At 46.3% G+C, this 60,948-nt stretch overlaps 3 protein-coding genes and 2 long non-coding RNA genes across 14 annotated transcripts; 2 read left to right on the forward strand and 3 right to left on the reverse strand.

Moving 5' to 3' along the window:
* Positions 1-5,499: 5,499 nt before the first annotated feature.
* Positions 5,500-7,217, forward strand: LOC127695166 (uncharacterized). Its single transcript, XR_007979910.1, has 2 exons — positions 5,500-5,857; positions 6,792-7,217. It is a non-coding gene; the product is annotated as an uncharacterized LOC127695166 (long non-coding RNA).
* An 896-nt stretch (positions 7,218-8,113) lies between these two features.
* On the reverse strand, positions 8,114-10,337 carry LOC127695165 (uncharacterized). The gene is made up of 3 exons (XR_007979909.1): positions 9,924-10,337; positions 9,307-9,468; positions 8,114-9,207 (listed from the first exon to the last, which is right to left on the reverse strand). It is a non-coding gene; the product is annotated as an uncharacterized LOC127695165 (long non-coding RNA).
* A 2,743-nt stretch (positions 10,338-13,080) lies between these two features.
* Pgbd2 (piggyBac transposable element derived 2) lies at positions 13,081-15,222 on the forward strand. Its single transcript, XM_052196569.1, is given in 8 exon segments — positions 13,081-13,322; positions 13,325-13,459; positions 13,601-13,671; positions 13,674-13,835; positions 13,837-14,005; positions 14,008-14,157; positions 14,160-14,743; positions 14,745-15,222. Coding segments are annotated over 8 exon segments (1,866 nt in total). The 5' UTR covers positions 13,081-13,090; the 3' UTR covers positions 15,108-15,222.
* Positions 15,223-29,034: 13,812 nt separating this feature from the next.
* LOC127695462 (immunity-related GTPase family M protein 1-like) lies at positions 29,035-54,478 on the reverse strand. Of its 8 annotated transcripts, none has more exons than XM_052197642.1 (4): positions 54,439-54,478; positions 37,809-37,887; positions 36,896-36,961; positions 29,035-32,266 (listed from the first exon to the last, which is right to left on the reverse strand). In XM_052197642.1, the coding sequence occupies exons 3-4, from the start codon at positions 36,938-36,940 to the stop codon at positions 31,046-31,048; spliced, it is 1,266 nt and encodes a 421-aa protein (XP_052053602.1). In that variant the 5' UTR covers positions 36,941-36,961; positions 37,809-37,887; positions 54,439-54,478; the 3' UTR covers positions 29,035-31,045. The 8 variants fall into 8 exon arrangements, with proteins under 8 accessions (XP_052053602.1, XP_052053604.1, XP_052053601.1 ...); XM_052197644.1 differs by lacking the exon at positions 54,439-54,478 and adding an exon at positions 38,379-38,591 and having other exon boundaries at positions 36,920-36,961; XM_052197641.1 differs by lacking the exon at positions 54,439-54,478 and adding an exon at positions 38,379-38,591.
* LOC127695461 (immunity-related GTPase family M protein-like) lies at positions 47,580-54,537 on the reverse strand. Of its 3 annotated transcripts, none has more exons than XM_052197639.1 (4): positions 54,439-54,537; positions 52,793-52,893; positions 52,464-52,694; positions 47,580-49,257 (listed from the first exon to the last, which is right to left on the reverse strand). In XM_052197639.1, the coding sequence occupies exons 3-4, from the start codon at positions 52,500-52,502 to the stop codon at positions 47,962-47,964; spliced, it is 1,335 nt and encodes a 444-aa protein (XP_052053599.1). In that variant the 5' UTR covers positions 52,503-52,694; positions 52,793-52,893; positions 54,439-54,537; the 3' UTR covers positions 47,580-47,961. The 3 variants fall into 3 exon arrangements, with proteins under 3 accessions (XP_052053599.1, XP_052053600.1, XP_052053598.1); XM_052197640.1 differs by lacking the exon at positions 52,793-52,893 and adding an exon at positions 54,175-54,317; XM_052197638.1 differs by lacking the exon at positions 52,793-52,893.
* Positions 54,538-60,948: the final 6,411 nt, after the last annotated feature.

Genomic DNA, 60,948 nt, shown 5'->3' on the forward strand with positions numbered 1-60,948 from the left:
AGGCTGAGTAAGCCATGAGGAGTAGGACATAAGCAACGTTCCTTCGTGGCCTCTGCTTCGGTTCCAACCTCCTGGTTCCTAACCTGAGTTCCTGCCCTGATTTCCTTGGATGACAGACTACAAGCTCTAAGATGAAATCAACTATTTCCTCCCCAAGTTACTTTTGATCATGATGTTTTATAACATCAATAGAAACTCTAAGACATGAATGAAGTGCCCACAGAGACCAGAAGATGGCAAGAATTACAAGCAATAGTAAGCATCTAGACATAGGTTCTGGGACCTAAACCCAAGACCTCTAGAAGAGTTAGTGCATGCTCTTACCCACTGAGCAATTTCTCATCCCTTCAAAATGTTTTAGACTTATAGAAAGAAACTCTTATAGAAAGTAACACACACACACATACGTATAGTAAAAACATTTAAAATCATAGCTCTTTGGAGGTGGAGGCAGAGAGATTGCTAGTTCCAGGCTAGCTTGGGATGCATGTGAAAACCTATTTTTTAAAAAAAAAAAAAAATCAGAAGTACTAAAGAAATAGTCGAGAGCACTTGTTTCTTTTCCAGAGGACTGGAGCTCAGTTCTCAGCACCCATGTCAGGTAGCTCACTCACAACTAACTGCCTGTAACTCTAGCTCCAGAGAATCAGACACTCTCTTCTAGCCTCCGCATGTACTGTCCACACCCATGAGCAGACACATGCACATAAATAAAAAATAAAACCTGTTAGGATTTTGTCTAACCTACCCTGGCAATAGCCAGGTAAACCTAACCTACTATAAAGGGGATGCTCAGCCCCTCCTCTCTCTCTTCCTTCTTTTATTCTCTCACTCTCAGCTTCCCTCTTGCCCCTCTTGGGCTCTCCTCCCCTCCCTACTCTCTCCATGTGGTCATGGCCGGCCTCTGCTTCTCTACTCTCTCCCTCTCTCTGCCTTTCTCTGTCTCTACTACCCCCTTAACTCCCCTCCCCATGCCCTGAATAAACTCTACTCTATACTATACTGGCGTTTGTCTGGTCCCTCAGGGGGAAGGGATGCCTCAGCATGGGCCTGCTGAAGTACCCTCTTCCCCCACACTGCTGTATACCATATTCTCATACCTCTTTCTCTTTTTATGATCACAACAAAAACAAATCTCTTAACAATCAGTAAACAAATCTCTAAACAACCAGTAAATTAAAAAAGAAAAGGAAGGCAGAGAAGGCGGGGTGAAGGAAGAGAATTAATTTCTCGGGATTGAGGTTCCTAAGTGGGAGTGTCTAATGCGTTCAGACCTCCTGGACTGGTGCAACACATTCTGCCCACCACGCCCCAGGCTGTAAGCATATGCCAGGCCAGGAAAGGACTGCTCCCTTCTCCCCTCTCTCACCTTGCTGCCTCCCTGAGCATTTTCATCCCTGGAGACACTCTGAGATGCATCTTTACCATGTTTGTCCCCCATTCTTCTAATTCTTCCCACATCCATTTCCTCTCTCTGCCCTCAACGCCTTGTCTTCTTCCTTTTCCTTCCTTCCCTCTTGAATAACCGTGGAGTCTCATTTGTGCTGCCCATAACTCTTGGGTGTGAAGCCATCCACGAGAGAGTGGTCCACCTACCGAGAGCCACACCCTTAAGGAAAATTGACTCTCCCTTCCCCAGAAACCATCAACTGTCACAGCTCCTATGTGTTAGGGAACACATTTGACTTGGAATTTCTATTAGCTTTTTTAAAGTTCTGGTGACAAAATTTCACATACTAACTGCGTCTGTCAGATATGTGGATACGTTGTGAATTAAATGAGGGGTGTCCGAACTTTTAACATTGCAGTGTGGTCATCTATCTACAAGAATTTTGCACAAGTACCATGCAAGTGAGTTCTTTTCAAATTCATTTTTTAAAAGAGCTTACCTCCCGATGCTTTAAGGGTTTGTGTCAGGCCGTGTTCACAGGCTGGGTCAGCCTGACTTGATGCTATCACCACCACTTGGTGTTAAATCAATCACCATACACACATGTCCATGAATCAGGCTTTTGTGTTAAGAACATTTAAGTTCTGTCCTCCGCTTGGGTTTGAATGAGTCACCCCAGAACTCGTACCATCATTACTGGATATTAAAGGAGACAAAGTGAGCTTTTAAGAGATGATTAGGGTTTGGCCCTAAGTAATATCCATCCATTCGTGCAATTAGCTGATTAATAAGTAAATGGATCCTCACGAAAGTGTCTGACATCAAAGCCAGCCCGGTGCGTCTCTTGTGGGTTTCCTGTCTCTCAGCACGGAAAGCCTAGTTGCGCCATCACCAGCTGAGGCATCCTTAGCCCGGAGCTAGAACTGTGGGCCCAAGCAGACCCAATTTCTTCACCATTTACCCAATATGTGGCAATGTGGACAGAAACAAAACAGACTAAGATGCTCTCCTAGCAAATTTTAAATGCACCATACACATAATTTACTGAAGCCACCGTACTGTACAATAGGTCAGAACATGTTTATCCTGTCTGAAGCCTTCTACCCCTTGGCCAGTCCTCAGCCCCTCAACCCTCCACACACCTCCATCCGTGGCAACCGACATTTGACTCCATATTTATGAGTTCAGCCTTTTTGAAGCTTCTTCATGCCAGTGGCACTCTGTGCCCGGCTCGCTTCTCTTGGTATACTGTCCTCTGGGTCCATCCATCTTGACACAACTGACAAGTTCAGTCTTTAAAACACTGAATGGCACGCTATTGTGTGTGTGTGTGTGTGTACCACATATTCTCTTGTTTTTAAAGAGTGGGTGTGGGTGTGCATATGCATGCTTCTGTGCAGGTGTGTGCATGCATGTGCATGCTTCTGTGCAGGTGTGTGCATGCATGTGCATGCTTCTGTGCAGGTGTGTGCGTGCATGTGCATGCTTCTGTGCAGGTGTGTGCATGCATGTGCATGCTTCTGTGCAGGTGTGTGCATGCATGTGCATGCTTCTGTGTGCGTGAAGGCCGGAAGAGCACATCAGAGCCCTCTTCCATCACTGTCTGAGTGTTCCTATAAGGCAGGGCCTGAACTGGGCTCACATCTCCGCTAGGCTGAACCTCCAGTCTCCCACTCCCCTGGGAGCTGAAGTTACAGATGACCAGGAATGACTCTACTCTGCATAACTGCAGAACAAGTGCTTTTAAGGCTGAGCCATCTCCTAGCCCCTGGGTACCACATTTTCCTTAACTGTTTATTGGTGGATGGATGCTGACCGTTTCCATTTCTTGGCTTTGAGAACAACACTGTACTGAGCACAGTAGTGCAGATGCTCTCCTATACACTGAGTTCGTTTCCTTAGATATGTGCCCAGTTGCCGGAGCATATGCTAGTCACATTTTTAATCTTTGAAGGCACCTCCGTATCATTTCCACAACGAGTTCTAGTTCACATTCTCACCAACCACTAAAGGCTCTCTTTTCTTCACATCTTCACCAATACTTCCTTATCTTTTGAATTTTTAGGTTTTAGATTTTCATACAAGCACGTGGTGCACGCTGAGCATATTCCTTCCCAGAACCCCTACTTTGCTGCTTCTCACCCCTCCCCTTTGGTCCCCATTGTCACCCTGTCACTTGTGCTTTCGTGTCATATATACATCCATATGTGCATATATATATATATATATATATATATATATATATATATATATTCCCTACCCTAACCCCCACCCCAACCCTGGTCTCACTGGTATTCACAGAGCGAGGCAACTTCCGGGCTTTCTCCTCAGCAATCCTACTTTAGCTTGTTCCTGTGCATTGTTGTCAAATCCAAACAACCCTGGACTATAACAGGAAACACTCAGGCAGGAAAAGCAGTTGAAGAAGCTGTCAGAGAAGGAGGACTATGGGGAGGAGTGGAGAGAGAGACTATCCTTTTCAGGAGAGGGAGTCAACTTACAGGGAAATGCAGTCCCTTGGGGAGGAGCCCAGGTTCCCTGGCTCCTGTTAGAAGGGCTGAGGCCCTGCACAATTAAAAATGAGCCATTTACGAGCAATTGGGCAGTAATCACTGTGTTGTGAGCAAATCGGTATTTTAGGAGGGGTTTAACCAGGCACCAGTGTGGTTCATATACATACATACATACATACATTCTACATACATACATACATACATACATACATGTAATCAGAACAGTGATATACATAAAATAAAGCTTTAAAAACTTAAAAACAAGAATCTAGGTGCTGGAGAGATGGCTCAGCGGGCAAGAGCACTGACTGCTCTTCCAGAGATCCTGAGTTCAAATCTCTGTACCCACATGGTGGCTCACAACTATCCATAAAGAGATCTGATACCCTCTTCTGGTATCTGAAGACAGATACAGTGTACTTAGGTATAATAAATAAATAAATCTTTTTTAAAAAAAAAAGAATCTAAAATGAACTTGGGGTCCTTGGACCCTGCATCTGTTCCTCTGCCAAACGTAGCTCTATTGGGGAAATCGCCTCCCTCCGCCTCTGGCGTTATAGCATTTAGTTGTCTTTAGTTGGTTTATGGGGGTCCGTGACTAGGCTTAACCTGTAGGGACCATTGAACTCAGGTTTTTGTCCCTTAAACTCTAGTTATACAAACACTAAGACATTGCCACGGGCCCTCTTAATCATGTTAAAGTAGATTTGATCCTCTTTTTGTATTTTAGTTTGGAGTCTAAACCAAAACTTTAGACAAAGTCATGAAGTTCTCTTCTATATACCTAATTCGGTGGGATAAAGAAAGTCCTTACCAGAGCGGTACTCTAATGTAGCGGGGCTGAGGTTGAACTTTTGATTTTCAAGGACTATCTTTTTTTTTTTTAAGATTTATTATAGGTAATTACACTGTAGCTATTTTTTTCAGACATACCAGAAGAGGGAATCCTATCTCATTGTTGTGAGCCACACCATGTGGTTGCTAGGATTTGAACTCTGGACCTTCAGGAAAGCAGTCAGTGCTCTTAACCACTGAGCCAGTTCTCCAGCCCCTTCAAGGACTATCTTAATTACCATAACTATAGTCCTTAGAATCCAGGAGTACTCTGCATCCTAAGTTAGCACAGTATTTTAAACAAGCCAACAGGGTTACCATAGGAAAACTCACTCTCACTGCATCTTATAGCTCCACAGGGAACAATTATTCAAGCATGAAAGCGTTGAGGGGGGGAGGGGACACTCAGAGGCCCGCCAATAATGAACTACCTTAGTTTACCTCATAATCACTTCCAAGTCTTGCAAGGCTCAGACTGCTAACACTACCAGGTCCTAGGTGATGCTGCAGGCGTTATGAGTCTAAGTGTGTGAGCATTATTGCCAGAGCTAAAGAAAAAATATTTGGACTCTGAAGTGGGGAGGAGAGGAAGCGGGGAGGCGGGGAGCTTCTGGGCAAGCTTCACACGTAGCCCGGGTCTTAAAGGTACTTTAGATCCTCTCTAGGCGCCTAGGAGGCCTGTGTTCTCAATGATGAGTGAGCTCTCGGATAGGGGGCGTGGCTGTCCTGGAGGCGTGGCATAGTCGGGCGTGGCGTAGAGGCGGGCCCAGAGGTTGAAGCGGCCAACGCGGCTACCATTGAGCTGTCCAGGTGAGCATCGCCCGGTTGGAGCTCCAGGCAAGCCTCTGGTTTTGCTGCGGCAGCTGCGGGCCCTGAAGTGTTCCTTAGCAGCGCCCATATCGTTTGTCGTCATTGCTTGTGCGTGGACGGTGGGCTGACAGGACCCGGACCAGGACAAGGACAAGGACGGGCAAACGATGAGCCCCGAGTGACGCCAAGGGACGCTGCGACGACAGGCCTGAGGGCGGGGCCGACTGGGCAACGGAGGAGCTAGGTTGAGAAAAAGACCTGTGGACGGGGTCTACGGTGGGACCAACTGAGTCCGAGCGACAAAGCGGAGGTGGGCGTGGCATGGGTGGGGCGGAGATGCCTGGCTGGGGCGGAGTCTGGTGTAGGTGGGGTCAGGAGTACTTTGACTTGGTCATGGGTGTGGCAGGTGGGCGGGATCAGGCTGAGGTACTGTCTGAAGTAGGTGGGGTCGGATGGGTGGGTCAGAAAGGACGATGGAGCTTTGGCCAGGGTGATGGAGAACAGGTCTTAAGTTTCGGTCCCTAAGGGCGCATCAGGCTTAGTTTGAGTCGCTTTTTTCTGTAGCTGAGGGTCTTTGTTTTCCCCGTTCCTCTTTTCTTGTTCAATAACAAGATATCTTCATTTTGAGATAGAGCATCACTTACGTACGAGCCCAGACTGTCCTCAAACTTTCAATTATCCTTCCTGGACCTCCTAAGGACTGGCGTTACAGATTGGTGCTCCGGTACCAATTGTTTTCTTTGATACAGAACTTTTAAAGAAAGGGAAAGTTCTTATGTCCACCGAAGCTCTCTTGAACCCTCTTGAACATAGCTTAGGGTTGAGACATTTGTATCTATAAACTACTTTCTTATAAATAAAATCCCTTTATTGTAATAACCCCCCACACACACACACACAATCACACAGTTAGATTAAGGTAGCCACTCAACAAACACTAGTCCAGTTCTAAAGTCTATACTTCTCAGTGAAGTTCTGAACAGTTATAATAGCCATATTTGAAGCCCTGGTACTTCTGCTAGGGTTTTACACTTTTGTTTTTCTAGTTTCAATTCTGCCATAGTCATTTCTATGCATAAAATGTAATTGATGGTGAAAAATATAATTGATGGTATAGAATGCTTTAAAATTATTTTTGTTATTTTTGTGTGTTAGATCCCAGGCTAGCCTCAGACTCAGCTCAGGGTGACCTTGAACCTCTTTCTTATTTTTTTTAAGAGTTAATACAGATGCTTTATTTACAGGTCATCCCGTGGGCTAAGTGGTGGATATCCAGGACCCAGCAGCAAGATCAGAGCAACCTCTGAGCTGCTCGTTCTGACTCCAGTAGGTGAGCACACCACCGTCTCCATCGGGGCCTTTGATGTTTCAGATGATACCGTGGCTGGTGTCAGCCACATACACCTGTGAGCCCCGTCCCTGCCCAACACCTTGAGGGGCTGCACGTAATTCGTGTCTATGATGGCACCCATCTGGCAGAGAATGACCTTGGACTTTGATCCTTCTACTCCCACCTTCTAAATTCTGGGATTACAGACATTTGCCTCCGAGCCTGGCTTATTCAGTATGGGGGATGGAACACAAGGCTTTGTGCAGGACAGACAGACATTCTACACTTGGCCTCCAGCCCCAGCCTAACCTAAAGTAATATCTTAAATTATATTCACATTTTTGTTTTGTTTTGTTTTGTTTGTTTTTTGTGTTTGTTTGTTTTTAGAGACAGAGTTTCTCCATGTAGTCCTGGCTATCCTAGAACTCCCTCTGTAGCCCAGGCTGGCCTCAAATTCAGATCCACCTGCTTCTGGGTCCTGAAGCTGGGATTAACGCTGAGAGCCACCACCGCCCAGTTTATTTCCATCTTTTTTAATTGAAAAACTAGTTTGTTTTTTTTATCTATCTTTAACTCACCCAGATTACTTCAAGGCCTCCAGTAAATTATCATCTTATTTAGCAGAGTAACAGACAAGTAGGGGCCTTGTTTAGATTCCTACTCGTCTTAAGGATTCTTTGTCGTCGATCTCATTACATTGAGATGCCCAATCTCCTTAGAGATGTTTATGTATTAAATAGCACAGTTGCTGCTTCCCCCTTCCCCAGGACCCTTCAGAGTGGTTCTTAAGGCTCCAAGTTTCAAGCCTCACCCACCAAGCATGGCTACTGGGTCTTAAAACCGTTCTGTCCTCCACCCTGCTTGCCCATCTTCTCCTGCCTGTCAGGCTGTGACCTGTGCTTTGTGGGGTTTCACCCCTTCTTTCCATCCCTTCCACCGGCCTTCGAAAGCTCTTTCCTCAGCACTCTTCCCATTCATTCTGGGCTTCTATCCGGGGCATCCTGTGTGGCTCCAATGTCCTGAGATCAAACACATTTATAAGGCTAGGCCAGCTGTGCTGCCAGACCTCTACTCTCTCTCTCTCTCTCTCTCTCTCTCTCTCTCTCTCTCTCTCAACTGTGCCTGGGCAGGATGTGGCAGAGTGGCTTGTCAGGGCTTGTCGGGCAGCGCGTTAGTAAGTGAATGAGGCCTGCCCTGGACACAGCAAAAGAGAAGATAGGAGTAGGAGCCAGTAAATAGAAGGTACACAGGCCGGGCGGTGGTGGCACACGCCTTTAATCCCAGCACTTGAATTTCTGAGTTCAAGGCCAGCCTGGTCTACAGTTCCAGGACAGCCAGGACTACACAGAGAAACCTATCTCAAAAAAACAAACAAACAAAAAAAAAAAACCCAAACAAACAAAAAAAAAAGAAGGTACACACACTCTTTGTCCCAAATGTGACCAGAAGTGGGGAAAGGGCAAGATGTCTAACATCTACCAAATGTATCCCAAAGTACCTCTTCATCAAACAGTGTCTCAAAGCAAACGTGTGAATATCTGAGATTATAAAGAACCTTCGGTCTGCCTTGGAGTGTGATGCCAAAGAGTCCGGGGCAAACTCAGCATTTAGAGCACATCTGACCCCTCCCATCCAAGGCAGGCGCTGGAAACTGAAGCAGTCACCTGCTTGGGAAGCCAGGCCCATCGTCCTGCATTAGACATAGACTCCCTGTTTCCAAAGCCCAGTGAGGAGAGTGGGTACCAAAGGATCCCATCTGCCCAGATAAAGTAAAGGACTTGTCAAGGTTGCACAGCTTCTCACTGGTGGCTCCATATTCCACATTGTCACCAGGCTGATGGGAGGGGGAGGGGGGAGGAGCAGGGGTAGAGTTGAAAGACCAAGGTCTTTCTTACAGACCCCACACTTGCTTAGGAAAGTGAATACAGGAGAGGCCTGAGCCACATCAACATATTCAGATTAGCCAAGGCCAGTAGGGACCGGTGGGAGTGCTTTGGTCACGTGAGGGCTTTCCCACAAGCCCTGAGGAAGTTTAAGGGTGACATCTGGTGAAGCAGAGGCAGCAGCAGAGGCAGGAGTATGTCTGAATGCTAGCTAGTAGGACGCAGGCATATACTTTCCAGAGCACTTTAAGGAGATTCCCTCTTCCGAGGCTATAGACTGTCGAGCAGGGAGATGACTTTTTAAATGTTTGTCATCTTCTACCTCTGAGAAATCTCTCAGCGGGTTGATGAGCCTTTCCCTTACTGTGTAAGGCAGCAGGTTTCCCACTGGTCCAAGTGACTCAGTGTGGTCACACATAATCTTCGTAGGTGTCCCTGCGCTGAGCCCTGTGTAAAAAAAAAATGTATAGTTGAAGCAGGAACAGTTGAAAGGGTCCCAGAACATAAATAGAACTTCTGTGCCATGGAAGTGGCTCAGTGACTTACAGTAGTTGCCACCAAGCCTGATGCCCGGGATCCACATGGGCGGTGGTGGCGCACACCTATAATCCCAGCACTTGGGAGGCCGAGGCAGGCGGATTTCTGAGTTCAAGGCCAGCCTGGTCTACAGAGTGAGTTCCAGGACAGCCAGGGCTATACAGAGAAACCCTGTCTCGAAAAACAAAACAAAACAAGAAGGACAGAAGTGAGTCCCCAAAGTTGCCCTCCACATGTGTCCAGTGCGTGTGTGTCCCCTCCCTGCCCCGTAAGTCAATGTCATTTCAAAAGAACCTGATCCTGACCCAGGCCAGTGCCCCTGGGAGCTGCCGTAATTGCCCCTCTCTCTTAGAGGCTCTGTTCTGAAGTCCTGCCCAATCATCTTCATGATAGCTTCACTGTGGATCTGTATGTATTTCCAGGAAATATGATTCTGATTTTGTTTAACGTTTGGTCCTTGTTAAAGGAAACAGGTTGTTTGTTGCTTGTGTTTTGAACTTACTCTGTACCCCCTTACCTTCTTCCCCCCTCCCCCAGCTAGCCTTGAACTCGGGATGATCATCCTACTAAGGATTAATTACATCACATCCCTCCATGGTGTATTTTCGGAATCATTAATGACTTACGTGGATGTTGCATCCATTGCATCCATTCTGTCAGCCATTTGGGCTCCTGGCTCCCTGTTACTGCCACCAGCGTCCCTGAGCATAGATTGATTCCCTTCTAGGTCCGGTGTCTCCAAAGAAGGCTGGTTGGCTGATGAGGGAGAGACCGCTGGGTCGGCACGGCTGTCGTTAGGGTGCTACTGCCCTCTAGTGGTTAGTGTAGCATATGCTGGCACCCTGAACTCGACAATACAGTTCCTGGCTCCCACAGCACAGAGGCCGGACCCCAACACATTCATAGTATTGTTTGTCTCCTATGCCAGATTGGAAATCCTTGCCTTAAACGCGTGGAGTAGGTTTCAGCTCAGTCCGGGGTGCGATGTTCAGCTCGCAGGTCCGGCCTGCGCACTCTTCCGTGGCCTTGCGGCTATTACCTCACGCCTCTTACTGTCTGCTTCCGGTCCTGTGCACAGCTGCCTTTACCATTTCTATTTATTTTTCCAGATTTTGTACCCGTGAAATAATATCTTCTGGTTTTCATTTTCGTTTTCTGAGTAGTGGAGAGATTAAACGTTTTCACATTTATGTTTCTTTTGTCCCCACAAATCTTTTTGTCCATTTTCCTATTGTGTTGGTGGTGCTGTTGATGTTTGTGTTGTTTCTTGATAGTTGCTGAGATTTTCCCCCATGAATGTTCTAGATTCTTTATAAGACCAAAATACAAATCATTTGCTGCAAATAACTTCTACTTGTGAATTTTGTCTGCTAAATAGGAAAGTTGTTGATTTATTTTTAAATTTAGCATTATTACTATTTATTTTGCAGCACAAAGGATAAACATGGACCTTCATACATTCTACGTGATCATTCCGCCACTGAGGGCGATATTGTAATGTAAATATAGATCTGCTGGTTACTTTCTTCATATTCCCTCAGGAGCTGGATTCCTGTTCAGTGTTAGAATGGGGGCCTTGGTTATCTAGTGCTATGATCTAAGGACAGGACTCGGATTCTTGTCCCATAGGCCTTTCTTTAGGGCAGCTTAGCCGTGGCAGCTGGCTTCCCTCAAAGCAAGCAAAGGAGACAGGGACAGAGGCAGTATAGAAGAGAGGCGATACCTCACTGTAATGACCCTGTTCTGATTGTCAGAAGTAGATCACGAGGTTTCCCATCACCACCACCACCACACCAACCCCCAGCTCACAGGAAGAGGATAACACCAGGTGTGGACCCAAGGAGAGTGGGGATCATTGGGGATCTCTTAGAGGCTTAGGAGGCAGCCTACTGCTGATTTGTAGGAAAACCAAGAACTTTGAGTGGGGGGATTGTTTGTTTGTTTGTTTGTTTGTTTTTGTTTTTCAAGACAGAGTTTCCCAGTGCAGCCCTGGCTGTCCTAGAACTCACTCTATAGATCAGGCTGGCCTTGACTTCATAGAGTTCTACCTGCTTCTGCCTCCCAAATGCTGAGATTAGAGGCACCACCACCACCACCATCCAGCTTACATTTCATTTTTCTTAATTTTACAAGAAAAACTTCCTATACTGACTTTCATTCATTCTTTAAAAGTTTAAATTTTTTCCCAGGTGTGGTAGCCTTTAACCCCAGCACTCAGGAAGCAGAGACAAGCAGATCTCTGTGAGTTCCAGACCACTCTGGTCTACATTGTGAGTTCCAAGACAGCCAGGCTTATGTGGACGGACCCTGCCTCAAAAACACAAAACAAAACAAAAAACAAAAAAAACCAGAAACGTTTATTTTTTTTTTAAACAACATGGTGGCACTTGCTTATAATCCAAGCACTGGGAGGTAGAGGCAGGGGGATGAGAAGTTCACCTCTCAGCTACAAAGTAAGCTCAAATTCAACCTTAGGTTACATGAGGCCCTGCCTCAAAAAATAAAATATTTAAAAGTAAAAAGTTTAAAACGTTGGCTTTTTCATTATTTGTTTTTTAAAGTTTTGAGTGTGTGTGTGTGTGTGTGTGTGTGTGTGTGTGTGTGTGTGTACCATGTGTGTGCAGGTACTACAGAAGTCAGAAAGGGGCATCAGATTCCCTGAAGCTAGAGTTGCAGGCATTGCGAGCTGGCTGACATGGGTACTGGAATAAAACTCTGATTCTCAGGAGGAGCAACGATTGCTCTTAACCACTGAGCCCCCACAATTAGGTCTTAATATATTTAGAATCTCATTGGCTCGTACATTAACCATATGTGGCTGTCTACATACAGCTTCTCCAGCCATTTTTCAAGTGCCCAGTAGCCACTGTGGCCTATAGTTGCTGAATCGGGTAGTTCTGAGGCAGAACAGTCTTCACAGAAACCCAGAGGGGATTTGGCGCCCGCCCTCATCCCAGGGAACACATTGGAATGTCGGCAGGTTTTTGTTCTGTTGCTGTAGTGCTGGGAGCATGTGTGAGTGCCTTCTCAAGTAGGTAGCACTCAGAGCAACTTCGTGAAGCCAGTTCTCTCCTTCCACATTCTTGTGCATCGCAGGGACAAGGCTCAAGCTGGCAGGCTTGTGTGAGCCTTTACCTCGTGAGCTGTGGTTTTGGCTCCTGGAATTTTTTTTTTTATTTCAGCAGTTGCAGTTAAGGAGAAGAAGATATTCTACAGCCACCAAGTGGGCAGAAGCCGGGGATGACGCGCAGGGCTGACTCTGTCCCCATCCCCCACCAGCAAAGACTTCATATGGACCCCAAATGTCCATAGGTGGGCCAATGAGCCACACTGGTTCGGATGGATGTTGGTTCAATGGTTCATGCGCTGAGATGAGTCTGTTGATCCTGTGCATGTCCTATGCATTTCCTTCTCGTTAGCGAGTCTTAAAAAAAAAAAAGTCTTACAGGCTCTTAGACCAGATGAGGACATCCTCATCTTCCTCGTTTGTCACGGCTGCAGACTCACAGTGAGAGACTGATAGGAAGCTTCATGGGATGCTTGAAAGCTCTAGTAGGAGACTTTCTAATCCCTTCATCCCGTTGGGCCTCACTAAGCAGTTTATTCACAAAGCATAAAGGAGGACGGAGAAGAGACGAGGCACCCTGGGAGGGTAGTGGTAGGAAGTGGGCACTGCCCCGGGGTGACTACTTGATGTTAAGCACGGCTTAATTTCCCTCATCTTTCACAACAAAGAGGCCCAGTGATTTACCCTCCCCCGCCCCAGCCACCTCCATTCACACCAGCTCTGTGTATGTGGAAGACTCACACTAGTGGTGCTACACCTGATGGCCCCCACTCCCTGTGGCTCCCGGAGCAGAGTTACCTTTGTATGGAGTGGCCTCTCTCTGACTGTTCTGTCAGAGCTGTCCCTGCCAGGAGAGGAGCGCACTCAAAGGTGAGGTCACCTAAGCTGTTCCAGGTCCTGAGAGCTCTGGAGCAGGGTGAGTTTGGCAGCAACAGGGAGGAAATTTTTGTTGCATCCCCTGCGATGCCTCCAGGGACTTCGCTGATGAGGATTCTGGGGAAGAAGACAGTGACCAGAGTGGTGCCCAGTTGCCTGGATGGGTGCTGCATGCATTAGTCATATCTGAGGACTCAGACCCTGAGGAGGAGGAGGAGGAGGAAGAAGAGGAGGAAGAGGAGGAGGAAGAGGAGGAGAAAGAGGAGGAGGAAGAGGAGGAGAAAGAGGAGGAGGAAGAGGAGGAGAAAGAGGAGGAAGAAGAGAAGGAGGAAGAGGAGGAGGAGGAGGAGGAGGAGGAGAACCCAGAGCTGCAGTCAGCCAAGAAAAAGCAGAAAGCAGAAGAAGGTGAGCCTCAGCATGTTTGGACCAAGAGAGAAGAGACACCCATCCAGGTTTTGGTAGCTGGAAAGCTTCGGATCCTCATATAGAGGACCTCAAAACCAAGGATCTGAGTCCCGTGGGCCTCTTTGAACTGTTTTTTGATGACGGGACAATCAGTTTCATTGTTCATTAAACCAATCGTTATGCTCGGCAGAAAACATATCACCCTAGATTTCACGGCCCAGGAACTGAAGTGTGTTTTGCGCATCTTGATTTTAAGTGGGTACATCTCCTATCCAAGGAGGTGGATATTTTGGGAGACAGCTCCTGACTCTCATCATGGACTCATGGCTGATGCTTTCAGAAGGGACAGATTTGAGTTGATCTCCTCTACCTTCATTTTGCAGATAACGGTGAAATCGGTGGAAGAGATAGGTTTGCCAAGGTCAGGCCCTCATCATGCTTATGAACTGTGGCGGGGGAGCAGAAGCATGCTCCCCTGAAAGAGCTCTACAGTTTTGGTGAATCCATCTATGAGTACACTGGGGATGCAAGCATCTGCACTCCAGGAAGCCAGTCTGGCTGTGCTACAAGATCTGGTGCGGAACAACCAGCAGAGGCTACCTGGTGTGGTTTGAACCTTCACAGGGCACTCTGTTCACCAAGCCGGACAGAGGCAGGGATGTAGGGGCCAGTACAGTGGTCAGATTTGTGGATGCACTGCAGGAGCGTGGCCGCCTCCTGAACCACATATTCTTTGACAAGGTCTTTACACGTGTCAAATTGATGTCTGTTTTGAGGGAAAGGGGGGTGAATGCCACAGGAACTGTTGGTGAGTACAGGACCGAGCGCTGACCCCTCAAGGATCCCAAAGAACTGAGGAAAATGGAAAGAGGCTCTTTTAACTTCAGGGTGGATGAAAGCCAGGAGATCACTGTGTGCTGCTGGTGCAACAGCCGCGTGGTAAGCATCTGCTCTGACGCAGTAGGCATAGAGCCAGTCGGGCTGCCCAGCCACCATGTGGGAGCAGCCAAAACTCAGGTACAGGTCCACCAGCCATCTCTGGTGAAGCTCTATCAGAAAAAGGCCAGAGGGGTTGACTGAACGGATCAGAGCATTGCCAAAGTACAAGGTGAAGATGCAGGGCATGACGCTTCCTCTGAACCTCACCAGCTACGTCAACCACACAGCCCTCAACAATGCATGGCAGTTGCACAGGATGTATGGCCAGGACAGGCAGCTGGACCCGCTCGCCTTCCACACGTATGTGGCCTGCGTGTATATGGAGAGCAATGCGGACACATCCTCAAAGGGGAGGCAGAGCTGGCGGGTGGAAACTGAGAGCTGCTTCGATATCATTGGACACTGGATTGTCCATCAGGACAGGATCCAGTGTGCCCTCTGCCACTCACAGACTAACACCCGCTGTGAGAAGTGCCAGAAAGATGTCTATGCCAAGTGTTTCTGGGAGTACCACATCCCATGAGGCCTGAGACCTGCTTCTTCCAGCTATAGTGACATCACCGGGAGCACTTGCGTGTTTTCGTGGCACTTTTGACACCCATCACTGATGCCTACATGCCATGTGAATGAGTATTTATGTTAGTAATCATCCATGTTTGTAGACTTGTATTTTATACTCTTATTTATTTAAATTGATTCAAATAAAAGTTTTCCTGTAGTATGTATTTGAGTCTGGGTAAAGACAGCCAACGCCTTTCGCAAATATTGGAAAGGGAAATGTTTTTTGCCATCGTACGCATGGTCTGTGCTATAAGTTAGTGTCCTAGCATCTCATGAGAGCTTCGGAGCCTTAGCTATCTCGTGCTTGCCCAAAACTGCAGTGTTCTCCAAGGAAATGGAGATGATAAATGACAGCAGGGGTGTGGCCGTCTTCTGACAACGAACTGACAAGAGCAACAGTCACTGACCCCTTCTTCACTGACCGCACTTGCTATGTGAAGACAGCATCCTGGGGAAGTGGAAATCTGTTCACCCTTTCTGGACAACCTAGTAAAGTCTGCTGAAAATCCATCAGGATATATTCAGAGGATAAAACAGATATGCAGTCTGTGGTGATGAAGTCAATAAAGTGGGGCAAGAAAATCGAGCCTCCTCCCAACAGTGTCCTACAGTCACTGCAGAAGTAAAGATGGCATCAAAGTCCACTGGTCAAACACTCCCTATAAATGTGTAAGCACAGATGGAAATAAGGAAAAGTGTTTCCTCACAAGATACTTTACTTGAGACATTGTCATCACGATCCATCTCTTCCCCACTGTTCCTGGCCCCAACATGACCAATGTGTGCAATATTCCATGAATGCACAGCCCGAATTTCAAACCTCGAGGGGACAGGCAGATTCAACTTGAGTGACATTCTGCAAAAATACATGAATATACCCTTGGGGAGTGTAAGGGCTGTGGAAGACAAGAGAAGGTCCAGGGTTACACAAGACCAAGGAGGTATGACAACGGAAGGTGTGGAGATAGCTCAGCACACAGGCTTGCAGCAGAGGATGTTGGGATAGCTGATGGAGACTGGATAAGGTTTACAGATTAGCTTCCCTGGCTTTGGTAGCTGTACACTGGTCGTCTATGGAAGATATAAAACAGAGCTAGTCAAATATTGGAAGCTTTTTGTAATCTTCAAATAATTTCAGACTGCACATTAGGAAAATATTCATATATTTTGAGGCCTTGTATCTGCCTTTGGGAATCTAGACTGGGGCAGGAGAGACAGCAGCGCCTGAAGAAAGCACGTTTTGTTACATTTATCCTTTACTTGATGGACACTTGGTTGTGGCATGTGAATGAAGGTCAGAGGACAACTTGCAAGGGGCTGGTTCTCTCCTTCTACCACTCAGGTCCAAGGAAATGATCTCTGGTCAAACTTACTAGTTGCTAGTAACACGAAGGCACACTGTTTGACATGTATATTGTATGTATACATATACATGTATACGTGTGTGTGTGTGTGTGTGTGTTTAAACTTAAAAAAAAAACAAATTCTGGCCTAGACACTTTGAATATTTCTTATCAATAAGTTTTTTGTTGCTCTGTTTTTTATCGTCCAGCTTTCTCTATCATGGTGGGAATATCATTCCGTACTTGCAAGTATTTTATTTTACCAGTGATCCAAGTACATGAATTAAGATGGTCCTGGAAAGAGTCTTCTAAAAGCTTTTTAATGGCCCCTTGTCATTCCTTCCTTATAAGTTCAAAGAAATACTCCCACTCTGGTGCAAACAGTCTATGGTCATAATTGATTTCTTTCCCAGTCTACTACCTGAAGTTAAAGCTAAAATTCTATATTTGAAATAGGATTGTCATATGTTCCAGTAATCTCACTAGTGGGTATGTAGCATAAAGAATTAAAGGTCTAGAAAGATACTTGTTTACAGACGTTTATTACAGTATCATTTCAGTAACTAAAAGGAGGGAATAGTAGTGTCCTCCTTTTTTTTCTGTTGCTGAGATAAAATATCCTGGAAAAAAAAGCAATTTAAGGGCGGAAGGGTTTATTTTCGTTCACAACTCCAGGTTACAGTCCTTCATTATGGGAAGTCACAGCAGTGGGAGCTTAAAGTAGCCACTGCATACCCACGCTCAAGAGCAGAGACAATGGATGCAAGCTTAGTACTCAACCCACTCTCTCCTCTTCTATACAGTCCAGGACCCAAACCCAGCCACAGACCGACCTGATGAGACAATACGTCACTGAGACTCTTTTTTATTTATTTATTTATTTTTATGTATATAGGTACACTGTAGCTGTACAGATGGTTTCGAGTCATCATGTGGTTGCTGGGAATTGAACTCAGGACCTCTGCTCGCTCTGGCCCTGCTGGCTCCAGCCCCAAGATTTACTTATTGTTATATGTAAGCACCCTGTAGTTGTCTTCACACACACCAGAAGAGGGCGTCAGATCTCATTATGGATGGTTGTGAGGCACCATGTGGTTGCTGGGATTTGAACTCAGAACTTTCAGAAGAGCAGTCAGTGCTCTTAACCACTGAGTCATCTCTCCAGCTCTGGCTGAGACTCTTCCTGGGTGAGTCTAGTCTGTGTCAAGCTGACAAACAAACGTATGGATGACAGCAGGCATCATAATTCACCATCAGTGCCTGTGACGTTACCTTCTTCCTCCTCTTCCTCCTCCTCCTCTTCCTCCTCCTCTTCTTTTTCCTCTTCCTCCTCCTCTTCCTCCTCTTCCTCCTCCTCCTCCTCTTATAGTCAGGGGCTCACTATGTGTCCCTGACTGGCCTGGAACTTGCTATATTGACCAGGTTGGCCAGGAACTCGCAGAGATCCTCCCTCAGCAGCCTCCAGGTGTTGGGATTGAAGAAGGGCATGTACCACCATGCCCGGCTATCTTTCCTAGTCTTAAAAGCAGATTTAAGGAAGAAAGTGGATTCCGGGGTCACCAACCATACAAAAGGAGAAGCACTGGCCATGTCACTCTTGCTCATTGTAAGTCTGTAAATACAGCCCTTGCTTCACCCACTCTCATAGCAAAATAAATGTAAAATAAAGATTTCATGTCAGAGGCATATCAAACTGGTTATACAAATAACTTTTTATTAACTTGGGTTTTTAGGGGGGGGGTGGTTTGGGAAGTGTGTCTGTGGATACATGCCAGCCATGGCCACTGTGTAGAGGGCAGACAGCAACTTTGCAGAATCAATTCTTTTTTGTCCACCTTCATGTGAGTTCCGGGGATTGAACCCAGGTTGGGAAATTTGTGGGCCAAGCACCTTTAACCTCTAAGCCATATTGCTGGGCCAAACTGTTTTTTCTTTTTTAAGTTCTCTCTCTCTCTCTCTCTCTCTCTCTCTCTTTCTCTCTCTCTTTCTCTCTGTGTGTGTGTGTGTGTATGTGTCTGTGTGTGTGTGTATACACCTATGGAGGCCAAAAGAGAGTGTTAGATTCTGGTGCTGGTTACGAACTACTTAATGTGGGTCCTCAGCAAGATCAGTTTGTGCTCTTAACCACTGAGCCATCTCTCCAGCCTTGATATATACTTATGTATAAATATCTAAAACTAAGCCATTTGCAAAGCATACTTGTAAGACATGATCATTTACACATGCATGCGTTTGATTGATAAAGAAACAATAGGGGCTGTGGTGGCACATGCCTGTAATCCCAGCACTCTGGGAGGCAGAGGCGGGCGGATCTCTGAGTTCGAGGCCAGCCTGGTCTACAGAGTGAGTTCCAGGACAGCCAGGGCTATACATAGAAACCCTGTCTCAAGAAAGAAAGGAAAGAAAGAAAGAAAGAAAGAAAGAAAGAAAGAAAGAAAGAAAGAAAGAAAGAAAGAAAGAAAGAAAGAAAGAAAGAAAGAAAGAAAGAAAGAAAGAAAGAAAGAAAGAAAGAAAGAAAGAAAGAAAGAAAGAAAGAAAGAAAAAGAAAGGAAGGAAGGAAGGGAAGGAAAGAAAGAAAGAGAAACAGTAATTATAAAATCTCTTCCCAAAGTTGCCAGGTCCTTGGCACCGACCTTTGTATTCAGGGCTCATTCTTACTAAACTTCGCCTTTTGTTGTTCAAAAGTAGCCAAATGGTTTTTGTTTTGTTTTTTAAACAAACTCCATTCAGCCATTGTCCCCTCTATACTCAGTGGGTCACCTGCCAAGAGGGGCCAGAGAAAGGATTGATTAATCACCCATGCTTGGGAGGGGGTGTTGTTGAGAGACAAGAGTAGAATGATACCCAGCTGAAAATGAAATTGTTTATATCAGCTTTCCCAAATGAAAATCAGCAAAGCCCAGAAAGGTCACGGAGAGTTCCTTCTGCAGGTTGCCGATCCTTCCACTAGGGGGAGCAATTAACCGCCTCCCTGCTTCCTCCCCATTTCAGTCCTAGGTTTTCTGTGGGCTGTTTTCAGACACAGGCTGGGGATGCTTTTTTGTAGTTGTTTGCCCATACAGGTGTCCTTCATGGAATCTACACACCAATTCAGCATTGGAATTCCAGTGCCCCAGATTCCTAAATGCTGGGGACAGCATACCATGATATAGATGGTGTCTGGGACCCTGAGAAGCAGGAGACACGTCCCTCCACAGGACCTACCATCAGAAATATGGAACTACCTGCAGCAGGCCTGGATGGTGACCTCTCAGAAGCCTGCGGGCAGCTCATTTGTAAAACAGTTGTTCCCATTTCTCCTGACCTTATCCCTAGACAACAGCTGTATAGATTTCATTTGTGCGTGACTATTTTTCAATTGGCTTTGCTGTGCATAATTATTCTATTATATGTGACTTTCCTATTTTTTTTCTCCTTCTGCTCCTGGTGAATTCTGTGAAACCGGATGTTCCTTGATATAATGATTCTTAGGAGGCACGGGGGAAGCACAGCCCGCTGCTAGTGGCCCAGGTGCATGCTGTGTGCTCTTGGTTTTTTGGAACTGCCATAGACCACCCCAATTGGGTGAGGGGGGTCCCTGGGATGTGGGTCCTCAAAAGCTAGGTGGGTAAGGATTTGGCGGTGACAAACAGAAACAAACACAGAGGCAGTTTGAATCTGAGTGTATTTTGCAGCTCTCAAGCAAGGGTTTTTATACATTAAAAAAACAAATATTATAATTCTTAGAAGCAATTTGGCACAGTGAAGCACAAAAATCATCCAGGCATTACAACTCTGAAAAGATGTATTCAGTGAATCACAAACAGAACAGGTAACAGCACTGTTATTTGGCACAATAGAAATCACCCAAGTGTTACAACTCTGAAAGGATGTATTCAGTGAGGTAGTCATCCAAGGCTAGTGGGGTATTTCCAAGAGCAGGTTAGTGGTCAATTATTGTTTAACATCTAATGCCTGATTTTTTATAAATCTTCAACGCATAAATTTAAACTATTCTAATCCTTTTTATTTGAGGCTTTCTTTACCATATACCAAAGCCCACCACCGATGACACATGTGCAGCCATATGAAATTTTATTGTTGGGAAAGTTTTTATCTATCATAATACTATTATAAATGTTTGTAAATGATTTATAAAGTAAAGCGTTGGTTTCCCCAGGGATGAGGTCATGTTTGTGACCCCATCTCAAGGGAAGGTTTCTTACCCATTGTTCTTGCTTAAGACCTTGGCCTAGGCTACCAGGAACATGTTGTAAATAAGAAAAGGGATAAAAGAAAACAAAACAGATAAATTGCCATGAGAACTACAGCTCAAAATGTTGTTCTGGGCAAGGGTTCCACAGTCGATCCCAGGTGGCCTCCTTCTTTTGAAGTTTTCGCCTCAGGAACTTGTCACAGATTCTACTGGGATTGGTGTGGCAGGAACAATGTAATAATTGTGCAATGGTAGTTTTGGAATGTTTGACTTGCAAAGAAGTTTGAAGAAATTATATCCAGAAATAAATTAAGAAAATGAAGCAGAGCCAATATTGGGACCTTGAGAAAGGAAAAAGCTATTGAAGTAATGAAATGAGTTTTGTACAACATTTGAGAGTGGTTCGTGGTCTTCTTTGGATACGTATGGATAGCAAGTAAAAATTAGACTCCTGAAAGAAGATACAGAATGCATAGACTCTTATACTAGTAAAACTAAGTTAAAACACTGGGACTCTTAGGAGAGTCACTGTGTGCAACATGCAGAAGCGGGAGCCTGCGAATTGCTGGGTAAGGATTAACCTGATTCTTTCTAACCACTGCCCATGTCATTTATCATTAGAGCTTCACAGGAAACCACATGTAGCTGACCTCAGAGCTCTGAGCTCTGAAGTATAATAAGTCAAAAGTTAAAGTTTAAATAATGATAAGTTTGCAATTATTATTTTGGCCACGGGCCTGGGAAAAGGAGAAGCTTGAAACTTTGGGGAATGATCATAATTCTCAATTCTTTGTGAGATGTGGTCATTCTTTTGAACTTGACACATCTGGTAATGATTATACAATCTCTCTCTCTCTCTCTCTCTCTCTCTCTCTCTCTCTCTCTCTCTCTCTCTCCCTGCTTTTTGGAGTAATGATAAAAGATGGGCAAGTTAGAGGCGAGAGGTGTGTGTGAGTGTGGGAGTGCGAGAAAGGGAGAGAGCACGGGAGAGTGGAGAGAGAGAGAGAGAGAGAGAGAGAGAGAGAGAGAGAGCAACTTCAAGCCTTGCCTGTCAGTTTGTACCGGAAAACTGTTACCTGCGTGGTTTTTTACACACCTTCCAGATATCCCTGCTTCCAGTTGAAAACCCGGATCCTGTGTTGAGGCTGGACCCCAGCACCTGATGACTTAGGAACAGGTGAGGGAAAGGAGAAAGGTGAAATAGCAGCTTTCAGAATTCAGGAAATAGATTGCCAGGAGAGGAACCACCAGAGAGCCAGGATGGGAGAGAAAGGCACATCGTCCTGCAGAAGGGCCGTCTGCAGGTGCACCTGTCCTGGCCCTTCCTTTATCTTTTCATCTTAAAAGTTTTTATCTTTTAGGTTATTGTATAAAATTTTTTTTCTTAATAGATTTTCAAGCTGTCCTTCTTTATCACACTTATCTATTTATGTGTACATGTATGTATATGAATGTGCATGTGGGGAAGAGTGTCTGTGTGTGTGGTGCGCACATGTGTTTGCATGTGTATTTGTGTGCCGGCATGCATATGAGTGTGCCATGTGCAGATGTGTGCGTGCATGTGTGTATGTGTACATGTGTGTCTATGAGAGAGTGTTTACATGTGTGTGTATGTGTGTCTGAGAGTGTGAATGTATGCATGTGTGCATCTGTGTAATCTGGTGAACCATGACTAAGACAATAACCTTCTGTCACATGTACACCTGGTAAAGATTTTCCCCCTTCTCTCCTTGTCTCTTTACTCTCCCGATTGTTTCCACCTGCCAGGCACCCTTCCAATCCACACCCTCCCGCCTGAGTCCAGCTCCAGTTGGGGTTCTGAGCTGCAAGACGGATGTGTGGTGTTGACAAAAATGAGGAGTCGCCGGACGGTGGTGGCACACACCTTTAATCCCAGCACTTGAGAGGCAGAGGCCAGTCTGGTCTACAAAGTGAGTTCCAGGACAGCCAGGGCTACACAGAGAAACCCTGTCTTGAAAAACAAAAAACAAAAACAAAAAAAGAAAGAAAGAAAGAAAGAAAGAAAGAAAGAAAGAAAGAAAGAAAGAAAGAAAGAAAGAAAGAAAGAAAGAAAGAAAGGAAGGAAGGAAGGAAAGAAAGAAAGAACAAGAAGATGAGGAGTCTGACCACCACTTATTTGCCTTTCAAACAGCTGGAGCCAGCTTTATACAAGTTCCAAAGTGTTCAGGCACCCGCAGTTCCAATTCCTTTCTCTTTAATCATTTGACAAGAATCACTAACATTTTCCCGTTTTGGTTTCTTTCCTCTTCCTCACTCCCATATCATCATTACTTGACCTTCTAAGCATTAATGAAACTTTACTTCATATTTAAACATGAATTTTATTTAGCAAGCCAATTATTTTATCTAGCCAGGCGTCTTTTACCGGTGCTGTGCCTAGGCCGGTAGCAGACATTCAGTCACAGAATTCAAGCTCTGTGGTTAATCTTTAACAGTGTGTTGCTTTAATCTTTTTGTAGTCAGTGAAGAGTAAGATACCCTACCTAGAATAATATTTTTTCAGGTGTAAGTCTAACTTCTAAGGCCTGTATATCATTTGTGTGGATAGCAGCTGTGGTCTATTCTTCATACATTCTCAGAATGGTAATGAGTAACCTAACTCTTAATTGTTGGAACCTAACTCTTAACTGTTGGAACCAAGTTTCTACTCTTTCTAGCAGTGTGCTTTTACCCCCAAGGGGAATGGGAGGTTTAGATTCCTTTGTGGATTTTCTGGCATTGGAAGGATATCTGTTATTTCTTCCTTATATGTTCTATAAATTCTTAATGTCATCTTTTAAGAACCTATCTCCTAAATTCTGGGAATATAGTTATCTCTTTTTGTTATAACAGTTAAGCAAGAATCATTAACCTGAACGAGGTCCACCTGCTTCCTCAGGACAACTGCAAAGGCAGCCAGGGAGAGTTGGGAGAACCGGTTTCTGTGTTTCAAGTAAAAACTCCAAGTTCATCATAAATTTAGCGGTAATCTTGACTAACAGAATGAAACTGAAAATTACCATAAGAGTAAACACAGAGCAAGCCAAGAGGGGTCAAAGTATGCCTGCTTCCCAGGATCTGATGCAGGGGTTCGCGGGGAGGGGGTTGTCTGTGGGGTTGCGCAGGGGTCCTCGAAAGTCCACAGGGGTCTGCAATATGGCCTCCGCAGGTCCTTGCCTAGTGGGTTGAGGATCTCCATGCACTTTGCCATAAGGAGTAGCATTTGCAAAACACGCATGCGCATTGCCAGAGGTTAGTTACAGCACAGCTTCCACCACCCTCCCGCCACAATTGCAATTCTCACATGGTTTCCTGAGCTATGGGGTTCTTCCCAGGAAATCCCTGTTTGTGTCTTGACATGTTTTCCCCGCTTTCCTCACAGTTTCAAGTCTCACATTTTGTATTGACTTTTGTGCAGGGCGGAGAGAGGGATCCAGTTCCATTCTGCAGCCACGTGGCTCGGCAGTTTCCCCAGCTTGTGTATTAGACCTTGTGAGTTTGCAGCGTGTTATAGAAAACCACAAGTCTATAGCTGTATCTTTTTTTTTCTGGGTCATATATTGTATGCTGATGGTCTCTGTGCCTGTCCTTATCGGCCATTTGAGATCTACCCTAGTTTCCTCCCTATGCCGTGACAAAGACCATGTCCAAAATCAACTTGGGAAGGAAAGGGTTTATTTGACTTAGGCGTTGTGATCACAATCACTGAGGGAAGTCGGACAGGAACGCAACAAAGAAACTGGAGCAGAGGCCAAAGAGCACGACTGCTTACTGGCTTGCTCCTCATGGCTTGCTCAGCCTGCTTTCCTGTACATCCCAAGACCACCGGCCCAGGGATGACACGAGCCACAGTGGGCTGGGCCCGTTCACTTCAATCACCAATCAAGAAAATGCCACACAGGCTTCCTACAGCAGCTTCTCAGTCACGGTTTCCTCTTTCAAATCTACTTTAGCTTATGTTAAGTGGACAAAAACTGGCTAGAATTCTGTCCTATTATCAGCCACACATAATATTTACGTAATAGGAATAATTTGTTCATAGTAACTGAAAGATAGTGTATCCCCCAGCTGCCTGCCCTGGATTGAAGGCAGGGGCATGGTGGTTCAATGAGTGTCGGAAATCCTTAAAAACCTTTATTAGCATAGGGCAGTTAGGTCTGTTCTGAGCTCAGGGGTAAGTGTGGCTGAAAAACAGCATCTATAGTTGAGAGATTGATCATACAACCAGCTGGGAAGAGTAACTAGAGGTCTGATGACCTCGCATATCTATTTTCTGAAGGAATACTAACTTTTGACAAGCCCAGCTCTGATTATTCTAAGTTCTGATTATTCTAAGGATATCTGGAATGATTATTGAGAGATTTTAGCCAGAGAGTTATTTTATCTCATAACTTGTTTGTGTGTGTCTACAGATGGAGTCAACCCAAAAAGCTTAAGAAGTTTTTTTTTTCCTTATAAACCCACTAAGTTGCAGAATAATATAAGTTTCTGTAATGGAGAGGCCATTCAACAGAAAACTATAAAAAACTAGACATCTGCAGGAACTCAGAAAAAGGTTGGCTTTGGGTTGTTTTTGTTTCTTTACATATTTTTAGTCATATTTAACATGCTTACAAATCTTAAGGTTCAGAAATTTTATATTTTAGCAAAAGAGAGAACCGGAGTGTGAGGTAAGCCACAGTAATTGCTGTTGGGAACAGTCTACTTTTTAAAGCTGTTTTAAAGCACACAGCTGGATTGTTCTGTTGCACAAAATCATTTCTTTCCCTGTCAGAGTCTGACTCCAAACAGAGATGTTGGCAAAACTTTTAAACAAGCATGCTTGGGTTGGACTAAGGGGGTATGAGGGTAAAACCCAAGGCCAGAGTCAGCTTTTCAGCATAAAACAATCCTTCAATATTATCCACACTCAAAGGCACCTGAATCCCCCCAAAAATGAGATCCAGTGACCAGAGGGAGGGACTGCAACGAGCAGAGAGCAAAGCCCAGAGATAAGAGATTTGGGGACTTAAGCAGCAGGTTCCCATGAGGCCCAGAGAGCACTGAGACAGAGCACGCTCCAGAGGGAGTGGGAGACAGAGCTGCAGCCAAGAGGCAGTGGTGCTTGGTCGGTCGGGCCCTCATGTCTGCAATAAAGTGATAAGCACGGCAGAAAACAAAGCCCCATCCAACAAAAGCAAGCAACAGAAAACAGAGGGGATCAGATAAACACAGATTTGCTTCATTCATATTCCAGAACCAGGACAGAAGGACGTCTCCTCAGTCCCAGAGATTGGGTCTATGCTTGTGTCTTATCTCTCCTCTATGTCTCTACAAATGGCCAGACTCCCAAACAGAACAGCTTAGCACTCAGTCCAAGTTTGAGATGTGGGTCGGCAGCCAGTTCTTATTTTCATTTCATTTGCAAATGTGTGATGGTAGCAGTCAGAGCCTCCCAAGTCCACCTTAGACTTGCCCCTCTGGGGCCTCTTCCCTACTATCCACCTTCAGTTTGTGGCAGCTACAGTCTCAGGATCCCCAGACTTCCAAGTCCACCAGGGCCGACTTATCCTGGTCTCAGGCTCACAAGGCTTCCAAGTCGATCCTAGACCCCTGGCCCCTGAGTTTGGCTTCAGCTGTGATCTCCAAGTGTTGTAGAGTTTGTGACCCCTGAGAAAAAGTCCATAGACTCAACCTGTTTATAATTAAAGGAGTTATTGATTACTGCCGGCAGTCTCTGAGACAAAAGAGGTTGCCGTGTAAAATGGAGTGAGGAGAGGATTTTTAAAGGTAAAAACCGTAAGAAGACTTTGAATGTCTGCACACACAAGCAAAGGCTAAATTCTGCCAAGATTAGGTAGTCGAGGCAACCTCAGAATAGTCCTGTATGTATAAGCCAGTTACAGAAACCAAAAAACAGTCGTCTCATAGCAAGTCGATAGTCACAACTATACATTTCTGGATGGGGTGGGGGGCCTGTCACAGAACAGGTTACTTAGAACTTAACTTACAGGGACTGAAGTCAAAGACAAATGTCCAGGAGATACCAGTATGGATGCCTAGCATAAAATGGAGTTTCTTTAATTATCAAATGAGTTTATTCTCGCCCCGGCTATTCTGGAACTAGCTCTGTACACCGGCCTGAGCAGCAGCGGGGTTCCAAGATTATATTCTTACAGTTAGCTTTGCTTCAAGCTGCTCTTTAACACTTCCCTGCCACGGTGAATGCTCATTACACGGCCGTGAACAGGAAGCAGCCTGTTGGTTTCCGCGGCGGTTGGTTTCTGCGTTGACTTCTGTGGCTGCTGCCGCCGGCCGGGCCACACGCGCACGCCCCGGGCGCCGGGCCGCGGACTGCGGTGGAGCCGGGAACCGCAATGAGGCACGCTAGACCAAATGGTTCCACGTGGACTTTATTTAAGAAAGGGGGGGGGGGTGTAGCCGGCGGGAAAGGGAGTGAGAAGAGAAGGAAAGAGAGAGAGGAAAGGAGCGCTGCTACGTTATATAGTGGTGGTGACGTAATTACAGGTAAAGGTGGGCTATGGAATTCTGGGTAGATGGCAGCCGTTGCCAGGGCAACGGACCTATACTTTGCTTTGCATGGTGTCGCAGACCTCAGGTACCTACACAGCCCCCTGTGGGAGACCTGAACAAATGTCTGTTCACCCCAGATAGGGTGCCAGCAGCAGCCCAGAGAAGCAAGTCCACCCACGTCTAGTTTACTGAGTGGGTTTATTGGGGTTAAAGGAACATAGATAGGCAAAGGGTTATTTACAGAAGCAAGGTGTCTCAGAGGCTACATCACTGAAAAACCCACCCCAGCATGGGTCATGAAAAGCTATAGCCCTGGGGTTGCCTAGCAACGCCACTGATCTGCATCATATTGCTTATATAACCCCATGGTGAGTGGCCTTGTGAATGCTGTTTACGCCTTGAGCCTGAGCATTCCCAGGAGATGGTGTGTCAACTCTGCAGGTCTGCAATCAATCACGGTACCAATAGCGGACCTTCTTCCCAAGCTGTCAAGTGAAAGCCTGTCTGTCACTCAGCGGCCTTCTGGCTCCTTTCTCTCTATAGCCTATTTGGAGCAATATGCTGGAAGAAGCTGCCGGTTCATGCCAAAATACAGCAGTCTTTCCCAGGAGGTACCCTGAGGGTGCACTCAAATATTTACACACTGGACCCAAATATTTACACATTAGACTAGCTGAGCCTCCTGCCTTCAGATTGACCTGTTTCTTTGTGTCAGTTTTCCCCTGGTAAATAAATCTAGAGAGGACCCTAGGATTCAGTGTGAAAGGGGAAGACCACTGTTTGGGGGGGAAACCTCATGACTGTGGAAACAGGTTTTCACATTTTTGATGTTACAAGTGAAATCTGAAAATCTCTCTCTCTCTCTCTCTCTCTCTCTCTCTGTGTGTGTGTGTGTGTGTGTGTGAGTGTGTGCATGGTGTGCACATCTATGTACCAGGGTGTTAGTCTGTGCATGTAGAGGTCAGAGGTCCTCTATTACTCACCATCTTACTTTCAAAGACAAGCTCTCTCACTGAACCTGGGTGTTGCCATTTTGGCTAGACTAGCTGACCAGCAGGCTCCCAGGATCTACCTGTCTCCATCTCCAGGTGTCTCCTTACAGAAGGGTGTCTGTCTGTCTGTTTATTTGTTTGTTTGTTTGTTTTTGCCACATAGGTGCTAGCAATTCAAACTCAAGTCCTTCTTCATGCTTGTGCAGTGGTGTTTTGACCCTTTGAGTCATCTCCCCAACCCTGAAACTTTATTCTTAAAAACCCATTATTAGGGGCTGGAAAGAGAGTTCTGAGGTTGAAAGCATGTGTTGCTCTTGAGAGGACCCAGTTCTGTTACCAGCACCTACATCAGCAAGGTTACAGCTGCCTCTAACGCCACCTGAAGGGAATCCAATGCTTTTGCTCTCCTTGGGCATCCTTACTTACATGCACACAGACACACACTTAAAAATAAAATATATTGCCAGGCAATGGTGGTGCATACCGTTAATCCCAGCACTTGGGAGGCAAAAGTAGGCAGATCTCTGAGTTCAAGGCCAGCCTGGTCTACCAAGTTTCAGGACAGCCAGGGGCTACACAGAGAAACCTTATCTCAAAACAGAGAAACTTGTCTAGAAACACACACTCATATATGACATATATAAGATATATATCATATATATGTTTTTTAAAATCCATTAAAATTTTAAAATGTTATATATAAAATCCTTTTTAAATCAATTATTAAAAACATTTGGGGGAATGCTGCAGGAAGAGTTTTGTGGGTAAAGAGAAGGGTAGGGTGATGGAAATACAGTGTTCATATATGAAGTTATAAAAAAATGAAGAACAAAAATAATACATCTATTTATATAATATACTGTGATTTTTATTCCCTCATAAAGATCAACACTACATGTATGTTACATACAATACATATGTGTATGATGAATATATAATATCGTGTACATATATTTCTGTTTCTGTATATAGATAGGTATGTACATACAACCAGCAAAGAGAATATCTATGTCTATGATCTACGACACAGAGAATTCACACCCAGCCTCTCCAGCCAGATCATTGTCAGTTTCCTCAGTGCTGGGGTCAGGTGAGATTCCCTGTGACCAACACATGCAACCTTAGAAGAGCTTTGTAAGAGCAAGCTCACCTTCTCACAGGCAACATACTGGAGCAGCATCTATACCATAAACGTGACCTCAAGCATCATTTCCGAGTACATATGTGCATCATAAGGATGACAGACAAAACCTCTGTGACTTCTCTGCAGACCTTCCCTTGAGTCCATGGGACCACGTTAACACAAGAACGAGCAGGTGGAAGGTGAGTCTTACAGAACCTGGCTCACCCCCAGTCCCAACACTGTGAGACGTCTTAGTCCATTCTGTCCTTACCCACAGTATATAAAGTAAGCCCATCTCTTACATTTAAGTGACACTTTTTTGTAAAGTGTCTGTGCTAGCAAGATGATATAGTTGGTGCATTTTTTTTCTCCTCTACAAATAAAATTGTCATTTTCTTTCTGTCTCAAAATAGATTTTATTTCTTTCTGGGTATCAAAAGATAGCCTTCCATGTGCTAGGAAAACACTGTACTACTAAGCCACACCCAACCTTCTTCCAACTATAAAATATATATTTTTTTATATATTTTATAAAATATATATATAAAACTCCTATATACCCTGACTGCCTGTGTGGTTAATACTGGTTGTCAGTTTGGCAGGATATAGAATCACTATGGAAAGAGACCTGTGGGCCTAATATGAGGGAGATTCTAGACTTGGTTCATGAAGGTTGGAAGAGCCTCTCTGAATGTGGATGGTATCATTCTATAGTCTGGGATCTTGGACTGAACGAAAAGGAGAACCTGTACCAAAGAGCCCTATTCCTCTGCTTCATGACTGTGGACACACGGGACCAGCTGCTCCATGCTCCCATTGTGATGACTTTCAGCTGTAATGGGCTGCAATGGCAAACTATGCGCCCAAACTAAACGCTCCTGTGTGACGTTGGAAGTGGGAAAGTATTTAGTGTTCTGACAAGGAGGTGAAAGGGGAGAAGGGTGAAAGGACAGAGGTTTGAGACAGAGAAGTTGGGCTGACAGGACTGATGTCTATCTAGAACAGGGCTGAGAGAAAGGGACATAGAGGGGCACCTGTCTTAAACAAACACAAAGCCACACAAACAGATTGAAACGGGAGAATTCTGTAGGGAAGGGAGAAAGGTCAGTTGTGTGTCTGAATGGGGGTGCAGCCTGCAGAGTTAGGGGTGGCTGAAGATGACTGGGAGCCCAGAGTGTGAGGGGCCATGACTAGTCATGATACCATTGCCACCATCGAGGGTAATGTAGGGTACTGAGCATCCTTCTGTTCAGCAGTATGTGAATCCCATTACTAGTAGTATGAGAGTTAATTCCCTTATCCTCTTTACAGATGGGAGGAAGGGTCTCTGCTGGCCATGCTTTTCAGACAAAAGCCAAAGACAAGCTCTTCCCCAATCATTAAGGGATACTCCATCTCCAGAGTCAGGAAAGAAAAGAGAGAAAAGAGATATGAGCAAACCAAGAGACCTCTAAGAGGAACTACATTAATAATAGGCTCTAAGGTGAGCATGTGTTAACCGTGAAATTCCAAGCAATTAAAAAGGGGACATTTCTCCTATATTGGGATCCCAGATACTTCAGTTAGTAAAAACAAACGAGTGGTACAGAGCAAAATCCATTATGGTACCTCCTGAGAGGGATACCCATTAAGAAAGGCAGCCTATTAACCTCAAGGAACTTGGACCCCCATGGCGGGGTTAGCTCAACTGGAGGTATACATAGGTCATGGGGCTGAAGAGAAGACCTCAGTTGTCTAGACCTTCCAATGAAAAATGGAGTCTTTCAGGATTTCCAACAGAACGTTCTTGGCTTTGCCAGCAGTCTCATCAAGTACAACTTTCTGTTGCATATATCTACGGTGAGGAGGGTAAATACAGCACTGCATGTGGTTAAAACCTGTAGAGACAAGCCCTCTTCCAAAGTGAAACAACCCACCCCATGTCCAACCATCTTGTTGGTACCTCTGCATGTCCTGGGACTCCGTGCTAGTCGTGAAGTATGTATCCGGCTTCCCTATTTTCAGAGCCACCTGGTGGAGAGATTCATCATGCACACCAAAGATTTTTTGGAAGACTTTCCAACACTCTATCGAGTTATTTGGGTCCAAGATTTCTAAATCACTTTGTAGGCGGTCTGTATCTATGCTCTTTTTAATGGATTCTACTCTCTCATTAATAGTCCTCTCACAGATTTGGTAAAGGGTTTCTAAGAGACCATGGTACTTGATATCAGAGAGGTCTTTTTGCAATGTCTCCCTAAGCTTTGGGAAGTCGTATGATTCAGGCTTAAGGATGGATACCAGGAACAGGTGGGGTTCCTTTACTTCCTCCTTCCGGAGATTCTCCTGGATATTCCTTTGGATATTCTGCAGCAGCTGGGGTTCAGGGATGGTACTTGTGCTGAGGTCCCTGTCCAGCTTGGTCCAGACGACATAGAACCTCTTTCTCATCCTCTGCATGGCTTTGGCCAGCTTCACATGATTGGCGCTGAACTGCTCAGAAGCGATGATGATGATAAGTTCATATGTGCTGATCTGCATCTCATCCAGGTAGCTCTCCACGCTCTGGGCTGTGGCCCCTAAGCCAGGCAGGTCCCACAGCTCCACATCAGGAAAGTGGGAGGAGGAGTAACAGGCTGGTTTCTGGGTGGTCCTCACCACCCCAGTGGGAGCTGAATCCTCCTCTTCATGCCCAATGACCCTAAGGGCATTGATGAAGGATGACATGCCATTGCCAGAGTCCCCGGTCACAGCGATCTTCATTGTGGTTCTGGGAACTTTCTGTACTATCTCTTTAACTATAGAGACCACTTCCACCATATTCCCACTTGCCACAGCAGTCTCAAGACTCTTAACGACTTCTACAGATAAAACACTGCTGCCTTTGGGGATGAAGACAGCATTGGAGAAGTATGCAAATTGTTTATCCTCGGACGACCCAACTGTCTCTTCCATGTTAGTATGCAATGGAGCAACCTGCAATTACATTGAAAAAGAGTTAGGATGGCTGTGAACACAGGCACTCACTGGAAACACTGTTCCTTGTCAAGGCTTTCAGATCCACAGCCTGTCCTATGCCAAGACCTGCTCCTTACAGAGCTAGCTGAGCACTCCTGTCCATGGGCACGGTCTTGGAGGGCAAGGATAGCCCTACAGCTGTTACTGCAGCAGTAAACCCCAAAGCTGAGCACTGGAATGTCAGGCCAGTCTCTCACTGGGTACAAATGTCCATGCTCCTGGTTGCCTGAGCTATGCAGAGGAAGTGTACTCAGAGCAGGGAACAGCCTATGCCAGCTCCCACCCAGAGGACCCAGCGAGTCTTCAGTTCACACACCCACAGTGGCTATTTGCTCTAGCTGCATTCTGAAAAGTGTACTTCCTTTCCCCAGTGACATTCAGTAGTAATGGTGTGGTGGTTTGTATATGCTTGGCCCAAGGAGTGGCACTATTAGAGGATGTGGCCTTGGAGTAAGTGTGTCACTGTTGGTGTGGACTATAAGACTCTCATCCTAGCTGCCTGGAAGCCAGTATTCTGCTAGCAGCCTTCAGGTGAAGGTGTAGAGCCCTCAGCTCCTCCTGAACCATGCCTGCCTGGATGCTACCATGCTCCTGCCTTGATAATGGACTGAACCTCTGAGCCTGTAAGCCAGCCCCAATTAAATGTTGTCCTTGATAAGGCTTGCCTTGGTCATGGTGTCTGTTCACAGCAGTAAAAACCTAAGACTAATGGCATAAGGAATACATGGCTACAGCAAATGCATAGCTATCGGCTTCAACAGCAAAGTCACATGGTTTCCAAATGATTTCATTAGGGGCTGGAGAGGGGACAGCTCAGCAGGTAAGAGCACTGGCCGTTCGTGCAAAAGACCTGGGCTTGGCTCCCAGCACCCACATGGTGGCTCACAACCACCTATAACTCCAGTTCCAGGGATCCCCAAGCGCTCTTCTGGACTCCAAGACTCTTTGTATGCACATGTGCACATAGAGACACTCAGGAACACATACATATAAAATAAATCTTTAATTCCATCAGGGCTGTAAAGATGGCTCAGCGGTTAAAAGCACTGGCTGTTCTTCCAGAGGTCCTGAGTTCAATTCCCAGCAAACACACGGTGACTCACAACCATCTATAATGGGATCTGATGCCCTCTTCTGGCACACAGATGTACATATAGATAGAACACTCAGATGCACATAAAATAAAAATTCCATCAATCCTCAACCAGCGTGTGGGTTGTCTGTTACCACTGCTGCTATTCTTATTAAATTACAGAGTGAAATTCTTCTGTGAACATCTTCCTTTTTGTTTTTATTAGTATATATATTTTTGTTTGTTTTGAGACAGGGTTTCTCCATGTAGACTGTGCTGGAACTTGTTCTATAGACCAGGCTGGCCCCAAACTCAAGAGGTATGCCTGCCTCTGCCTCCTTAATGCTGGGATTAAAGGTGTGCTCCACTACACTTAGCATTTTTAGTATATGTTAATGATACATATGCTGGGTTTTATTATGACATTTGCATCCATGTATGTCACACATTTTCTTAAAGATTTATTTATCTTATGAATATGAGTATACTGTTGCTGTCTTCAGACACACCGGAAGAGGGCTGTGAGCCACCTTGTGGTTTCTGGAAGAGCAGTCAGTGCTCTAAACCACCAAGCCATCTCTCCAGCCCACATCACACATTTTTATTATAGTCTCCCTCCCCCCCCCACACACCTTGTTAACCTTTCTAGACCTCCTCATCCCAGTGATCTCTTTCCTCTTCCCAACCTGTCCCACTTGTACTTTTATGGCTAGTTTTTAGTATTTTGCGTTTGGTTTGATTTTTCTTTTCTTCTGTGACCCAGTGAGTTTCCTTGACTCTTGACAAAACCATGACTGAGAATAGGCCTACAGCAGCACACGCACCCTATCAGTGGCTACAGGGGCTCAAGGAAATGTCTCTCCCTCCTTCATTAACCACTAACTATGTGCAAATCCTCAGGGAGGTGTGCGACCTCACCAGGCCATCCCCTTTCTATGACAAGATGCCAGCAGGCCCAGTCGCGTGGTGATCTTGTACAAGTAACCACACAGCTGCAATAGTTTCAAAAGGGCAATGGCCACGTTATGTCCAGAATTCAGCATTTCACGCATGCATGCACTCACACATATTCGCGCATGTGCACACACACACACACAAACACGCGTGCAAACACACATTTCCTCCAGTTTTTACTTCTGGAGTAAAAACTTCCCATGTCTTCTTCTAAGAGATTCCTTGAGTCATGGAGGGGCCAATATGGAGATATAGATGGTGCCAATCATAATGGAGCATGCAATCCTATTTTTGTTGACTAAATTTTTGTCATGAGACTGAATGTATTTTGTGGGGCAGGATTGGGAAAGACTATCCACCCCGAGGATGGAGGACGTGGGGCTCAAGAATCAAAGGCACTTACTGCCCTTTTGTAAGATGTCAGTTTGATTCCCAGTACCCGTACCAGGTGACTCACAATCTCCTGTAACTCCAGTTCCAGGGGGCCTGACAGCCTCTTCTGGTCTCCTGGGGCTGTATACAAATGTGCACAGCCCCCACACAGAGACACATATACACACAACCAAAAACAATAAAGAGCTGGGCGTGGTGGTGCATTCCTTTAGTCCTAGCACTCAAAGGCAGAAGCACAAGAGTATGTATGAGTTCCACACTAAACAGTGAGGGCTACACTTTTCTCAAAAAAAAATATATATATATATATATGTGTGTGTGTGTATAATATATATATGTGTATGTATATATATATATATTAAGATGGAGGGTGCCATACAAGGCACTTATAGGTAAGCCAAAAAAAACCCACCACCTTCCATAAACTAGAGTGTCGGCCTTCTGGAGTGTGAGGACAGGACTCCAACCATTTCACAGGACTACCCCAACTCTCAAGAAGCAAGCCGGCAGCAAGCACCTTATCTCGATGTTCTCAGATGAAGGCCTTGGGTGGGACAGGTGTATGCAGCTCCACTTGCTCCTGATTACCACGTTCCCTCACAATTTCATTCTCTTGGTTTGTGTGCATTTGAAACTCAGCACCATATATTTGAAATTTTTCCTGAGTCTCACAAAGCTCTTGTGTCCTTTAAGGAGCTCCCTGCCAGCCAGCACTTGGGAGGCAGAGGTCGGCAGATCTCTGAGCTGGAGGCTAGCCTAGTCTAGAGTGAATTCTAGGACAGCCAGGGCTACACAGTGAAGCCCTGTCTCAAAAACAAACAAAAACTAAAAATAAATAAAAATAAATAAAGCAAAAACCAACAACAACAAAAACACCAACCCCCTGTTCCCATGCCCCAAAGGAGCTACCTTCCAGATTTACTCATGGGGTCCCAAGAAAGTACTAGACTTGTGCCCAGGTGTCCACCCAGGAAATCCAGGGCTCTTCAGTCTGGAAGGTGCTTCTTGGGCACCCTTAAGTCTTCTGGTACAGATTTTTGCCCTCCATGTTCTCAGTAGGAACATCCTCTGCCTCCCTTGCTTTCTGGGATGGGCTGTCCTGCCTTCAGCCAGCACTGCTCCCCACACTCCACTCCCTCTCCTCAGCTCCTCAACCCTGGGGGCCTGGCTTTAGTCTCCACGTGGAGAGAGTAGGCTGGCATCCCCTCCTGAGTCTCCAGAGGCGCTGGCTCAGTGAATTGTGGGCAACTTCCTAAGTCCCTAGTTGTATGCAGATTATCGGATCAGTTGCTTTTCTCATCCCTCTGACAAACCTCCACAAGGAGGAGTCCTGTAGTGCAGTTCATTTGGACAGCCTCGGGAACCGTGGCACAGACAAGGCTCTGGGAGGCCATCAGCGTTTTGGCCTGGAGTTCAAGTGGCCTCACACTTCCCTATTTGAGGGTCCTGTCCTGCCTCTGGTTTACCCCTTGTCACATGGGTCAGGCATCCGTGACAACGAGGAGAACACCGTCCTGGCTTCTGAAGTGACCCCAACAAGGAAACTCACTGGAGAGGGACAGCCAGGGCTGGGAGGAGAGCCAGACCATGCCAGCCATAACTCAGAAATCTAATGTACTCATACAGAGAGGTGCACTTCATAGAAGCCAGGGCGTGTGAACACACACTCTCCTCACGTGTTGTGCCATATGATTCACCAAGGTTACATGTTAGTCTGTTACTCTACTGGATTCAATTGACTGAAAAGTGTTTTGTTTGTTTTATTTTTGCTTTCATTTTTCCTTTTTTTTTTTTTTTTTAAATAAGAGTCTCTCTACATAGCCATGGCTGTTCTGGAACTCACTCTAGAGAGCAGGCTCACAAAGATCCACCTGCCTCTGCCTCCTGAGAGCTGAGACTAACAGCATGTGCCAGTCCTCCCAGAGACTTGTGTTTTATTGTATTTATTCCAATCGTACAACTTTACTAAAATGTTCCTGATAACCCGCCAAAATTTCATGCCTTACGTAAAACAAACCAAAAACTATGGGTAATAGGGGGAGCGATATCTCGTAAGCATCCGTGATGGCGCATTCCAGTTGTCAGTTTGATTGCACCACAGCATGCCCAGGGTATCAGTGCGGCACTCAGTTAAGTATACGAGTCAGGGTATTTCCGGAGAGGATTACCTGGGAGGCAGGGGGGAGACTCACCCTGGAAGCAGGCATCACCATCTTGTGGACTGGAGTCCAGAGCTAGTTTAAAAAGACAGAGAGGCTTTCAGCCTTGGAAACCGTCACTTTCATCCGCTAAGCCAGCTCACTGGCCCATAACCCATTCTTCTATGCGATTATTATAGACTAATAAATCACATGCATTTTAAAATGTAAAACATAGTCTAATATGTGACTAATATTAGCCCCTGCTAGTCTAAAACTGGCTATAGAAACTTGAACTGAATCTTCTGCCCCCAATTCCTAAGTCCAATGCTTTACAAGTGTGAGCCACCTGACCCAGCAAAATTATGCAAACCGTGAAAACTCTTATGGAAAGACTGACTATAAAGTACTCCACACAGTTCATTCTTCATCCAGCAACCCTGAGGCCTCCATGAGAGGGGCTTCCAGAGATGTGGGAACCAGCCAAAACTAGTTGTGGATCTGAACAGGCAAGGACCTTTGTGAACACAGACCCTACAGGACCCTCAACCCCACCATTTATCACCATTGCTCTTTATCACTTCACCATTGTGGAGGCCCTGAGAATTTCCAGGTGTTATTGGTTCCCAGAAAGGGTGACGATCCACCCCATGGTCAGTGGGAGCAGCCTTGGGTCCAGCATGCTTTGAGTAGGTAGTGTTCAAAGTGTCTCCTCCACACACCGTAATAATCTATGAAGGACTGAGCTGGTGCCTGAGGTGTGCCAGGTTTTCTAAAGCAGATGAAATATTTGAACTGGTTTGTCTTGGTTTTATTTTTATTTTATTTACTTATTTATTTATTTACTTTTGGTTTTTGGACTTTCAGTTTTGTTTCGTTGGTTGGTTAGTTGGTTTGGTTTGGTTTGTTAGTTTGTTTTAAAAGGGCCCACGACATGGCTTACCAAGAAAACACAGCAGCCACCAAGCCTGACGACGTGAGTTCAGTTGTGGAAGGAGAGACTCAGCTCTGTGAGTTGCCCTCTGACCGTCACATACAGACACATATACAATAAATAAATACTTGTAAAAATAATTGAACTGAGAATTATACAAAAAGTTTCTTAGGAGCTCAGTCTTTCAAGTCCCAGTCTCCACTTGCTCTGAATAAAGAATCACTGTGTTTACATTTTCCCGGACATCCAGATGTTGCCTGTGAGAGGTTCTGATCCTGTACTCTGGCCAGTAACTGAGAGCCTGAGTAAAATCCCACCTGTTTTCTCATAACTAGCCCCATCAGGAAACCCACAAACCCAGGGATATGCAGGTACAAACGGGCACGGTGCTTCTCTCTGGCAGACTGGAAGGGACTGGATTCAGCCAGAGACTGGACGCTCTGGTCCTGAAGACAGTGCAGGAGAGTGCCGGCAGCACACGGTGCCCCCCAGGGGTACACCTGACCCCAGGGGAACACCTGACCCCGGGCTCCCCTGCCCTGAGCAGGTTTATAGGCCAAGTAGGAGCCCCTCGCCTACCTGCTCAGAAGCCTTACAAAGCTGCAATCCAGGCCCAGGACGGTCAGGAGGGAGAGAACAGAAGTGCGGAGGGGCAGGGTCGTGTGGGCAAGAGCGATCGGAAGAGGCAGGAGCAGCCGAAGGGCAGCCTGAGCTTCTGGGTTCCTCTCAGACCCTGCTCCACCCTGGCCCTTGAAGCAGCTCCCCAACTTCTAGGCTGAGCCCTGCCTGCCACCACCCCCCTCCGAGGGGAGGGGCCTGCTGCCCTGACAGCTTTCAGTTTCAGTTCCTGGAAATGGCTAGTTTTCAGGATTTAGAGCTCAAACTCCACATTCTTCTTCAGGAAGGGAGGAGCTCTGCCGGATGTCCAGGCATGGAACCGTGCCATCCAGACTGCGGTCAGAGCTGCCTAACCTGACCCCTGCTGCCTTGCTTCCAGGAGCCCCTCTTGCTCAGATGATGGCAGCTAAGCCTGGGAGATGCCCATCTTCAGACCCAGTGAGTTCCAGCACTTAGAGGATGATTGGGTCCGAGAATCGCTGAAGGAAGACCCCAGACTCAAATAGTATGTAAAAGAAAAGAGCTTTTTTTTCTGCAGAAATTACTAGCATTCAGAGGTCAAACATTCATCAAAATGGCAGCGGCCTGAGGTGCTTTTATGCAGGGCTAGGGGAATTTTCCAGAAGGGTTAGGTAACCTCTAATATGATCAGTAGGAGGCAAAGCAGTGACATCAGTACAATTTTGATTGGCTACAATGTTAACTTCATTATATTTGGTGAGACTTTGAGGAATTTCAGACACCAGCTCAGTTCTGGCCTTGGTTTCTCCCCCAGCCAAATGTCCCAAGGGCTGGCTCAGCCCCGGACTTACCCTCCCTAAGTGAGGGTCAGCCCTGACCTAGGCGTAGTGTCAGTGGTTTCCTCTGAGGAGCCCAGTGTGCTTCCCAAGGGGAGTTGAAATATTTTATTCCCAAGGTTCTTATTTCTTGGTGGACCTCTCAAGAGCAGCAGACCCTTCACGAGGCTGCTCCTTGTGACTGTTCTCCTTGTGCACCTGTTCACTTGCTCCTGCCTACCTGGAGGCCCTTCTAGTCTACCCTGTCAATCTACCCTATCTCCAGTGTGGCTGGCCTCATATCACTCGTGATTCCTCAGAGTTCAGGAGACACAGTACCTGGCTCCCCCTTGCCCTGCGTTATTGATGACCTTGGAAGTAGAGGCCTGTAATTATTGAGCCGATATCCCGATTTCACACCATAGCCAGTCCAGGTCTGGGGGTTTCAGGGCAAGGCTCATTAAAGAACCCATTACTGCCAGATCCTGAGGGTATCCTGTGGCCCACATGTGACAAGACTGCCTTCTATCAGTCCCTGGCTTCCTTTTCCCTCACTTTTCATGAGACACCTGCACTGTCCCAAGATGCTGTTCCGATTCCCTTGATGCCTGGTTTCCCCTTTCCGGAACAGCACAGCCTCTGGAGCACCCAGCCCAGCACTGGGGGTCCTTTCTCTGGTCATGCCTCTCCAGGCCAGCAGCTCCTGCCTCACACCTACCCAAGTAGTTCACCTCTACGCACATGTCTTGGGCCCAAAGTAGGTCAACTGAGTCAGCAGAAAAATATTAAAAGCAGAGGCTGGAGACTGCAGTCATTACTACTGCCTGTGAACTCCCTAAGAGCCCTGTAAGCTCTCCACAGATCTCCTGTCCTCATTCCAATCTGAGAGTTGCAGATGGGCATGACCATGCACTTGGGGACGATTCACAGTGAATGTTACTAATTTTTGCAACTAATGCATGTTAATAATTAGGGCTGGGATGTGCACATGCATGGACACACACACACACACACACACACACACCTTTACCTGGGGTTGAGAGTGGCTTGAGAAATGCCTGAACAATAAGAGCACTCACTTGCTCTTCCAGAGAACCTGAGTCCAGTTCTCAGCAGCCATGTCAGGCAGCTCACGCCTGCCTATAATTCCAGATGGCCTCCGAAGGCATCCCCCACACTCCCATACTCACAGCATACACAGATATGCATGCAAAAATAAAACAATTCTTCTTTTTTAAAATCTGTGTTGGCAGATGCCATGCAGGAAGAGCTGCAGTGGGACAAGTGAGCTCCCTGGAGATGGCCCACCATCTTGGTGGGCTGCGATGGGTTTGCTCTGGTGAGGCACAGCTCCAGAGACTTCATCCCAGGATTGCTTCTTGCTACTGATATACTGTCTCATGTAGGTCATTTTCATACTCATTTATTTGGCTTGGTGTGAATGGACACTGGAACATCCTCACAGCCTAGCTGGTGTGATTACTTCCTGGGTGACAGCCCACCTTATTGGGCAGATTACCTCCAGACCAACATGAAGATGAATTAATGACTTTAAAGAGTTCCTGGTTTGTTTGGTTTTTTGTTTGTTTGTTTGTTTTGGTTTTATGGTTTTGGGTTTTTTTTGGTTTTTTTGGATTTGTTTTATTTTTGTTTTTGTTTTTGAGACAGGGTTTCTCTGTATAGCCCTGGCTATCCTGGAACTCACTTTGTAGACCAGGCTGGCCTCAAATTCAGAAATCCGCCTGCCTCTGCCTCCCAGAGTGCTGGGATTACAGGAGTGCGCCACCACTGCCTGGCTGAGTTCCTGTTTTGATTCAAATAATTTTCTTCTTTATTTCTTTTTAATTTTTTTTTATTATTTGTAAGTACACTGTATCTGTCTTCAGACACACCAGAAGAGGGCATCAGATCTCATTATGGATGGTTGTGAGCCACCATGTGGTTGCTGGGATTTGAACTCAGGACCTTTGGAAGAGCAGTCAGTGCTCTTAACCTCTGAGCCATCTCTCCAGGAAGGCTCAAATAATTTTAAGATGAAAGTTTAAAGGAGATGGTTTTAGTTGTTTTGCCAGAAAGATGTAATAAAATTAGAATCAAGAATAGAATAACCTGGAAGAGATTCGCCATGCTTCAGAGGAAGAAGGAACCATCAGTGATGTGATATTGGGGGTGCAGGGTGGCCATTGGCCACTTCTCTGACTGGGCCAGAGATCAGAAACGCAACTAAGAATGTTCATGCTGGAGTTACTTCTTTGAACATCATAAAAATGAAGAAACTCAGCCATTAGGATGGAAGAACCCCAAGCCAGATGCAAGCCTTACACAGGACCAAGATGTAACAGCTGGGTTCCCAGTTTTGAGCTACCATCAACTGTCAACCAGGCGAAAGAACTGTTTAAAGCCCAATCTGGACCTAAAATAATGGAAGTTCCAGCAACCACCGCATAAAGAACTAAAGTGACTCTGTCCATTCAGAGAACTGTAAGAAAAATCATTACTGATGTCAGTGGAGACGCTCTGTTGGCGATAGGAAACAATAGTTATGTATTGCTGCCATAAAGAAAATAAAAACCTGCATATCTGTTACTTAGAAAAAGAAAAAATAGAAATGCCCCCCTCACAGAATAGTAACTAAAGGCTGCATAATGAGGAATGCAATGAGCTTTCATATATTGCACTACAAAGAGAGAAATGGGCTTGGCACAGATTTGTGATCAAGGAAAAACATTCATTCTAGGTCAGGTCCAAGGATGAGGCCACAGGTGTGCACTATGATAAAGCAAGGCCATGGGAGAATGTTGCTTTGAACTTACAATGAGTTTATAGAATGAAACACTGCTTTGAACTATCAACATCCTTCTGAACTCCCCTTTGTGTAACATTTTGTCTATGATGTAACTTTTTCTTAAAAGTAGAGAACTTTTTGTCTAAAAAGCTACAAAAAAAACTGAAAGCAATCAAGTTTTGGTGTAGCCCTTTCCGATTCATCCAGTGTGCTTTTGCCTGTACGCCTGACTTACTTTTTTTCTCTTTTCTCACTGGCTCAGAAAGAGTTAACCAACTCCACTAGACAGAGAAAGTGAAGAACCCAAGTAGCTCAGCTCCTTTTTTATAATCCCCCCCCCCCACACACACACCACCCTGCTATCAGCTGGAGTTAAACTGCCAAAAGCCATCCAGCTCTGGACCCCTGATTAGCAAGAGAGAGTTAAACAGCCAGAAGCCTTTTGGCCCCAGAATAGCAAGAGACAGTTAAATTACCCTTGGCCCCAAGGCAGAGACACCCTGCCCCACTACTTTCCTCAGTTACTTGAAAGTCCAAGTCCAAAAGGCTTTCAGTACTATGTAAGGCATTTGTAGCCAGGAGAAAGGGCAAGAAAACAATTATAGCTGAGTGGCATAAATATAACAAAACATAAAGCTAACAGGGTGACCCCAGAAGTTAGCTTTCAGCTGCTTTGAGGAGAAACTGCAAATGCCAATAAGGAAAAACTTCGTGCCCAGGTGACCAAACAGCTGAGGGACAAAATTAGAAAAGAATCCAGCCCAGGCTGCTAAATGTACTCTGGTACCACGTGAGGGACAGACAGGGCTCCTCCTGGGTAAGTCCCTCTCAAAGAGGACTGTGCTGTGCTGTAGACCTGCAGTCTGGACAGTGCCTGTGCCCAAACCAGAGGGCACATATATATGTACCACCCTTGGGGCTCTGAGTGAGGCTATGGCCGTGCAGTGACTGCTGAGACTAGAAGGTATGTAAGTATTCCCTGCCTTGTCCTGGGGCAGACTGGATTCACACTCTCCAGTACACCCACTGGATCAAACCATATAGTTTGTGACTCATTGTCTTAGTTAGGACTTCCAAGGCTGTGAAGAGACACCAAGACCAAGGCAGCTCTTATAAAGGACAATATTTATTGGAGCTAGCTTACAGGTTCAGCGGTTCAGTCAAGGCAGGAAGCATGGCAGCATCCAGGTAGGCATGGCGCTGGAGTCTATATTGTGTTCCAAAGGTGAACAGGAGAAAACTGCTGCCTTCCAGACAGCTAGGAAGAGGGTCACAAAGCCCACCCCGACAGTGACACACTTCCTCCAACAAGGCCACACCCACTCCAACAAGGTCACACCCCGTCAATAGTGCCACTCCCTCGGTTAAGCACATTCGAACCACCATACCCTGGACCTCAAAGGCACTGTCTCCACACTCTTCAGGAAAAATTGAGAAAATCAAAAGTTGACTGTCCACAAGCCTGGAGACATGACTCAATAATTAATGTCATTTGGTGCTCTTCCAGAAGTCTAGCGGTTAGTTGCCAAGCACCCACAGCAGGCAGCGCACAACTGTCTGTAACTCTAGCTCTAGAGTCCAGCACTTTCTTCTGGCATCTGTGGGTACTTGTGTACGCACACGCGCGCGCGCGCGCGCGCACACACACACACACACACACACACACACGCGCGCGCGCATGAAAGGAGAAAGAGAAAGAGAGTTTAAGTTATTGTCTAAGAGTAGTCCTAACTCATAGCATCATTTTCAGAATTAAACATATAACAGAAACTCTCAGAAGTTGGTGACAAGGACATGAGCATGGTCTCTGCACCTTGTTTCCTTGAATCATGAAGGATTCCAGGTAACAGGTTGCAGATGAGGACCTGGGCTGTCAGACTGAGGTGTTTCCTATCGCCCCACCTCCACCCCCACCCCCTGAGGTCAGAGTGGACCCTCCTCCAAGACCACCACACACGTCAAGTAATTAAGAATGTAATTACTGGCAGAATGAAGTGATACATGCCTTTAATGTCAGCAATTTGGAGACAGAGGCAGATGAATCTTGTTTAGTTCAAGGCCAGCATGGTCTATATAGAGAGTTTCAGGACAGCCAGGGCTCACATAGTGAGACCCTGTCTCAGACAAACAAACAAAAAGTCTGTAACTACCCCAAGCACACACTTCCTTTTGCAGATAAGCAATATGTCTGTCCCATAAAGGACTTCTGGGAGGTTGGGGGTGTGCCTCAGTTGGCAAGGTGTTTGCCCTGGTACTCACAAAGCCCAGGAGTCCATCCTCATACTGCATAAAACTGGGCACACTTGTAACTGCACATTTGAGAGATGTAGGCAGGAAGATCAGAAATTTGAGATCATTCTCAGCTATATCCTAGCTAGGATACACAAGACTGTCTCAAAGCAGCTGCAGCAGCAGCAGCAGCAAAAAGAAGAAAAGCAACTTCTGAATGCTTCAGATCAGGGACAGCCCAGCTGAAGACACGTGGAAGCAGAGCTGAAACCTCTTTCCATCTTCTATGTCCTCCATAGTCGGATAGCCAGCTGGTGACTACACTGGGTGTTCAGCATCCCAGTATAGCCTGGAGCCTTTTTCAGGGTGAGCTTTTAAGTACAAAAGCTGTATCCTGGGTTAACATACTTCAGTTAACAAGAACAGTTAGCCAGAAGTGGAACAGCAGAAGCCAAAAAGCAAGGTTCATTTAACATTTAGAGATGTTGCCAGAACTGTGGACTTTGATGGATTAGGTCTTTGTTTTCTTTTTGGCAGGTGGTACTGTCTACTGCTGAGTGTTACAGCCTGAATGGTGCTTCCATCATGGAGTCAGTTGTGCTAAGGTCTGGGTGGGGCCTGATACAACTTCCACCTACATGTAACACACATGCGTGTGAGCATACCCACACCCTGTGCTGGCTGGTTTTGTGTGTCAACTCAACACAGGCTGGAGTTATCACAGAGAAAGGAGCTTTAGTTGGGGAAGTGCCTCCATGAGATCCAGCTATGGGGCATTTTCTCAATTAGTGATCAAGGAGGGAGGACTCCCTGTGGGTGGTACCATCTCTGGGATGGTAGTTTGGGATTCTATAAGAGAGCAGGTTGAACAAGCAGGGGAAGCAAGCCAGTAAGAAACATCCCTCCATGATCTCTGCATCAGCTCCTGCTTCCTGACCTGCTTGAGTTCCAGTCCTGACTTCCTTTAGTGATGAACAGCAATGTGGAAATGTAAGCTGAATTAACCCTTTCTTCCCCAACTTGCTTCTTGGTCATGATGTTTGTGCAGGAATATAAACCCTGACTAAGACAAATTGGTACCAGTATAGTGGGGTATTCCTATGACAATCTGACCATGTTTTGGGGAGGACTGTGAAAGGACTTTGGAACCTTAACTTAGAAGAGCCATTTGGTGTTAAAAGCCCTGTGGGATGTTGTGTAGAAGCTTGGAAGATAATATTGAGAACAGTGCAGAGGCCTGGCTTGTGAAATTTCAGAGGGAAGATTAAAGACTCTTATGAGGGCCATTGCTATTTTGATTGTGAAGATTCTGTGGTTTTGGTTAGCTAGGGCTGAAGAATCAGCTGAGATAAACAAGATACTAGAACTACTAAAGTGAAACCTTTGCATTACTGGAACTATTGATGCTGGTTAGTTGGAGCTAAGAAATTAGTGGTGATTAAGAAGGCACCAGCATCATTGAGGTGAAACCTTCTAGGAAGTGTTTTCTGAGAGCACAGACGCTGTGTTCCAGTGATAGCCAAGGTTGTACCTTGTGCTGTGGCTTGACTTGGTAATGTGTAAGAGTCACCCAGGTAGTACTGGTTTTGAAGGCATGAAGGGGTCATGAAGAACAGCTGAGACTTTAATTAGCCATAGAAGGCCATTGGTGAAGGTGCAGCCTCAGTTGCAATTGATGGCCCAGGACTGAAGGGGTCAGGCAAAGGAGCTGAGGCTTGGTGCCATGAAGAGAGCCTGTGAGAGGCTATTGGTGAAGCCTAATTAAAGCGGAAGACAGCAGTGTTTTGGAGATGCCAGTGCCATGAATGACCACCAAGAACAGCAGCAGCAGTGGAGCACAAGCAGCTGGAGCCTAGAAGACAAGGTGTGTGCTACAAAGGGGAAGTGACCCAAGCCCTTGGAGGAGCCCAGAAGATCGTGATTGGGTCCCAGACATTGGACAGCTGGACTTTGATTTTTGCTTTTGATTATGGCTGTGCCCTGATATTTTCCCCTCTAGAGGAAAGTATTTTAGTGGAGCCCACAATTAAGAAACTTTAGTTTTTTGTTTTGTTTCGTTTTTTGTTTTTCGATTTTTCGAGACAAAGACTTTGAATTTTTAAAGGACTTTGAACTTGAAAAGATATTGGACATTTTAAAGGGAATCATACTTTTAATATGTAAAGACTGTGGGACTTTTAAAGTTATTTAGATCTTGGGGATGAATAAGAAAGTACGGGTTGAGCCTTAATAGTGATGTGTTTGTGTGTCAAGTTAACAAGGGGTCAGTTGTGCTGGCTGGTTTTGTGTGTCAACTTGACACAGGCTGGAGTTATCACAGAGAAAGGAGCTTTAGTTGGGGAAGTGCCTCCATGAGATCCAGCTGTGGGGCATTTTTCTCAATTAGTGATCAAGAAGGGAACCCCCCCCCCCCCCGTGAGTGGTACAATCCCCATCCCTGGGCTGGTAGTCTTGGGTTCTATAAGAGGGCAGACTGAGCAAGCCAGGGGAAGCAAGTCAGTAAGAGAGATCCCTCCACAGCCTCTGCATCAGCTCCTGCTTCCTGACCTGCTTGAGTTCCAGTCCTGACTTCCTTTAGTGATGAACAGCAATGTGGAAATGTAAGCTAAATTAACCCTTTCTTCCCCAACTTGCTTCTTGGTCATGATGTTTTGTGCAGGAATAGAAACCCTAAGACACACACACACACACACACACACACACAGGAGATGTGCCCTCATGAAAGACAATTAGGTCCTGTCATCATTGCTTTAGGAAGGGACCAATCATGTTCTTAGCAGTTCAACTGCTTTCCTTAAGGACAGGTGTTTGAAAAAGGAGAAGCTTTGTCTCTGGATCTTTGGTGCTTCTGGCCTCTTTCACATGCTTGATGGATCCTCCCTGGGAATTCCCAGGCTATAGAACCATGAATTAATAAACCATATTTGCTTTTATATTACATAAACACAGTTGTTTTGTTGGAACATCAGAAAATAGACTAAGAAGTTGATGCCCAGACCTTGAAGCCTCTTCCCTATGCTGATATAGAGCTCGACTCCCCTGAACACTGATCACATGTTTCAAAGACATCTTTAGCGGGCCAACGATATGGCTCAGTGGGTAAAGGTGCTTGCTGCCAAGCCTGATGAGGTGAGTTCAGTCCCCAGAACCTATATGATGGAAGGAAAAAACTGACTCTACGTGCTGTGGAATGCAGGCAACCACACACCTGCACTCACACGTGCATACACACAGGCACAACAAGCAGTAGATTTTAAGGGACAGTCACCATCACCCTCTCTCTTCCCTCCAAATTTGTAAGTGCCATGCTGTGCCAGTTGAGTCGCCACCAAGGGGTATCTGGAGAAAGGTAAAGATAAGAAGGAAACAGTATTGATGAAGGCAGCTTTAATGTTTTAGGGAGAAAGAGATTTAACTTAGATTTATTTATTTATTATTTGTAAGTACACTGAAGCTGTCTTCAGACACCCCAGAAGAGGGCATCAGATCCCATTACGGATGGTTGTGAGCCACCATATGGGTGCTGGGATTTGAACTCAGGACCTTCAGAAGAGCAGTCAGTGCTCTTAACCGCTGAGCCATCTCTCCAGCCCCAAAAAGATTAAATTTAAACACTCATCACAATGAAGACTGAAAGCATAACAATCTAGGAACTGAACTAGGAAAGCCTGGCTCACTGTCTCAGCAAATTCTTGCACTTTTAAGCATTATTAAGCATTATTGCAAGCTACAACCCTCACTTTCTAGTGAATAGCTAGGGCTCTAAGCAAAAAGACCCTGAGGCAGCCTGAATTCCACTTGAGGGTAAGCCAGACCCTTCCCAAATGATTTCAGGAGGGAGGGTAGAGTCCTTTAGAGCTCTCCTCAGGGTGGCCTTGGTGTTCTCAGCAACTATTTCGATGACGAGCTTGTGCCTCTGGTGCCTGAAGTATTGGATGATGAAGTTCCACAAACCAAACCACCATGAGCTTCCAAGAACACCGAGGAACACTTTCACAGCAACACACATCATCAGCCTCAGTCTCCTATCCATCTTGAGCAAGTCCTGGAATTGCAAGGCCCTGGAGCCCACCTCCAGCCTCCCAGTACTCTGAGCTCCCCGCAGAAATGACTCATCATTCACACCAAAGAACTTCTGGTAGGTTTCAAGAGCCCTCTCCAGGTCAGCCATATCAGATGCAGGGCGGAAAGGTGCCTCCAGCTGTTTCATGAGCATCTGATCCTCCTTCAGAGAGGACGCCTTATTGCTGATGCACCTGTCGCAGACTTGAGAAAGGGTCTCTAAGGGATCTCTGTACCTGATGTTGAAGAAGTCGCTTTGCAGTGTGTTTCTAACCTCTGGGAAATCGTGAAAAGATGGACTGAAGCAGGATACCAGGAATAGCGGGGGTTCCCTCACCTGACCCTTCTGGAGATTCTCCTGGATATTCCTTTGGATATTCTGCAGCAGCTGGGGTTCAGGGAAGGTACTTGTGCTGAGGTCCCTGTCCAGCTTGGTCCAGACGACATAGAACCTCTTTCTCATCCTCTGCATGGCTTTGGCCAGCTTCACATGATTGGCGCTGAACTGCTCAGAAGCGATGATGATGATAAGATCATATGTGCTGATCTGCAGCTCATCCAGGTAGCTCTCCACACTCTGGGCTGTGGCCCCTAAGCCAGGCAGGTCCCACAGCTCCACATCGGGAAAGTGGGAGGAGGAGTAACAGGCTGGTTTCTGGGTGGTCCTCACCACCCCAGTGGGAGCTGAATCCTCCTCTTCATGCCCAATGAGCCTAAGGGCATTGATGAAGGATGACATGCCATTGCCAGAGTCCCCTGTCACAGCGATCTTTACTGTGTATCTAGACTTACTCTGCATTTCATCTTTGACTATGCACACCACTTTCTGTAAATCCCCCTCTGCCACTGCCTTACCAATTTTCTCAATGACTTCTGGAGAGGAAGAGTTCTGGCTGGTGTAGAACAACTCATTGTCAGAGATGGACTTAGATGATGGGCTGATGAGCAGCTTGAGAGATTTTGCCATGTTTATGAAAAGTGTAAAAGTCTGCAGAAGAGAAGAGACAGAGAGTCAGACTCAGGATGACCCAGGAATCCATAGAAGTCACATAGCCCAGCCATGGCTTTCAGATCTGCCACCAGAGACAGCAAAGGTCCCTCACTTGAACAGAACATGTTCCCTCCTCTGGGATGGGGCTGCTCTCTAGCTGCGTATCTCTTCACACTGCTCACCTTGCAGATGGACTGGAGAACCAAATGTTCAAGGGTTGGAAAGGTGGCTAGGGAGTAAGAGAGAGCACTGGCTGCTCTTCCAGAGGTCCTGAGTTCAATTCCCAGCAACAACATGGTGGCTCACAACCATCTGTAATGGGATCTGATGCCCTCTTCTGACACACGAGTGCATATACAGATCAAGCACTCATATACATAAACAAATCTTAAAAAAGAAAATCAAATATTCAGCTGGTGGCGCACACCTTGGATCCCAGCTCCGAGGGGGCAGAAGCAGGTAGATCTCTGTGAGTTCAAGGCCAATCTGGCCAACAAATGCTGGCCAACAAATGCTATCTAGTAAGACCCTGCCTCCAAAAAGAGATTAATTTTGTGTATTTGTATGTGTCTGCCTAGACACACACACACACACGCGCGCGCGTGTGTGTGTGTGTGTGTGTGTGTGTGTGTGTGTGTGTGTGTGTGGTATGTGTGAAGGCCAAGGGTCAACCTTGACTGCCTTTCCTCAGGAGACAAAGTTTGCTTTGTTTGTCCTTTATTTTTTATTTGTGTGGGTGTTTTTGTGTATGTGTGGATTTGTGTGCCACACTTGTATCTGACACTTTTGGAAGCCAGTACGAGGTGCCAGGAATTGAATCCTTGCCGTCAGAAAGAGAAGCCTGTGCTCTTCCTGTTGAGCCTTCTTGCCATCCCTTGTTTATTAGGACAGAGTTTCTCACTGGAACCTGTGGTTCACTGTTGGACATAACCCTGTGGCCATCAGTCACACATAGGACCAGGCCCCTAGTATTCTGGCTGGACTCCACCCCCACAGTCACCTGGCAACAGCCAGGTAACCCAGCCCACTGTAAAAGGGGCTGCCACCCCCTCCTAGCTCTCTTGCTTTTCTCTCTTGCCCTTACGCTCTTGTCCCCCTGTGCCCCCATTCTTTCCCACTCTTTCTACATGGTCATGGCCAGCTCTCACCCCTCTATCTTCCTTTCTTCTCTATCTCTTTTCTTTTCCTACTTCTCTATAATAAAGCTTTGAATCCATGAGCTGCCTCTTATCAAAACCTGCCGTATAGGAGCAGTGAAACAGGTTTTCTCTACAGTTCACTGATGATGTTAGATTTGGTTAGCCAGGCAGCCCCTGAGATCTTACTGACTCCATATCCCAGCACTGGGATTACACACCCAGCTTTTTGTTGTTGTTGTGGTGGTGGTGGTGGTGGTTGGTTGGGTTGGGTTGGGTTTGGTTTGGTTTTTTTCTAGACAGGGTCTTACTATTTAGCCCTGACTGCCCTGGAACTCACTATATAGACCATGGTCTTTTTTTCTTTTTCATTCTGTTTGTTTTTCGAGAAAACTGACAGACAGAGAGGCATGGCCGCCACGTGAAGGAACCGGGAGAGCGCAGCCAGAGCGGTGGGTCCAGAGCAGCTAAAACAGAAGCCAGAATTTAGTAAGTTGTAACAAAGAATTATGGGTAGAAGGGAGATTCTATCAGTCATGGAGGTCAGGCAGTGGCCCTGCTACTGTGCTGCCTATGGCTTATCAAAACACGACGGCTGTGGGCGTGTCTCTCATTCAGGAGCACAAGCCATTGAGGCGGGGAGCGAACACGTCGCCAGGAATTATCAATTATCTCAACAGGCCTTCTTCACAGAGCCACCATACCAGGGATTGTTGGAACACAGAATTTGGGGAAACCTTAATCTGTCTTCCAGAATCATGGTCAAATGGCTCCAGAACAAACTATCCCTTATTTCCTTAAGAAAAGGAAATTTCTATCTATTAAAATGATCAGATGGCACCTTGAGCCAATAGAAAAGCTTCCCCCAGCTTGTCTCTCTGATGTATCTACTAATGTGTTTTAAATTTACCTTGATTTAGGATTTGTTGTTGTTGTTGTTGTGTAAAACTATAAAAACCTTGTCTGCAGCTTCCACGTTAGAACATGAATGTGGGGGAACCTAAATCTCTATTCCTAGGCCATGGAAACTCAAAATGGCTCCAGAATAAGCAACCTCTTGTTTCATTCAGAGAGAGAGAGAGAGAGAGAGAGAGAGAGAGAGAGAGACCCCAAGAGATGTTATTCAGTTGATAAAAGTATTCGCCTAACACACATGAAGCGCTGGGTTCAGAGTCCCTAGTGCCACAGAAAACTGGGCATGTGTCATATGCTTGTTTTGCCAGAACTTAGGAGCTAGAAGCAGCAGGAAGAGAAAATTAAAGGCATCCTCAACTACACAGTAAGTTTGAAGCTAGCCTAGACTACAGGAGACGCTGTCTCAATAAATAAATAAATAAATAAATAAATAAATAAATAAATAAATAAATAAATAATCCTTTCTGTGTGTATCATCACCGACATTTTAAAACCTCACATCAGCCAGATGTGGTGGTGAATGCCCTTCATCCTAGCAGAGGCAGGTGAAGCTCTGAGTTCAAGGCCAGCCTGATGTACAGAGTTCCAGGACAGTCAGGGCTACACAGAGGAACCCTGGTTCAAAAATAAATTAAAAAAATAGACAAGCAAATAAATACATAAAACCTCCCACACCCAAGACCATCTCTTTGATTCACATAGCGTATACCTGTTGCGTGAAGAGCTCCCAGCCGGATCTACTCCTTGGAATCCCATGAAGGACAACTTTCCTGTCCTTACACTGAAGAGCCCAGTGTCTGACCCAAAAGGCCACCATTCTACCTGTGAGATCACTTCCAGGGAACAACTTCTGAGTGTTGATTAGTTCCCTGTGGTGCCCCCTCCCCTGCCCCAATTCTCTCCTGGGGTGGCCTCTCTCCTCAGTCTCCTGGGACGCTCCCTCCCTTTGTCCCCTTCCTGAGGTGAGTCCAGCTCTACTCCCAAAACACTGCCTGCTGCTACTTAGCCAGTGGCAGGGCTAGACCTCAGCATGGAAGGGATCAGCCAAGAGCCCCAACCTGTGTTTGAAGACCCACGCGGCTCCCTGCAAGCCCCACAAGTTTCTCAAGTCTCCATTTTCTGATCATGCATCGGGCAAACCATGCTACCCACCTTCCACATCGTTTGTGGCAACTTCATGACTAAATCCATGGGACACTCCCAACTCAGCTCTCTGGGGTCCGTCTGTGAGAATGCTCTGTAGTCTCAACCAAAGTGGCTGGGCTGGTGTTCCTCTGGTTCTTTCTTCTCCCTTCAACTTTATGGACTATGGAAGTCTACGTCTGTGGACCTGAACTTTGTGGGTCTGTTACAGGCCTTGTGATCTTTACTTTTCTTCAGAACCTATTAAAGAAATGATATTACAACACCTGATGACAGATGGGGAAATAGATTGCTAGAAATCACAAGGAGCCCTTTCTGCCATCTTTCCGTGAGCTCACCGTGGTGCCTATGCCCTGGCTGGTGCTCTCAAGAGCAGCAACAATGCCGAGAAGAGAGGCAGGTCCTCATCAAGCCGCGCTGCCAGGGCACCGCTCGGGTCCTAACAGATGATGAAGCAAAGCTACATCGGCGAATTTTAAATCATTGATAATCACAGAGCTAGGACCATTGTGGACCCCAAAGGCAGGCTGAACAAGTGCACCCTGGATCAGCCCTGGATTTGATGTGCAGCTCAAGGACCTAGAGAAATAGCAGAACAATCTGCTCCCATCCGGTCAGTGTGGCTTCATCATACTAGACCATGAAGAAGCAGGATGAAAACACCCAGGAGGGGAAACCCTGGGATTCTTTTTATAGAGATGTAAAACATAAATAAAAAGCCTCCGTGGAATGTTCAAAAAACAAAAAGACAGAAAGACAAAGAATGAAAAAAAAAAGGAAGGAAGAGAAGAAAGAAGTCTTGAATGACACAAAGCAGTTCCTGGTCACTCTTCTGATTATCTAATGCTGACTACAATCCTCTATAAAGATCCGGATCTCTCTAAATACTCTGGGGAAAGGCGATAAGAGATGGCCCAATGAGGAAAGCACTTGCCTCACAAGCAGGAGTTTGAATCCCTGGCATCCACTTAAAAGCCAGATTCAATACTCATGCCTAAAATACCCTAGCTGGGGAGGTGGGGATCGGAGATATCCCAGAGCGCTTGCTGGCCGGCCAGCCAGTCTAGCCGAGAGGTTCATTGAGAGATTCTATTTCAATACAATAAAACCAACTGCTGAGTGACTGAAGAATACATCCTGACTCAGCCTCTGGATTATGCACACATACACACAGGCACTGGCATGCACACACACAGTCACACACACACAGTCACACACACACACACACAAATGCAGTAGTCCCACACCTGCACAAAAAGGTCATAGTCACACACACACACACACACACACACACACACACACACAAATGCAGTAGTCCCACACCTGCACAAAAAGGTCATATTCGCAGTTTACGTGGCAGCCCCTTTGGTCTACTCTATGTTACTATGCTCTGTCCAGTTGCGTTTTGTTATATTCTCTTCCAAAAGATTAAATGCTGGTAGCCTGGTAAAGAACCAGCGTCTCCAATGCAGATAAAATGCCCAACTGAGGTAGGCAAAAAGCTCCCTTACAAACCCAGACTTCCAAGCCAGGAATCCTGGTCCCTGTGTGCTGCACATGAAGAATAGATCCTGGTCCCTGTGTGCTGCACATGAAGAATAGATGCATGTTACACAATTCCAAGACGTTCTAACATTGCCTGTGGGGTGTTCTGATCCTAGACTCTGGCCCTAGAGGGAACATCAAAACAGTGGCCAAGAGAATATAAATAAAATCTCACCTGCTTTCTTTAAACTAGGCTTCTTCAGAAGGCCCAGAAACCCAGGGATATGCTGGTAAAATGGGGCAAATTGCCTCTCTGCTGGGTGGGTTGGAAGGGCTTGATTCAGCCAAAACACCAAAAACACCAGGCACTCTGTGGTCCTGAAGACAATGCAGGAGAGTGCCTGCAGCACAGGGTCCCCCCCCCCCCCAGGGGAACACCTGACCCCGGGCTCCCCTGCCCTGAGCAGGTTTATAGGCCAAGCAGGAGCCCCTCACCTACCTGCTCAGAAGCCTTACAAAGCTGCAATCCAGGCCCAGGATGGTCAGAAGGGAGAGAACAGAAGTGTGGAGGGGCAGGGTTGTGTGGGCAAGAACGATCAGAAGAGGCAGGAGCAGTTGAAGTGCAGCCTGAGCTCCTGGGTTCCTCTCAGACCCTGCTCTATCTTGGCCCTGAAGCAGCTCCCCAACTTCTAGGCTGAGCCCTGCCTGCCACCACCCCCACCTCCGAGGGGAGGGGCCTGCTGCCCTCACAGCTTTCAGTTTCAGTTCCTGGAAATGGCTAGTTTTCAGGATTTAGCAGCTCAGACTCCACTTTCTTCTTCAAGAAGGGAGGAGGTCTGCCAGATAAACAGGTGTGGAGGTCATAAGTCGGCCCTGGAACCGTGCCATCCAGACTGATCCAGACTTCGGTCAGAGCTGCTTGATTTCACCCTGCTGCCCCCCCTCCCAGTACCCCTCTTGATAATGGCACCCTGTTGAGACCCAGGGAAACTGATCCTTGAAGAACTACTCCACCCTCAATGCTGCTCCTTGGGGCTTCTGTCACTTAGCATTTGTCTACTCCCTCCCTACCCCTCAGATCAGAGGCACAAATCCCACCAACTAGGAAACCTCTCTGCCCTGCTCTAATCCTGTCTTCTGGCCAGGATCAAGGCATGTGGTCCCAACAAATATGCCACCTTTAAGTGGTCTCCTTCTGCCCATGGGTTTCTCTGAATTCAGGAAAAATTAAAAACAAAACAAAAAATGAACAAACAAAAAACACACTCTCCTCTATATGCTCAGGTGCCTCTTTGGGGGCAACATCTTTGTGCACAGCGATACAGTGATACAGTGATGCCCTGGACCTCTGAGTGCCCAGGTAAAGAGGAATGGATTAGTTTTCCCGTGTTGCTGCTTAAAGGGGTGAGGCTGAGACTGGCAGTGGCTGGTAGTGTGTGTGCTCATCAGCAGAGTCTGAGCACCCTGGGCTGCCCCGGCTGACATTTTCTGACCTGGCCTTTCAGTTTCACTCACTGCCCCTGACATCCCATCTCCCTCCCTCCCCCTACTTTCAATATTTGCATTCAATACTTGCATGCGTGTACATGAGCCTCTGAGGTCAGAGGAGAGTGTTAGTGAAAGGGCTTAAGCAAAACCCATGCTGTTTCTCATCCGAAGTCACAGCGCCAAATGAAGGGACTTAAAAAGGAGAGAATTGGGGGTTAAGGGAGTATGGCACGGGGGTGTGGGGAAGGGGGTGCCCAGGCAGACCATTGTCTGGGCACCTCTGCCCACTGAGGGACCATACACACACAGGCATGGTATAGAATAGAGATTATTCAGAGTAGGGGATGGGAGTTAGTGGTAGAGAAAGGCAGAGAGAGAGAGAGAGAGAGAGTAGAGTAGTGGAGGCCGGTCATGACCACGTGGAGGGCAGGTAAGAGCCCAAGGGGCAGAGAGATGAGAGAATGTGGGAGAGAGCAGAGAGAGCAAAGAGAGAGAGGAGGGGCAAGTAGCCCCTTTTATAGTGGGCCAGATCTATGAGGTGGGGCATACCAGGCTATTGCCAGGTAGGTGTGGGATGGAGCTTAGACAGAATACCAACAGTTAGAGCCCCTGCAACTGGAGTTACAGGCAGAGCAACAGCTCTGGCCACTTCTCCATGTTTCTGAATCACAACTCTAGTACCTTGGAGGCAGAAGTAGGCCTATCTCTGTGATTCGAGGCTAGCCTGGTCTACAAAGCAAGTACTAGGACAGCTGGGGCTACACAGAGAAACCCTATATCAAAAATAGATCTACTTATTTTGGGTGTATAAATGTTTTGTGTGTGTGTGTGTGTGTGTGTGTGTGTGTGTGTGTGTGTGTGTGTGATGCGCATGCCTAGTGCCACAGAGATCAGAAGCTGTTGGCTCCCCTAGAACGGAAGTTATGGATGGCTGTGAGCCACAATAGGGGTGTTGCGAATTAAACCCCAGTTCTCTGCAAGAACAAGTGCTCTCAACCAATGAGCCATCTCCCTAGCCCTTCAGAGCCCTGCTCTACTGTAGGAATCTGTGGGGAACCCTCCCTGGAGTTCAAGAAAAGGATGGGCCTTGGAGAAAGAACTCTGTTGTCATACAGTGACAGGAAGACGTGGCTTGAGAGATTACTTTTAAGGTCTCTGCCCTCTTGACTTCTCTGGCTCAGAAAATGACAGCAGGCAGCACACTGCAAGATGCCCTTGCACAGGAGTGTACCTGATCGATGAGCTTGGTCAATGATTGACAGGCTGGGGAGGTGACGTCAGTAAGGGGCTTACTGTGCAAGCACAGGCACCTTGAGTTCAATCCTCCAGATCCCACATCAAAAGTTAGGTGTGGTGATACGTGCTAGTAACTCCAGTACAGAGATAGGCTGATGGCCGGCCAGCCAAGCCTATTTGATGAGCCCCAGTTACAGTGAGAGACCTTGCCTCAATAAACAAAGTGGAGAACCTCAGAGAAATGACAGCCAAAGTTGTCCTACAGCCTCCACATGTCTGTGCATATACAGGCCATGATTTACAAAGTAGGTACAACAGACCCCTAGGGCCAGGCTTTCCCTATCCCTGAGACCCAAAGGTCATCGCCATGGGTACGAACTTCCCAGTGATCTCTCCTGTGTGCGGAACATCGCCACACCAGGGGACATCAGCAGGATCACCACGATCCACCTGTGTTCTTCTCTACCCTTGGCCTTTGTAGCTGACCTCTGCTTCCAGACTGTTACCAGAGCAAGAACAAGAAGCAGATTCCTGTCCCCGCTGGGCTACAGGGAGAAGTCAGTTTCCTCAGAATCTCAACAGGCACTCAGCAAGCAGAGGCGGGAAGGTCTCTGAGTTCTGAGCCAGCCTGGTCTACAGATCAAGTTCTAGGACAACCAGGGCCACACGAAGAAACCCTGTCTCAAAAAAGAAAAGAAGAGAAGAGAAGAGAAAAAGAAAAGAAGGAAAGAGAGAGAAAAGAGAGAGGGAAAAGAAGAGAGAGAGAGAGAAAGAAGGGAAGAAGGAAGGGGGCGAGAGGAAGGGAGGGAGGAAGGCAACAATTGTGGCCCATGTCCACAACCCAATTCCTGTACATGTGATTTTTTTTTTAGAAACAGCTAGAGGCCCTAACCCCTCTCTTCCCCCCTCTGTTCCCCCTGAAGCCTAAGAAAGGAAGGCTGCTATAATCAGTTATGCACTCAGTCCCCTGGCACTAGGGGTTGCCACTTCCTGTTCTAAATATAGTGTCTGCATGAGCCAAGTAGAGTCAGTCCCCAAGTTCAGGAAAATGTTTTAGATTCTTACATTTTAATGATCCCAGCATTCCACCTCAGGAACCATTTCCACTCAAGCATGCCTCCCAAGAATGGGTATAGCCAGTAATCTCTGGAAGAAACCCTGGCTGGCACAGCAGGGTGTATCATGGTCTGGGCACCAGATAAAAGTCCACACACAGCAAAGGGACTCAGCAGATGAAGCGTGTGGACACAGGGTATGCAGAGCACATGCAGCCTGTTCTTGAAGAAGTTATTTACCAGAAATGGGCTTGCAGCTGTGGCAGTCTGGAGTTAGGGTTTCATCCTGGGACCAGGACTACATACCTCCTGCACATGGTTACCCCCATAGGAGCTATGTTTGTAGATCATCTCCCCACAGAAGTACAGGAACTAGTCACTTCAAAATCCATCACCTCTTACCTGCTGGCTTCACTCAGCAAGATATGAAGAGGCTCCGGTATGAATTCCTGTGTCACACACACTGAAGACCTGGCTCCTCAGGTCGGCTGTGTGCTCTGCTGTCCTATTCACTGAGCATCACTGATGCTTCCCAGGCATGTGGGTGCTGTCCCCACGCCCAGGGGTTTGCACCATGGTACATGCTCTGGGTCAGGTCTCACACATGAAAGCCATGCACAGATACACATATGCATGTGCCTATATGCCAGCAGACATAGATAGATCCTTCCCTTTCTAGTGGCCCATGTTAATAAAGTCACCCGTCATTTGCTTTGAAACTAAAGAAAGGATCCTGGTGTCTCTCAGAGATTGAGGTGGGGGAGGTCTTAGTTCCAGATCGAACACATTTGGTGTCTCATTGACATGGTTCCTACATCTGACCCCAACTCATACCCCAGCGGTCTCCCTGTGACATGGAAACTCTCTGTGGCTCTGAGGGAATTGACTCCCTGGTCTCCTGCTGTCCTGGGACAAAGGTGGCTCTCTGTGCTCCCCACCCCACAAAGAACCAGAGTCAAGATCCCAGTTATCATACAGCCAGCTGCTTCCCAATTCAAAATAACAGAAAAGTCCATGGTGAGATCCACAGATAAGCTCTCCTCCTCCTGCTGCCTCTACCCTCAGATTAGATAACGACCCAACTGTGTGTGCTGTGAAACTGGCAAGCATGTCCCTACACCCTGACAGCCCCTTGGAGTAGTCAATCCTGCTCTCAATAATTTGGGGTATAATTTAGCCAAAAGAAATTTGTTGCTGTTGTTGAAAATAATAGATCTCCCTTGACGTGATGGTGATCAGGTAGCTTGCCGGAGCTAGAAGTGACACAGATTAAGTTAAGGGACACAGACTCTACTTCCCCCTGAGCCAAAACTTCCCTCAAACCCCAGGGATTCTGTGCTTGACTACAATGCTGGTGTGGCATGCTGACAGGGAGTTTACACTTTCAGAGGTTTGTCCAGACGGCCGAATTGTAAGAAACGTGAAAATGAGGCAGAAGGGCTGGGGGATGTGTATTTGTATATCGGTAGCCACAGGAAGTTACAGTTAGTGTGTGTGTGTGTGTGTGTGTGTGTGTGTGTGTGTGTATGATTTGACCATGAACAGGGTGGGTTGTTTTTGAGACCCAGATCTCTGCGGATGGAGCAGAGTGCTCAACTGAGACCAAGGCATTTTCCCTGGCTAGGAGCTGTTGCCCAGTACAGCCTGACTCAAGTTTTCATGAGTTGAGGCTAGTACCCAATATGTATAATATACCTACCAAAGACTTTATAGAACTTTAAAGAATCAAAAAGGACTCTAATATTTCAGTAAGGTTACCCCAGTAAAGTAACTGCTTAGAAGGGTTTTCTACACAAGGTGGGCCTGAAGCCAGTTGGCAATAGTCCAACCTGAGATGTCTGGACCATTCCGTGCTATGTCTCCTCTCGTCTCTCCTGTTCTGATTGGTTGACCTTGATCCTTAGCCCTGCCAGATAGTCACTCAGAGGCAATCTGGTCCTCAGCCTCCTGGTCAGGCTCTTCAGGACTGGCAAGGTTTTCAGGTAACTAGGAGATGATTAACTCATATCACAGAAGGTAAGAGGCTCTTCCAGAAGTTGGAGAAAGGAACAAGGCCATACACCCCAAAGAGAAGCTGAGCCATTGCCTGGATCTTGAGAGTCTTTGATTTTGTTTTGAGCCCAGTTTCAAACCCTTACCCAAGCTCTAAGAGATAGATTAGTCTAAAGAGAAAAACCCAGTTTCAGAAAAATAATGTCAAGTTTGCTCTACAGTCCAAGCTACCCAGTTCTACACTCTGCTGTACTCTGTCCAGGTCCTGTCTAAGATGGCAGCATGCTGGGGGACAGTGACCCTGTAGAGCTCTGCCTGGTAGGATTTCACCTGAAGAAGCAGGAGCTGTGCTGGTTTTCTGGGGATCATGTCTCTGATTGACAGTTATGGGTGACAATATCTGATCTGTCTACCCTATCCCAACCCTCACACACACCTAGCCTGAAAAGGCTCCCTTTGACCCAGAGGATCTGCTGCAGTAAGTCTGCTTGGTGGTTTGAGATCACATACTGAGCATCCCACAGTGCCCTATATGCAGAGGCCACTAAACCAGAGAAGAAAAGGAAGTGGAGTTGGAGAGATGGCATAGCAGTTAAGAACACTAGTTGCTCTTCCATAGGATCCAGGCTCAATTTCCAGCACCCACATGGCAGCTCACAGCTGTCTGTAATTCGGACAGCTTTAGGTAATACAACATGCTCACAGAGAAGGAACAAGAAAAATCAGTAATAGAAGAGGAGGAGGAATGAGGAGGAGAAGAGGAGGAGGAAGAGGAAGAAGAGAAGAAGAAGAAGAAGAAGAAGAAGAAGAAGAAGAAGAAGAAGAAGAAGAAGAAGAAGAAGAAGAAGAAGAAGAAGAAGAAGAAGAAGAAGGAGAAAGAAAGAAAGGGAAGGAAGGAAGGACAGAAGGAAGGAAGGAAGGAGAGAAGGACTAGAGAGATGACTCAGTGGTTAAAAGCATTGACTGTTCTTCCAGACGTCCTGAGTTCAATTTCCAGCAATCATATGGTAGCTCACAACCATCTGTAACGCAATCTGATGCCCTCTTCTGGTGTGTCTGAAGATAGCTACAGTGTACTCATATAAATAAAATAAATAAATCTTAAAAAAAGAAAAGAAAAAGAAGAGAAAGAGAAAAAGAAAAGAAAAGGAACCGGCTATATTTCAGCCATGGAGTTCTGTTCAAGGACAGGGAAGTCCCTTACCAGGGTCTGAGTAGGATCTCTCTCCTTAACCATG

Source organism: Apodemus sylvaticus, chromosome 10, assembly GCF_947179515.1.
Source record: "Apodemus sylvaticus chromosome 10, mApoSyl1.1, whole genome shotgun sequence".
In the NCBI taxonomy this organism is placed as follows: domain Eukaryota; kingdom Metazoa; phylum Chordata; class Mammalia; order Rodentia; family Muridae; genus Apodemus; species Apodemus sylvaticus.

Coding starts and splice junctions, on each gene's coding strand:
- LOC127695462 (XM_052197642.1), bottom strand. CDS start 36,940: ATGGTGATGCCTGCTTCCAGGGTGAGTCTCCCCCCTGCCTCCCAG. Junction 32,267..36,895: donor GTCTCCCCCCTGCCTCCCAG/GTAATCCTCTCC, acceptor ATGTAATTGCAG/GTTGCTCCATTGCATACTAA.
- LOC127695461 (XM_052197638.1), bottom strand. CDS start 52,502: ATGGATTTAGTCATGAAGTTGCCACAAACGATGTGGAAG. Junction 49,258..52,463: donor TGCCACAAACGATGTGGAAG/GTGGGTAGCATG, acceptor TCTCTTCTGCAG/ACTTTTACACTTTTCATAAA.